The sequence below is a fragment of the Lithobates pipiens genome, unplaced genomic scaffold (genome assembly GCF_037356315.1).
Source record: "Lithobates pipiens isolate NorthernLeopardFrog02 unplaced genomic scaffold, aLitPip1_a1.2 Scaffold_25, whole genome shotgun sequence".
Classification (NCBI taxonomy): Eukaryota; Metazoa; Chordata; class Amphibia; order Anura; family Ranidae; genus Lithobates; species Lithobates pipiens.
The window spans coordinates 225,302,986-225,375,074 of NW_027507787.1; the positions used below are offsets into that span (position 1 = coordinate 225,302,986).

Below are 72,089 nucleotides of genomic sequence, written 5' to 3' on the forward strand. Positions count from 1 at the left end.
AAACACATATATTAATACATGTGGGTTCAGTGGAGTTACAGTTCAAACAAGTTATATAGGTTTTACTGAGCAAGGGAGGGGTACAGGGTTGGGAGCATTCATGAACTTCTAGTGAGAATCAAGACACTATTATCAGTTACTCTTGGGGATGGTTCGTGAACGTGCTAGTGGACTTAAGCCACCTGTCTCAGATTTTATTATACTTATCAGGGCAGCCTCTATTAATATATATAAATTTTTTGTAAGGTAGGGGGTTATTCACATCTGCTTTCCACTCAGTGAAGTTGGGTGGTGTAGGTCTCATTCAATGTCGGGCTATAATTTTCTTGGCTGAGAAGAGTGTCTCGTGGAGAAATGTTTTTGTAAATTTGTCCATGTCGGAGTTAGGAAAAATGTCTTATGGGCATTGTTTAGGGTCTAGGGGGAGCCCATATTGTCATGAAGGAAGTTTACAATCTGTTTCTAGAGACCCTGGAGCATTGGACATGCCCAGAGTAGATGGAAAAACGTACCCGTCCCTTGTGTACACATCGCACATGTTGCGGTGGATTCTGGCCTAAATTGGGCTATTCTGAGAGGGGTAAGATACGTACGATGCAAAATATACAGTTGGGATAACCTGTCAGAAAGCTTTGAGGAGACAACTTTGTAGGCATCCTGCGCCTCACTCCATTCTTCATCTTCCATCGGCCTTACCTCCCTTTCCCATCTTGGTTTGATGTTATATGCTATTATGGGAGCTGACAGAGTGAGGAGTATGCTGTAGAAATCCGAGATTAATCTGTGTGGGTCTGATCCCTTGATCACCGCCGCAAGGACATTTGGTGTAGATTGTGGGAGGGCTTGAGGAAACTGGGAGCGTGAGGTGTGGCATAGTTGAAGGTATCTGTAATACATGGTTCTAGGGAGCATATCTGTGTTTTTGAGTTCTTCAAAGGTTTTAAGGGCCTCATCAGACATTATGTGATGTAAATAGTACACCCCATTTATGAACCAGACCTCTGTGTCCAGGATCAAACGAAATTCAGGCAAAGACTTATTGTGCCAGAGAGGGGTATAGTCATTGAATGCAGGGATCTTAATTAACTCAATAGTGGTGTCCCACACGCGTCTATATTGATACAAGAGCGACTCCCAGTTGCCCTCAGATTCACTACCTCTCTGACCCACTACAATTGCTGTTAGGGGATCTGTGGTTTGCTGAGACCATTGCGGGCAGAGAAGTGTAGTAAACCGGAGCTTGTCAGTTTTGTCTATATGATAGAGTTGGGCCAATTGGGAAGCTAGGTAGTACAAATTAAAATCTGGAAGGGCTGTTCTACCCAAGTTGGTGAGGTTTTTGAGTACTTGCCAGTTTGTGTCTATTGTTGTCCCAGACTCATCCTGAACAGAGCGTCTATCAATTTAAAGTATTTCAAGGGTATGTATATAGGCATGTGCCAGAGCATGTACAATAGCTTGGGCAATAGAATCATTTCAATTATATTAATATGCACCCATACTCCCAATGATAGCGTGGCCCACATTTGGATTTTGGATTTGATTAGGGTAAAAAGGGGTTCTATGTTTAGGGGAATGTAATCAGCTAGCGATCTGGAAACGGATACCCCCAAATATTTGATAGTGCTTTCACGCTGCAGCGGTAATTTTTCCTGTAGTTTAGGGGAGGGGAAGCTATCTATGGGCAATATTTGGGGTTTGTTCCAATTGATTTTAACACTGGAAAAAGATCTGAAATATTCAATTGTTCATAACGCTGTTTGTAGGGAGGTGCCAGAATCGGCTAGGTAGAGTAATGTATCATCTGCATAAATACTAAATTTTTCTACAAGTGGTCCTAGACAAAGACCGTGAATCAAAAGGATCGTCCGTAATAGATATTGTTAGAGATTCGGCTGCTAGAGTGTATACACCTAATCATTTTTAGTGCTTTTTGCATTTTGCAGATTTGCACTACAGAACGTGCTCCATAGGAAACAATGTTAAATGGACTGTACTGCAAATCTTCAAAATGCATAGAACTAAAACAGCATAGGTGTGAATCCAGCCTAAATGGGGAGGGTGCAGCCCGGGAAAGAAGATGGCTGACAAGTTAGAGGTGCTTTTAAACTAGGCGATGGGGGTGAAGGTCCAGATATAGAGATAGCCAGCATGGAACAAATTTCAGTGGGTAGTATTGGGGGAAGAGGCGTAACTAGAATCTTCAGGGCCCAGGTGCAAGAAACCTTGAAGGGCCCCCACCAGGGGCATTGCTAGGTCTACAAAACATCTCAGGCTAGAGCCCATAGCAACAAAGTAAATAAAGTCATATGCTTGGGCAGGCATACACATGTATATAATATACATGTGTGTATATATATATATATATATATATATATATATATAAAATATTGTTACAGTGCGGATCTCCCTTACATCAGGGTCCCCAGAGAGCCTCCCTTAACATCAGGATTCTCGGAGAGCCTCTCTACTTACATTAGGATCCCCAGAGAGCCTTGTGTCACCTTGGACCCCCAACACCTCTCTGTACCCTCCTTCCCACACCTGGGGGGAAGTGGGAGGCAGCGATCAGCAGCGATCGGCAGCTCTATGGTGTCCATGGGCGGCAGGATCTCCCTGGGGCTTGTAGTTCTCTCTCCGACTGTATCCACTGGAGAGGGGAGGGGTCTCTGACCTCAGTATATATCAGCAAGAGTGTAGAAACAGACCAACTCACTCTGAAGAGTGAAGCCGATTCATGCCCGGGTCAGAGGCCTCTCCCCTCTCCACACATTCGGAGAGAGAACTACAAGCCCCAGGGAGATCCCGCCATAGAGCTGCCGATCACCATCTCCCACCTCCCCCTGCATGTTAAATGGACAGCCAGGGGTACAGAGGGATATGTGGGGTCTTGGGGCCTTAGTGGTATTAGTGGTAGGTTGACTAAAGCACCTAAACCCAAGGAAAGTATTGTAACAAATCCTATTTGCAATCTCAGAACACCCAAAAGGAAATAGTATGCGTCTGGACAAAACTATGTGCTTGTTCACTAATGCTAGGAGTCTGGAGGACAAGATGGGAAAACCAGAGCTGCTATTGTACGAGGAGGATTTAGATTTTGTGGGAATTCCAGAGACTTGGTTCAACAGCTCTCATGATTGGCTGGCAACCTTTCAAGGGTATTCCCTATATTGCAGAGTTAGGGAGAGTAGAAAAGGGTGAAAAAAATGACGTACAGGTGAATGTGAGGGATGACATCACTAATGGAGCAAGGGAAGAGGTAGAATCTTTATGGGTAGAGCTACAAAGGGAGGAAACCAAGGGAAAGTAATACTGGCAGTATGCTATAGGCCCCCTAACCAGAGGGAGGAGGGGGAGGCAGACATCCTGTCACAGTTTGGAATGACGGTAAGGATGGAAAGTGTCATAATAGGGGATTTTAATTATCCAGACATAGACTGGTCGGAAGGAACCGTGCATTTGTCTAAGGTTCGCCATTTCTAAATGTCTTCCAGGACAATATCATGGGTCAGATGGTAAATACACCAACAAGAAACAATGCGTTACTAGACCTACTGATTACTAACAATAGAGACCTGATCACAGATGTGGCAATACGGGGCAATTTAGGAAACAGCGATCACAGGTCAGTTAGTTTAGGTATAAATCACACAAATAGGAATCATAAGGGAAATACAAAGACACTGAATCTCAAAAGAGCCAACTTCCATAAACTACGCTCTTTGTTAGAAGATATAAAATCCTAGGAACAAAAAAACACAGAGGAAAAATGGGTGTGTTTTAGGAGCATATTAAATAAGGGTATCAACTAGTACATCCCAATGGGTAATACATTTAAAAGAGCTAATAAAAGCCCTAGGTGGCTTAACTCCAACGTAAAAATACATAATATGTATCCTCTGGGACTGTGACATCATAATGGGCGGGGACATCATCCAGTGATGTCCCTATATAAGTCGCCACACGCCACGTGTCCTGTCATTGTGACCGGAGACAGCGACAAGGCAACATCTCCAGAATTGAAGAACAGAAGACGATGGCAGCGGCGACAGAAGACCAGGCCACAGCTTGCAAAAGAGCAAGAAGAAGGCGCGGTGGCCCAGCAAGAAGAACCAAAGAGGGGGACAAGACCCCCAAAGTCGGAAGAAGAGGGCGGCGGCGAAGAAGAAAGCCGGGCTCCTCCGCTAGTGAAAGAGCTAGCAAAAGAGCAGAAGATAGCGGAGGAGTCCTGCGAGAAGACCCCCAAAGACGGCAGAAGACCCCCGGAGCTGTGCAATTTTTTACATTTGTTTCACAGGTGAATGGGTAGGGGTTGTCAGGAAGAGGCCCTTGTCCTCATCAACATGGGGACAAGGTGTGGGGATACACAGAGAGGATTTGGAGGTTTAGAACTACATCCGATTTATACAATTTTACCTGTGAGTATTGTGGTTTTTTTTTTTTTTCTTCTTTACGCTCTCATACATGTACAGATATATTTATGTTTACTATTATAGATTAAACTTCCGAATAAGAGCTGCAAAAATGATGGATCCCTGAAGAAGGAGAAAATCTCCGTAAGGCGTAGGATATATCATATGCAGAGTATTATTGTAATCAGATGTGCATAAATGATTTTGTGTCAATTGGGGCACATTTGCATATCAAAAGAATTTGTTTCTTTTTTATTTTTGGAACAATTTATATTTTTGTATATTCTTTCTTTTATTAATTATTGATTTTTCTATAATAAAGTGATTGTATAATTTTTAACAAGTGTGTTGTAAGTTTTTCAGTCTATGCCTAAAAAATCCTGCCATTGTGAGGGGTTTTCCTTTTCGGTAGATTTTCCATTAATACCAGTGAAGGATACCTCATCGGGTCACTCTTCAATAGCCCTGAGCTCCCAGAAACGAAACACTCAAATTCGACATAAAACGCAGTTGATTGACGTCTGGCGTCTTTTTCACCCTGCTGAAAGGAATTATACTTTTTATTCTCCACCACATAAACAATATTCTAGAATTGATTATTTTCTAATCCCTCACTCTCAACTGCAGGCGGTCCGAGAGGTTTCGATTGGCCACATTACATGGTCAGACCATGCGCTGGTCTTGCTATCTTATGCATTAACCGACTATCTTACCTCTAGAACAAGAATGTGGAGATTAAACGAAAGTTTATTACAGGATGAGGAAGTACTAAAAGATGTAACAAGAGAATTGGATATTTACTTTCAAATTAATAACACTCCTGATAGCCATATGGGCATGATTTGGGAAGCACATAAGGCAGTAATACGGGGGGTACTTATCAAACATGGGTCTCGTATTAAGAAACAGCGTTCTATTGAATTGACCTCTCTACTAAATGAATTAAATGTAGTTGAAGCACGATACAAACATGCCTAAACATCTTCTTTGGAGACTAAATTATTATTTTTATGTGAAAAAATTGCAGACTTGATGTTATTTAACCACTTGCTTACTGGGCACTTAAACCCCCCTCAGTCCCAGACCAATTTTCAGCTTTCAGCGCTGATGCACTTTGAATGACAATTGCGCGGGCATACAACACTGTACCCAAATTAAATTTTTATCATTTTTTTCCCACAAATAGAGCTTTCTTTTGGTGGTATTTAATTACAGCTGGGAGTTTTATTTTTTGCTAAACAAACAAAAAAAGATGCAAAAAATAAAAAATAAAATAAAATCATGTTTAATAGTTTGTTATAAAATTTTGCAAACAGGTCATTTTTCTCCTTCATTGAAGTGCGCTGATGAGGCGGCACTGATAGGCTGCACTGGTGGGCACTGATAGGCTGCACTGGTGGGCACTGATAGGCTGCATTGGTGGGCACTGATAGGCTGCACTGGTGGGCACTGATAGGCATAGTTAAGGCGGCACTATTAGGTACAGATAAGGTGGCATCGATAGGCACAGATAAGGCAGTACTGATGGGCACAGATAAGGTGGCACTGATGGGCAAAGATGAGCACGGATGGGTGGCACGGATGGGTGGCACGGATGGGTGGCACTAAGGGGCACTGATAGTTACCACTGATAGATGGGACTGATGGGCACTGATAGGTGGCACTGATAGGTGGCTCTGATAGGTGGCACTGCTGGGCACTGATGGGCGGCACTGCAGGGCACTGATGGGCACTGGTAGATGACACTGATGGGCACGGATATGTGACACTGGGGTGCAGCACCGTTGTTGAGGCAGATTGTGGGCACTGTGGGTGGCACTGCTGGGTGGCACTGTGGGCACTGCTGGGTGGCACTGTGGGCACTGCTGGGTGGCACTGACGGGGGCACTTATGTTTTATTAGGGTGGCACTGGCAGGGGGCAGGTGGGCACTGGCAGGGCTGGCCGTGATCGGGACTGATGTCCCGATCATGGCCGCCGGTGATCGGCTCTTTTTTTTTTCTGTCAGCGCGAGGAGGAATAATAGCCGATTACTGGCTCCGTTGCATCACATGATCAGCTGTCATTGGCTGACAGCTGATCACGTGATAAGGGGTCGAGATCGACCCCTTGCTCGGATCAGTGATCAGGCGAGTCTCATAGACTCGCCAATCACAGAGCACGCCGCGCGTGCCCCTCAGGGGGCGCGCAGGCCGCTCGTGCACGGGACGACGTCAATAGACGTCGTCCCGGCAAAGGAGGTCCGCGCTGTAGTCGTCATTCGGCTATAGCGCGGATCTCAAGTGGTTAAAGCAAAAGCACAAATACAGATTTGCCGGAGAATATCTTATGAGTCTGGCAATAAATGTGGTAAGGTTTTGGCTAAGACCTTGAGAGAGCAAGTTTTGGGGAATTATATATCACATATAATATCGCCAAATGGACAAAAATGCTCTCTCCCTAAGGATATCTTGAGGGAATTTCAAAAATATTACTCATCCTTATATAATCTCCAGAAAGATTCCCCTCCTTTAACTCAGACAGAAGAATACTTAGCTAACTCACAAATGCCTAAATTACCATCAGAGGTAAGTAAGCTATTAGATGAACCTTTCACATTGGAGGAGATTCAAAAGGCGATTGGACATATCAAAATAGGAAAAGCTCCAGGGCCAGATTGCTTCACTATCGCTTATTATAAGTCCCTATTAGCATCTCTTGGTAAATTTATCCAGAAGTCTTTAATGGTTTGGGACTTGACATTCCCTCACGATACACTTATGGCATATATAGCAGTGATACCTAAGGAGGGGAAGGACCCTACAGCATGTGGCAGTTATAGGCCGATCTCAAAATATTTACAAAAAATATAGCCACCAGAATTCAAGAGCACATTCTAACGATCCATTTGGATCAGGTTGGATTTGTGCCTACTTGAGAATCTAGAGATAATACAATTAAAGTGTTAAACCTTCTGCACGTGGTAAATAAGAACAGCACCACTTGTATATTTTTAGGAACTGATGCAGAGAAAGCTTTCGATAGGGTTGATTGGCAATTCATGACGGCGATTTTGAGATATGTGGGGATTGGGGATGCCATGATTGACCGCATATGCACATTGTACTCGGAACCCTCAGCTCGAGTTAGAGCTAATGGGGTGCTATCGGAGCCTTTCATTATTAAGAATGGAACGAGAAAAGGCTGTCCCCTTTCGCCACTTCTATTTGCTTTGTCATTAGAGCCTTTTCTTTGTACGGTCCGTTTAAATCCAGATATAGGTGGAGTGACAATGGGGAACACTCAACAGAAAGTATCTGCATATGCGGACGATATGATGTTCTCCCTTACAAATCCCAAAATGTCCCTACCGATGCTTCTACGTGAATTTGATAGATATTGTACTTTGTCTAACTTAAAGATTAATTTTAATAAATCTGAGGCAATGGGGGTGGGTATAAGACACTCTCAGCTTGTAAAACTTCAGAGTAGTTTTACATTTAAGTGGACAACAACAGTTTTGAGATATTTATGTACATACATCCCCCCTAATATATCTCAAATATTTGACCTCAATTTCTCACCTCTATTAAAAGACACAAGGGTGCTACTTAATAAATGGCATTCGGGACTACATTTGTGGTTTGGGAGGTGTAACATCCTTAAGATTTGCATTCTTCCCAAATTCTTGTACCTTCTTCAGGCACTACCGATCCATATTCCCACTAAATATTAAATATTATAAATAATCAGGTGGCAACAATGTTCTCTGATTTTATCTGGGCCCATAAACGACTGAGATTGAATAGGCAACAACTTTCACTTTCAAAAATTAACGGTGGCTTGGCGGTACCGGACACATGGAGATATCAACAGGCAGTACACCTAACTAGGCTTATTGATTGGAATCGGCATCAAATACCTAAATTATGGCCAAGACTGGAACAAGCTCAAAGTAACATCTTACTTACTAGAGTACCTTGGTGTTACTCAGCAAAGCCAAATGACATAAAAAAAATCATCCGTTGGTGGAGTTGACTGTGCGGATATGTGTGTCTCTTTTTACAAAATATTCTCTCACGTCAACTCATTCCCTAATGTATCCGATCCGGGGAACCCTACATTCCCTCCAGGAATTCAAGATTCAATTTTCTACTTACTAAGGCAAAATGGCCACTTTCAGGTATCTCCTTTCTTGATTGATAATAAGTGGCCGTCTGTATCAGAACTTGTGGATACAACGGGTCCCTATAGATTAGATCATTGGAGAGCTTTTCAATTGACTAATTTCTTATGATCTCTACCCTGTCCGGGTAGCTTTGGTCCAAACCTTACTAGGTATGAGACCTACTGCTCAGAAGAGGGGGTATTACCACATGATCTATCGGTGGTATATCAGTTATTGAATACACCATCTGAGGACAGATATTGGATATAAGTTTACAGCACGCCAACATCAAAACATTATTAGCCTTACACATGGGTCCTCTATAAGCACTAAGATACAGGAGACAAATTTTAAAGTTGTCACCAGATGGTACCAAACTCCCGTAAAATTGCAAAAGATTTACCCTTCCTTGCCAGATCAGTGTTGGAGATGCCAAGAAGATAGGGGAAAAATTCTCCATATCTTCTAGCTATGTCCAAAATTAGAAAAGTTTTGGAAAACGACCCAACAAGTAGCCCAAAACTTTACGGAAAGTTTAATTCCAAATGACCCGGCCCTTTTTTTGCTCCACGCAACTAATATTTCAAGTAAAGTATATAAAAAACAGTCCTTTGCCATCTTTTTAACGCTGCTAAGGCATGCATTCCTTAATGCTGGAAATCCATACAAGTACCATCTATAGGTACGTGGTTTAAAAAAGTAGAGGAAATAAAGAAAATGGAGTACCTAATTCTTACAAAACGCCATCAAAAGGAACAACACACTAAGACGTGGACACCCTGGAATATGTATATCTTCTCTAACGAAGGATGGACCCTGTTTGAGGGCAATATGGTAGACTAAATAAATGTAAACTGAGTAACATCTTGAGGGAAGCACACTCGCCACTTCCGTCTCCATAATATTGGAGGGGGAGGGTTGGTCTCCCTTCCTCCTCCTATCTCCCTCCCCTTTACTTTTCCTCCCCCTCCCCCTTTTTTTTTCTTTTGTTTTTATTAACATTGGGAAAATTTGAGGCAGGAAGTACAGGGACACATATGACAACAGGGTATAACTTGATGGAACAGATGTTTAGATATGGAGAAATAGTGTAAGCCCACGTACACACGGTCGGAGATTTTGCAAACCAAATCCGTCGGATTTTGCCCATCGGATTTAGTCCGACGGATTGTGTCCGAAACTGTTGCATACACACGGTCGGGCCAAGTTGGCGAAAAATCCGATCTTTCAGAACGTGATGACGTAATTTCGTTACGATGGGACTACATTCAGGCTAGTAGCCAATAGCTTTGATGTAGGAATTTGATCTGAGCATGCGTGGCACTTGGTCCGATGAAAATGCTCTACACATGATCGGATTAGGTCCATCCGGCCCAGTTGGTCAGGAAATGTTTCCAACATGTTGGAAAATTGGGTCGGACGGAGATTCGGACGGAATCAGTCCGATGCATACCACACACAGTCGGATTATCTGACGACACGGTCCGATAAGACTCATTCCGACAGATTCTCCGACCGTGTGTACAAGGGCTAAAAAGGTCAGGTGACCGTTGGTCAGGTTATATATATGTTTGAGATGAACGATATAATTTTGATTTATTTGAACTGTTGTCATTATTATTTTTTTCTTTTTATTTGTATGTATCTGAAGAAGATGTGCTCTGTGTTTTCTTGTCTTATGAAATAAATAAAAGTTTTATAAAAAAAGAAGCTTGGGACGGTTGGAGCATGGGTGCAACTCCATCTAGTATAAGTATAACGTGTCTTTTCAACACAGAGGTGCCTGCGAGGTGCCGTAGGTGTTACCAATTCGTATTCATATATTACCAAAAGGATTGTCCAGAAGTTCTAAACACGTGGGGTGTGGGTAGTTGGGGGGAGGCCCCTTCTTTCTCATGCAAGAAGGCACCGTAATGTGGTTCTTTGTTCGTGGAAGTGTCTGTACACAGGAACATAAATGTCCCATGTGCACCTCCTGAGGAGGTATATAATGACTGCTACATGGGGGAGAAACTAGCCCTATGGGTGGTAAATATAGCCCCCAGTCTTGTGGTGGGGACTGACTATATCAGTACGTCTCTTCCACCCTCCCCGCAGATGGCAGACAATAGAATGCAAAATTGTGGTGGGTGCTAAAGCCTAACTAACATTCCAGTAGAGGTTGAGATGAATGAATCACCCGCCTGTGGGCCTTAAAAGAGTGTTGGATCACCCTTATGCAAATACAGATAACAGTGCATGGTTTAGATCAATCCCCTTGGGATTGCACAAGGATGTATGCTGGAGCCTCTGTGGGATTGCACATTTAGCTGGAGGGGAGGGGGGGGGATTGACCATTTCTGTTTTCAGTAGGAATGAGGACATTTGAGCCCCAATGAGGGGAAAGGGGTACAAGGGTCTGTAGTAGTTTTGATTGTGAGAGGCCCGAGCATACATCACCTTAGAGCAACATATTTTACATTAATCTATACATACTGCAGGTTCTTCAACTGGCATTATCGTGAGGTAGTCAATATCAATGCCGAGAGCTAGATCGAGCCCCTGGTGAAAGCCCTTGTTTCAGTTGGGGAGTGAGCCCCTTGTATTTTCCAGTGTGTACCCAACATTGAGAGGGGGGCAGTAGGCAAATATGTGCAGATGTGCCATGCTATGTTTGGCATCAGTATTCTCATATATTCATAGTGGAGCCAGCTGGTGGGTGGTGGAGCTGGCTGGCTTGAGCCACGACTGTGAGTTCTTATCGAATACACCGTTTTTTTGGATGTCAGTTGCTTATCATCATATTAGAATAAAGAAACCTTGATTTTAGTTCTGCACCATGAAGTCTTCTTTCTACCTTTCATAATACGCTCCACGCGCGATCTTACCCTGACAAGGGTCCCACAAAGCATAGTGCAGCAGTTGGAGAGTTGCCTTTGGAGGTGAGGATCCAGATGTCGAATGAAAGTGTGAACACACCGTCCCTGGCTGATTGATCCCTCCCATGTATGCCTATATGATCTCTATAACCTGAGATCCAACAGATCTGGTAAGTGGCTCTTTTGGTCTTTAAAATCACTTTTTTGGCTGTTGTCTGGCTGACCTTTTTTCGGGGTGAATAGAGCAATTGTTACACCTTCTGAAGAGTCCAGTTTCATTGGATTTACACGGATTAATATCTGTTATGGACTATTAACTATATTGTGGCACTGTGCTTTTTTGTTCCTACACCTATGTGGTTTTTATACATTTATTTATATGATTTTGGTTGCGAATCTAAATGTGTTACACATGGCCCTATACATGTATAAAAGGAGGAGAGAGATCTCTATTCCTAATCACTAGGAACAGCAGATCATTGACAGATTCCCAATCTGGCTCTCTGTGGATCGATCGTGGGTGGCCGGCTGACATCGCGGCCACTATGCATCACCCCTGTTTTGAGGCTACAATACATCTCCTTTGAATCCTTGTGAAGTGTTCTCTTCCTGTGAGCCAACTCTTTTCCTATATTGGATAATTCTTCTTTAACTATGTGTTGAACAAGACTGACTCTCCTGCAAGATAGTGAGACCCGTTTTTCTTTTTCTTACAACCAGCGAATCCCGAATGTGTCCTGAGGAAGCTTAACAGCGAAACGCATTGACGCACTAGGGCTCACATCATAGTATATATTTCTATGTATATGATTTTTTAATACTCATTTTTAAGGTCTTTTTTCTACCATTTACTATGTATGTCTCTATTTTTTAATACATTTTATTTTTCTATGTCCCCATTGTTTACTGTGTTGTCAAAGTCCGATTTTGCATCACCTGTCGGGACCCTTTCTTTTTGTATTACATAGAGAGTTTTTTACTGTAAGAGCAGCAAGGATGTGGAATTCCTTTCCACAGTTGGTGGTCTCAGTGAGGGGGCATCGATAGTTTCAAGAAACTATTAGATAAACACCTGAATGACCATAACATACAGGGATATACAATGTAATACTGACATATAATCACGCACATAGGTATGAATTGATGGATTGTGTCTTTTCTTAACCTACTATGTAACTATGTAACTCATGTACCGCATGGCATCTTTTTGCCTGAGTGCTTGCGTAGCCCCTTGAACATTTACGGAGCACCACTGGTTCAGAGGAAAAATCTTCAGAAGAGGCCATAGAGGAAGAAGAAGAGGAGGGGTGGAGGAGAGAGCTATGGCAGAATCACCACTAGCATTTTGGAGGCATGGTTGTGGAACAAGCTCCAACAATACTGAACCCTGTCCTGCATCCTTCCCAGCTGCCAGCAGTGCAGTACCCAGTGCTCTGTGAAGGAAAGGTAACATCCCTGCCCATGCCTGCTAGACCACGAGTCAGCGGTAATATAAACCTTACTGCTGACTGCCCTGTCCGAGACAAAAACATTGCCTTCCACATGCCGGTAGAGAGCCGGAATGTCCTTCCATGAAAAGAAATGGCGTTTTGGAACCTGCAACTGAGGTACAGGGGGCAGAGTCTACCAGCTGAAAAGGCAGCAGTTGCAGTACTAGCAATTTGGCCAAGCTAACATTCAGACACTGAGCATTTGGATGGCTGGGACTGAATTTCTTTTTACAGTTTAGCAACTGGGGTAGGGAAATTTGCCTGCTAAAATCAGATGGTAGTGTACTGCTAACAGATTGGCTGCAAGTACTTGGGACACCTATTGCTATACCTTCATTCCGCTCAGTGCAGGTTTTTGAGAGAACTGGAGGTATAGTAGGGATGAGGAGCAAGGAGAAGTTTGCCTTTTGCTTTGATGTGGGTCTTTCAAGTGCTGTTGCCAATGGACTTGTTGCCTTATGAGTTTATGTGAAATCTCCATTAATAGCTGTAAAATATTGTAATTATGAATATATATTTCATTTAGCTTGTATCTATGTTTTTGGCGGAACATATTATCTTCACAGAAATCTCTGGTAGACTAGACAAGTCAGTGCCTAGGCCTGTGTATACAAACAATGGGATCCAAACCTCATTGTTTTACACATACTCACTTCAAAGAATCTCCTGCTCGGAATAGTCACAAGGATTTGCATTAAAGGGGGCTGACTTATGCAAAGTTTAGGGATTGGAGATGTAGCCATTCCTTAACCAGGAATAGGGAAGCTCACCAATCAGAGCCACGCTATGCCAACTAAAGAGCCATTAGTCTGTAATTATATACACAGACTAGATGTGAGGGAGACACACACTTTTATGGGAGAGCAGCCATCAGAATGGAACCTTGGTGCAAAGGGTAATTATGGGAAAGGTGTGCATTTTACTTGTAACTAAATATGTTTGTAAATTAATGTTTTAAGGAATATACTCTGTATTCCTTCATGTAATTCTCTTATTTTAACCTAATATTTTCAGCCTGGGTGTAGACTATAGATAGATGGTTGTGTATTAGACTTTTAACTACTCACAAATAAATGTTGTTATTGTGTTAAAGCTTTCACTCATGGTCAAGTAACTCTCATTTAACCCAAATCATATCTGAGAGATATTAAATCTCAAATATAGTATACAGGAAACAGACTGCATGGCAGGTCGTCATATGTCTGGTCAAGCATGTGGTGCCCAAGTGGCTGCTGTTCTGGCCACACTTGATCCGCTTCAGACATAGGTTGCAAACAGCAAGGGTGAGATCTGCTGCACACATGTCTAAAAAGGCACACACCAAGAAACTTTTGAAAATCAGCGGGCAGTCAGCAGCACCCTGCACCTGCGGAGCTCTGTGTTGTGATGCAGTAGGGTGGCTGCCCTTAAGCTGCCCCCTAGAGGACATCCTGCCTCTTTGGAATTATGCCTCCTCCTCTATTCTATCAGGTGCCCAAGTAGAGTCAGTGACCTGATCATCCCCTCCTTCCGCATCACTGGAGAAAACTTGGCATTATGCTGCAACTGGGGGAACATGACTGCTAGTTTCTTGCCCTTTTTGCTTTTTAGGCACCCCCTATCTCTAGACTCACGTTACTCCCTTCATCAACCTGGTAACCAACATTGGAGCCTTCAAATTGCTGCACATCTTCCAGCAGCATGTACCCGACACTGTGGTTGAATATTTTGGGGGTCTCCTCCATGTATGATGGTGGGGCTATGGAAGGAGTGACTGTGGACAAGGAACCAGTGGAATAAGCCGCTTTGGCAGCTGCATAGGAAGGCAAACTACTCTGAGGCTGGGTGACAGAGGATGAAGAGGATGACTAAGCATCTGTTGTGATGTGAAACGTGTTAGCTGTTCTCCACTGTCTTCTATGCATAAGATATGACCATTTTTGGAATTTAATCTTTCAATAAAGGTGCCTTCAGCGGTGTGGCCATCCAGGATTTTTCCTTCCTTAAAATCACTGCACCTGAAAAAACGGCTGTTTTTAAAACTTTCTTTTGCATTGATACATGTCCCCTGGGGCAGGACCTGGGTCCCAAACACTTTTTAGGGCAAGAACTTGCATAGAAGCCTTTTAAAGGTAGCACTTTTTTTTACATTTGTGTCCCATAGACTTTAATGGTGTTCGCATGTTCTGGCACGAACCGAAGGGGGGTGGGGGGTCGGCAGAGTGGCTCATCCCTAGCCTAGACCAAAGAGAGCTACCTGAGGTGTTAGTATATACAAGATACCAGTAATGTCATGTAGTAGGTTAGCAAAACTCTTCCAAAAGGAGGCTATGTGGGGGCATTCCCACCACAAGTGGAATATGTTGCCGTCAGCATCACAGTTCCTCCAACATTTCGGGGAGTGGAATGGAAATATTCGGGCTAATCTACTTAGTGTGTAGTACCATTGGTAATACATTTTCGTTACTGTCTTCCAGTGCGAGATATTCTTGGAGAAACGAGAGTTGAGTTGAGTTCAGGGGCTTTGGCAAAAAAAATGCCAAAAGCTCCTAAACGTGAGTTTAGAAGCAACAGTGTGTATGAGGCCTTATTAACAGCTAAAGGAAATGTCTGGTGGGGATTGTTCTATTCTAAGCTACTAAAACCTCACCTACTTGTAAGCAGCTGCTTCCAAGAGGGTTATAAAGTGTTTTCTTGCTCTGAGGTTAAAGAGCAACTGCAGTCTGCTCACATAATCTGTAATGAAAACATATTTGCCATTCTGAAGCTTCCCTCCAAACATATTGCATATTATTTTTATATACTGTGATTCTGTACGTGCCAAATATGCTGCAGAAATCTCCCTCCAGTGAGTCTGGCTGCAGCCATTTTAACTGTGGGCAGCTGAAGCTGCTGCCTGTTCACTTCCTGGATTTACACAGAGGCACACCTCCAGCTCTGCAGCCCTGTAGGTTTCATTGACCCTTCCTGGCAAACTCTCACAAGAGTGATAGAGAGAGCTGTGCATGATGTCATAAGCCTAGGCTAATGACCATTAAGGATGAGCCAAAGACCCCCCCCCCCCCGTTTTGGTTCGCAGAAGAACCTGCAAACAGACCTAAACTTCTGTGAACTTTAGAACCCTATTAAAGTCTATGGGACTTGAACGTTCAAAATCAAAAGTGCTAATTTTAAAGGCTAATATGCAAGTTATTGTCCTAAAAAGTGTTGGGGACCCGGGTCCTGCCCCAGGGGACATGTATCAATGAAAAAAAAAAGTTTTAAAAATGGCACTTTTTTCGGGAGCAGTGATTTTAATAATGCTTAAAGTGAAACAATAAAAGTGTAATATTCCTTTAAATTCCGTACCTGGGTGTGTCTATAGTATGCCTGTATCCCCTTAATATCCATACCAGACCTGAATGACCTGGTAATTGAATTTGGGGAAACCTCACGCTTTTTTTTTTTTTTTTATCAATGACTTTCAATGACTGTTCTCTGTATTACGGGGAGCTGACAATCCATTATAGCCGCGAGTGCTTTTAAATGACTTTTTTTTCCTGCAGAAATGACACTTTGTGCAGGGACAGTTCTAAGCACGGGAAACATGCGCCCCTTCACAGGCATACTATAGACACCCCCAGGTACAAGATTTAAAGGAATATTAGACTTTTATTATTTCACTTTAAGTATTATTAAAATCACTGCTCCCTAAAAAACAGCAGTTTTTAAAACTTTTTTTGCATTGATACATGTCCCCTGGGGCAGGACCCAGGTCCCCATACACTTTTTATGACAATAACTTGCATATAAGCCTTTAAAATTAGCACTTTAGATTTCTCCCATAGACTTGTACAGGGTGTTCCGTGGCTTTTCGAATTTTCAGTGAACACCCCAAATTGTTCGCTGTTTGGTGAACAGGTGAACAGGCAATGTTCGAGTCAAACATGATTTCGACTCGAACTCGAAGCTCATCCCTAATCACCAGACAAGAATCAGGAAGTGGGCTGTATAAGGTAATTACTGGCAGAAAAAAATGTTACACTATCCAAAATTAAAACAACAAGGGCAGAAGATTTAATAGATGAAAAGATTAAAAAATGACTGAAGGCCCACTTTAACTAGATCAACTATGTTGCAAATTGCTACAATGTAGTAATGTAGTTTTCCCTAGGTTGACCTGCTGAGCTTGTGGTTCCTGAGAAAAAAAGGGTCAATGCTGCTGTCCAGGCTTTTTTTTTTACCACTCTTTTCAGGAAGGTAACTGCCCCCTGCAGGTCATACCATATAAATAGGAGCTCATTAGTCCCCTGAGGGTCGGCCTGGGGAAATATTGGCAAAATATAGCTGTTATGCTGTCAGTCTGAGCCACCCCAGGGGGGGGGGGGGGTGCAGTTAGGGTTCCTAATAGGGTCTAGAGTCTGTGGCTCTTGATGGTAAATGTGCGCTGCTGAAAAATGTGTTCATTTTTGTTTCATTCGTTTTTGTTTTTTTTTGTTGGTTTTTTTCCGGGTCATTCATTATGATCGCAATTCGTAAACTCATAATTCTGTAAATTTGAGAAATTTGAAATTAAGAAGGAAAAATCTAAAAATTTGAAAGGATAACTAGCAATAACTAACTATTATTATAGTTAGTTTTCCTTTCAAATTTGGCTATTAGTGAATGTAACGAATACAAATTTATCCGAAGTAACTAATTATCCTAAGTAACTAATTATCCAAAATAACGAATGCTGCATCTAAATAAATGGAATGGAACTAATAAATAATAAAAATAATAATAATAAATAATAATAATAAAAACAAAATTATTATTATTATTATTATTAATTTGTTAAATTCAATTTGTTTAGATACGGCATTCATTATTTCGGATAATTTGTCATTTCGGATAAATTAGTATTAGTTACATTCAATAATTGCCAAATTTGAAAAGGGAATTCCAATACCTATAATGATAGTAATAGTTAAGTTATTATTAGTTAGTTTATACAGACTTGTGGCGCCTTCAGTTGGACCCAGTTATTGATCATTACTACCTATTGTGGATTTACTGCCTATTATGGACTATTGCCCCAAGAAGGACTCAGTATGGATTTAGCCACCTGTCTAAGGTATGACTGCCTCATGGGGCTCTACTTTGGGGCACTTAGGCCCCATTCATACTAGCGTTTTCAGGCAGAAACTCACGTGATTTTACCGTAATTTTTACCGCGTTTTGCCACGGTTTTCACATGTTTTTGCTGCGATTTTGCACAAGTCAAAAGGTCATCAATGTAAAAAGAAGAAAAAAACACCCAAATCTCCCTAAAAAACAAAGTTCCAGAACTTGTTTGAGCTTCAGACGTTTTGGAGCTTCTGGCTTCAGGCGTTTTGGAGTGGAGATGTGAACCATCTCCTTAGAGAATAATAGATTTTTTCCCCTCCAGCGTTTTGTAGCTTCAGGCTTCAAGCCACAAAACGCTCAGGTGTGAATGGGGACTTAGAGAGCTTTGTACAGGAAAGTGTGTGAAAAAAGTCTGAGAACTGTTTACTTGTTTCTTGCAACTACCTCAGTAAAGTGTCTTTATTGTTGATCTAAATTGTCTGGTCAGAAGTCTCGGAAAGGGGTGCGTGTAAGGCACATAAACAAAAACAGGGCTTACAACTGAGTTGGTGGAGACCTGTACATACTCTGCGGTGAGCATCCATTTCACGAGGGTGCGGTTAGGGTTGCTACCTCATCCCTTTAAATCCGAACACATATGAATTACACAGGTTCTGAGACTAATTTAGTGCAGATAAGGCACCAAGTGAGTTTAATTACCACCTTAATCAGCCACAAAACCTGTGTAATCAATATGTGTTTGGGTTTAAAGGGATGAGGTGGCAACTCTAGGTGCGGTAGATGATTCTGGAGCAATGTACTGGATCCCCTCTTCACTTTTCGTCACCACCAAATTTTTCTACACATCTTTGCACCAAACTATTGTGTTTTCACCAATAAGTTTATATTGCTGATCCTATCATGGGACTGTGCATTTAAATCTTTTTCACTAGGCTAATGACCAGACAAGGCTAATGACGAGACAAGGATAATGACGAGACAAGGATAATGACGAGACAAGGATAATGACAAGACAAGGATAATGACCAGACAAGGCTAAGGACCAGACAAGGCTAAGGACCAGACAAGGCTAATGACGAGACAAGGATAATGACGAGACAAGGATAATGACAAGACAAGGATAATGACAAGACAAGAAACAGGAAGTGGGCTATACAAAGGTATTTACTGTCAGAAAAAAATGTATGTTTTACTATCCAAAGGTAAAACAACAAGGGCCTAAGATTTAATAGATGGAAAGATGAAAAAATGACTGAAGGTCCACTTTAAGCTCATCAGAAGTGACCCTTTGGGTCATATACAAAGAGGAGTTGAGATGATAAAAAAAAAAAACATAGCTCCCAACTGTCCCTGATTTGGAGGGACTGCCCCTGATTTGGAGCAATGTCCCTCTGTCCCTCGCCCCCCCCCCCTCATTTGTCCCTCATTTTGGTCTGATCTATATAGTTGTATATAAAATGCACTATTTATCTATCAAAAAGTGTTTCCCAGCACTAAACCTTTCATCCAAATTCTAAATTGGTGCATTTTCAAATTTTAAAAGCCAATATAAAGGAATAGTAGTGGTAAAAAAATAAAAAAATAAAGCTCTTGTGGATTTGATTGACCTTTTGTTTTGGTTAATTTTGCCTTTAAGAGGGTGTGGACGGGGGAGCGTCCTATGCCTACATACGTTTGCTAGTAGGTGTCCCTCATTGCCACCTCTAAATGTTGGGAGGTCAGGTATAGCAGTATGAAAGTAGGAGTTCTCTCCAAAATGAGGCAAATGTCCTCTTGGACAGTTATCTTCAGAACAAATGTCAGCATTCAGTAGACATGTGCATTCGTTTTCGTCCGAATGCATTTTCGTCCGAATTTCAGCTATTTTCGTTTTCGTTTTGACAAACGATAACGAAAGCACAAAATCCGAAAAACGAAAGATCCGACATAAATAAATGCTTTATTTTCGTTTTCATTGTTACAACAGTTCGATATAGAATAGGAGATTCGACATGACTCTGGCAACAATCTGTGTCTATAGAACCTGTGGTCGAATGTGCCTAACCTTACCTCTATTAGTCCAAGATTATATAGAGAAAATATTCGACAGAGAAAAAAGATTTGACAGAGAGAAAAGATTCTGCAAGTTACTGTGCTAAAAAGTGTTTGGGGACCCGGGTCCTGCCCCAGGGGACATGTATCAATGCAAAAAAAAGTTTTAAAAACGGCCGTTTTTTCGGGAGCAGTGATTTTAATAATGATTAAAGTGAAACAATAAAAGTGTAATATTCCTTTAAATTTCGTAGGGGGGGGGGTTGTCTATAGTATGCCTGTGAAGGGGCGCATGTTTCCCGTGCTTAGAACAGTCCCTGCACAAGGTGTCATTTATGCAGGAAAAAAAGTCCTTTAAAATCACTCGCAGCTATAATGAATTGTCGGCTCCCGTAATACAGAGAACACTCATTAAAAGTCATTGATAAAAAAATAAATAAATAAATAAATAAAAAAGCGTGAGGGTCCCCCAAATTCAATTACCAGGCCCTTCAGGTCTGGTATGGATATTAAGGGGAACCCTGCCTCAAATTTAAGAAAAAATTTGACGTGGGGTTCCCCCTAAATATCCATAACCAGACCCTTCAGGTCTGGTATGGATATTAAGGGGAACCCCGCGTCAAATTTAAAAAAAAATTGACGTGGGGTTCCCCCTAAAAATCCATACCAGACCCTTTATCCGAGCACGCAACCTGGCAGGCCGCAGGAAAAGAGGGGGGGACGAGAGAGCGGCCCCCCCTCCCTCCTGAACCGTACCAGGCTACATGCCGTCAACATTGGGAGGATGCTTTGGGGGTCTGTGACCCCTCAAAGCACCTTGTCCCCATGTTGATGAGGACAAGGGCCTCATCTCCACAACCCTGGCCGGTGGTTGTGGAGGTCTGCAGGCCTGTGACATATGGGTGACCCCGCCCCCCTCTGATGTAACGGAAACCTGTCTGTGTTACATCAGAGGGGGGCGGGGTCACCCATACGTCACGGGGAACCCCGGGTTTCCCCTTGCGTCAGAGGGGGGCGGGGTCAGGTGACGGGTGGCCCCGCCCACCGTATATAAGAAACGTCAAGCCGCCGGAATGTCTGTAGTGTCTCCTCCACGGAGACAGAAGAAGGACGGAGGATTCGCTGCGCTGGATGACATGAGACATCGCTGGAGAGATGACCGTCCGTCGCTGGATAGCAAGAGTGGATTACCGCCGCTGGAATCTTTTTTTTATTTTTTTATTTTTAATAAAGGAATTTTTCAAAAGTGTGTTTGTTTTATTTAACCATTTTTTACACTTTCTTTGTGAAATGGTAGGGGTACTTTTGTACCCCCTTACCATTTCAAACAGGGGGGGGCGGGATCTGGGGGTCCCCTTGTTAAAGGGGGCTTCCAGATTCTGATAAGCCCCCCGCCCGCAGACCTCCACAACCACCGGCCAGGGTTGTGGAGATGAGGCCCTTGTCCTCATCAACATGGGGACAAGGTGCTTTGAGGGGTCACAGACCCCCAAAGCATCCTCCCAATGTTGAGGGCATGTGGCCTGGTACGGTTCAGGAGGGAGGGGGGGGCCGCTCTTTCGTCCCCCCCTCTTTTCCTGCGGCCTGCCAGGTTGCGTGCTTGGATAAAGGGTCTGGTATGGATTTTTAGGGGGAACCCCACGTCAATTTTTTTTTAAATTTGACGCGGGGTTCCCCTTAATATCCATACCAGACCTGAAGGGTCTGGTTATGGATATTTAGGGGGAACCCCACGTCAAATTTTTTCTTAAATTTGAGGCAGGGTTCCCCTTAATATCCATACCAGACCTGAAGGGCCTGGTAATTGAATTTGGGGGACCCCCACGCTTTTTTTTTATTTATTTATTTATTTTTTTATCAATGACTTTCAATGAGTGTTCTCTGTATTACGGGAGCCGACAATTCATAATAGCTGCGAGTGATTTTAAAGGACTTTTTTTCCTGCATAAATGACACTTTTTGCAGGGACTGTTCTAAGCACGGGAAACATGCGCCCCTTCACAGGCATACTATAGACAACCCCCCCCCTACGAAATTTAAAGGAATATTACACTTTTATTGTTTCACTTTAATCATTATTAAAATCACTGCTCCCGAAAAAACGGACGTTTTTAAAACTTTTTTTTGCATTGATACATGTCCCCTGGGGCAGGACCCGGGTCCCCAAACACTTTTTAGGACAGTAACTTGCAAATTAGCCTTTAAAATGAGCACTTTAGATTTTGAACGTTGGAGTCCCATAGACTTTAATAGGGTTCTAAAGTATGCTATATATACTAGCTCCGTCGAATCTTCTTTATACATTCGACAGACACTATAAACCTTCAAAGACAGATTCGACCGTAATTCATGTGGATTTTCGGACGAATTTCCATATTTTGAACGAAAAACGAAATAAATAAAAACGAATTTCGGGAGTAACTAAATAAATTAAGTTTTCGGACGAAAACGAAATTCCGAAACGAAATATTTTACTCTGCACATGTCTAGCATTCAGTTATCAATCTTTAGTGGATTTACTCTTTAACAGAATGACTAAATATAAAGTGTCTAAGTCATGAAAAGGCACACACAGTGTACATATTTTTATTTCACATATCCTTATAGTAGAGAACACAGAAAGATGACCATGGAGAATGACTATTTACTGGTATGTAAAAGAAGTTGGTCTGATGAAGGATACGATAGTGAAAATCTTATCGTCTGCAGATTAAGTGACACAGTTGAGATATTTGTTCCCGTGAATGCCGAAATGCAGGTACTGCTCCCGGCAAAGTTCAGAGTCTTCATTCCCCTATCTTGAATTGCCAATGTTTTTACCTTCAATCAAAGTCAGAATGAGAAAATTACTAGTGATGGAAAAGAATGTTTGACATCATGTATTTAGCTGGTTTAGTTACTGCTACATAAGTGTTCCTGTGCTTTAGACAGAACCAGGTCACGTGATCTGTAGATGTTGTGGTGTGTTCCTGAATACATTTTAAATTTGCAATTTCTTCCACATTTCTTCTGTTCTGTGTAAACTTTCAGTTATGACATTTAAATTATCTTTTTATTATCTAAATTGATATCATATCATTAATAGTACTGACTTAGCAATAATAGCTGGACATGTGGGTGACTAGGCATGTGCAATTCGCTTTGATCCAAATTCGTTTAACAAATTTTGTCAAATTTGTAAATTTGAATATTTGAAAATCTGTGAATTTGAATATTAAAAAAATCATAACTTTGTGAATTTGTAAATTTGATTATTTGGAAATTTGAAAATCCAAAAATCTAAATTTCGGAAAGTAGGAACCTCAAAAATGTGAAAATAAGAACAAAAATTCAAAAGAATGAAAATAAGATTGAAAATTTGAGTATCTGAAATACTAGCTGCTGACTTTTAATAAGGACACTTACCTGTCCAGCGAGCACGCGATGATGGCCGCCCCGAGGCTGATCCGTCCATCAGATCGTCTGCCGGCGCCGCCAAACTAAGGGAAACAGGCAGTGGAGCCTTGCAGCTACACTGCCCGTTTCCTCCTGCACATGCCCCATTGTTTCCTGGGACACACACATGTCCCAGAAGACAACGGGGTTGCTCGCTGAGGAGGAATTGAAGAAACAGCGCCGCGGAATAGGAAGAAGCAGATTAGAAACACTGCCTAGCAACAGGGGTTTCTGGTGAGTTAAAAAAAAATAATTCAATTTTCTTTAAAATATTTTTTAAGAATGTTAATATACTTTTTTTTTAGGGTGGCCCTCCACTTTAGCTATTACTATAAACTAACTATTACTAACTATTAAATTATAGGTATTGGAATTTCCTTTAAATTTGGCTATTAGTCAACATAACGAATTGCAAATTATTCTAAATAACGAATGCTGTATCTAAACGAATGGAATGCAACAAATTAATAATAATAAATAACAATCATAAAAATGTATTATTATTATTATTATTAATAATAATAATAATAATAATAATAATAATTCATTATGTTTCATTTGTTTAGATGCGGCATTCGTTATTTCGGATAATTCACAACTTTAGATAAATTCGTATTTGTTATGTTGACTAACAAATTTTTAAAGGAAATTCCAATACCTATAATTTAATAGTTAGTTATTATTAGTTAGTTATTTAGTTAGTTTTAGATTCCAGAAAACATCTTACCAGTACTACAAGGATGATTATAGTCTGCAGCCGCGCGATCATCTGCAAGATAAGACAGTATTTTACATTTCATGTTTTATTTTTTGGCTACAAATCAGTAACTTAATATACATTACCACAACAGTTGTGTTTGGACTTTTCCAAAGGACAGAAATTAAAGTGGTTGCAAACCCACAAAAAAAATAATAATAAAAGAAAAGCTGCAAGTCAAAGTCATAAAGAGCTAATATGCATAGCATACTTTACTACAGTAGGTGCCGCCGATATTGTGTTTCCAGCGCAACAGTATCGCACTGGTTCCCGGCGACATGCTCCTCTAACCAGCGCAATACCGTTGTGCTGGCTGCAATAGGAAAATGTCATTTTCCTATAGCAGCAAGAGCGAGGCGATAATGTCGCCTCACTCATGAAGTCTGCATGCCTTCTCGGGGGCATACCAGGCCCTTAGGTCTGGTAGGGATTTTAAGGGGAATCCCCTTCGGCGAAAAAAACGGCATGGGGTCCCCCCCAAAATCCATACCAGACCCCTATCCGAGCACCCAGCCCGGCCGGCCAGGAAAGGGGGTGGGGACGAACGAGCGCCCCCCCTCCTGAACCGTACCAGGCCGCGTGCCCTCAACATGGGGGGTGCCTTGGGGAAGGGGGCCGTGCAGCCCCCCACCCCAAAGCACCTTGTCCCCATGTTGATGAGGACAAGGGCCTCTTCCCGACAACCCTGGCCGTTGGTTGTTGGGGTCTGCGGGCGGGGGGCTTATCGGAATTCGGGAGCCCCCTTTAATAAGGGGGCCCCCAGATCCCGGCCCCCCACCCTATGTGAATGAGTATGGGGTACAGTGTACCCCTACCCATTCACCTGTGAACAAAAGTAAAAAAAAACAACACACAAGGGTTAAAATAGTTTGTTGCACAGCTCCGGGGGTCTTTCGTCTTCGGGGGTCTTCTTGCCGGACTCCTCCACTATCTACTGCTAGCTCTTTTACTAGCGGAGGAGCCCGGCATTCTTCTTCGCCGCCGCCGCCCTCTTCTTCCAACTTCGGGGGTCTTGCCCCCTCTTCGGTTCTTCTTGCCGGGCCACCGCTTCTTCTTCCAGCTCTTTTACTAGCGGTGGCCCGGTCTTCTGTCGCCGCCAACGCTTGTTGGGAAGAGGCCCTTGTCCTCATCAACATGGGGACAAGGTGCTTTGGGGTGGGGGGGCCTGGTACGGTTCAGGAGGGGGGCGCTCGCTCGTCCCCACCCCCTTTCCTGGTCAGGCTGCGTGCTCGGATAGGGGTCTGGTATGGATTTTGTGGGGGGGGGCCACGCCGTTTCTTTCGGCAAAGGGGATTCCCCTCAAAATCCCTACCAGACCCAAGGGCCTGGTATTCCCCCCGAGAAGGCATGCAGGCTTCATGAGTGAGGCGACATTATCGCCTCGCTCTTGCTGCTATAGGAAAATTACATTTTCCTATTGCAGCCAGCGCAACGGTATTACGCTGGTTAGAGGAGCCTGTCGCCGGGAACCAGCGCGGCACCTACTGTATATTGCTCTTCTGTAATTGAGCTATCAGCCATCTGCAGGAGTTTCTGGGTGGTGTCTGTGTGCCCTGAGTGCAGTATACACCTGTATCTACCTATATAGCTATATTGTTCTTCTGTAATTGAGCTATTAGCCATCTGCAGGAGTTTGTGGGTGTTGTCTGTGTGCCCTGAGTGCAGTATACACCTGTATCTACCTATATTGCTCTTCTCTAATTGAGCCATCTGCAGGAGTTAGTTGTGTGTTGTGTGCCTCCAGCACAGCACAGTATACACCGGTATCTACCCTTTAATTCCTGTTGTTCTATGATAAAGGCATCTGCAGGAGTTAGTGGGTGTTGTGTGCCTCCAGCACAGCACAATATACACCTGTATCTGCCCTTTATTGCTGGTGTTCTATAATAAAGGCATCTGCAGGAGTTAGTGGGTGTTGTGTGCCTCCAGCAGAGCACAGTATACATTGGTATCTACCCTTTAATTCCTGTTGTTCTATAATAAACGCATCTGCAGGAGTTAGTGGGTGTTGTGTACCTCCAGCACAGCACAGTATACACCGGTATTTACCCTTTAATTTCTGTTGTTCTATAATAAAGGCATCTGCAGGAGTTAGTGGGTGTTGTGTGCCTCCAGCACAGCACAATATACACCTGTATCTACCCTTTATTGCTGATGTTCTATAATAAAGGCATCTTCAGGAGTTAGTGGGTGTTGTGTGCCTCCAGCACAATATACCGTATATACTCGAGTATAAGCCGAGATTTTCAGCCTCTTTTTTGAGGCTGAAAGTGCCCCCCTCGGCTTATACTCGAGTCATCGCTGTCTGCCCGCTCGATCAGCGTGTCGAGCAGACAGACAGCGGCCATTCTATAATTCAAAAGCCGCGCCTCCGGCTCCGCCTTCGCCTGTGATAGGCGGAACACTGAATTTCCCAGCAGCCTGTGTTCCGCCTATCACGGACATCGTATCATCCTCGTACTACGGACGAGGATGATACGATGTCCGTGATAGGCGGAACACAGGCTGCTGGGAAATTCAGTGTTCCGCCTATCACAGGCGAAGGCGGCGGCGCAGCTTTTGAATTTTACAATGGCCGCCGAGGCGCCGACGAAGAGGGCACGGGACGGAGGCAAGGCAAGGCACGGCACGGGACGGGACGGGACGGGACGGAGGCAAGGCACGGCGGCAAGGCACGGCACGGGACGGAGGCAAGGAGGCAAGGCACGGGACGGAGGCTCGGGACAAAGGCTCGGGACACAGGTAGGCTGGACACACACACACACACACACACACACACACACACACACACACACACACACACACACACACACACACACACGGATGGATGGAGACACACACACACACAGGGATGGATGGATACACACACACACAGGGATGGATGGATGGATGGAGACACACACACACAGGGATGGATGGATGGAGACACACACACACAGGGATGGATGGATGGATGGATGGAGACACACACACACAGGGATGGATGGATGGATGGACACACACACACACAGGGATGGATGGACGGACACACAGGGATGGACGGACACACAGGGATGGACGGACACACAGGGATGGACGGACACACACACAGGGATGGACAGGCATGTCTCACCCTCGGCTTATACACGAGTCAATAAGTTTGCCAGTTTTTTTGGGGGTAAATTGGGGGCCTCGGCTTATATTCGGGTCGGCCTATACTCGAGTATATACGGTACACTACCCAATTGCTGGTTTTCCCATCTCCCTTCAGGCCATTACCATGTCTGGAAGGCCAACAAGGAGAGGCAGACAGGCACGAGCCGATAAAAGAGGGCAAGCAGGCTCTGTGTCTAGAGACAACAGTGCTGGTCGTGGACACGGTGCATCGTCATCAGCACGTGGCCATGGGACACGCTTGTCCTTATTTTCGGCAGCTGGACGTGTTGAGCTGCATCATGCCGAAGACTTGGTAGAGTGGATGACCAAGCCCTCTTCATTCTCCTCATCCTCTCTCACCCAGGCTCAGGGTACTAACAGAGCAGCTGCCAACGCATCGTCTTCCCTCATCTCAATGTCACCATCAGTGACTCCTTCCCTATACCCACCACGTCCTCCTGAGGAGCCCCCTGAACTCTTTGAGCACAGTGTTGGGTACATGCTCCTGGAGGATGCCCAGTGTTTTGTAGGCTCTGATGATGATACTCAGCTAGAGGAAGGCAGTAGCGTGAGCGCAGAGAGAGGGGTGCTCAAGAAGGACAGCAATCTAGCAGTCATGTTCCACAAGCTGCAGCATACTGCCAGGTTTGCTCCAGCGATGAAGAGGTAGGGGATGATGAGGGCACTGACTCCACGTGGGTGCCTGGTAGGAGAGAGGAGGAGGAGGAGGCACATCTCCAATGAGGCAGGATGCCCTCCGGGGGCCAGCTTAGGGGCAGCATACTGACTGAATCACACCGCAGAGCTCCGCCTGTGCAGGGCGCTGCCTCTGCACGTTATTCTGAAAGTTCTTTGGTGTGGGCCTTCTTTGAGACGAGTGCATCAGATCGCACCGCTGCTATTTGCAACATATGTCTCAAGCGTATCTTGCGTGGCCAAAACATCAGCCCCTTGGGCATCACATGCTTGACTAGACATATGTTGACCTGCCATGCAGCTCGTTGGCAAGCTTACCTCAAAGACCCACACCAAAGAACAAAGCGGACCTCTCCTTGCTCCTCATTAGCTGGGATCTCCAACCCCACTAGACATTCAGTCCTCTCTGAAACCTGTGCTGAGAGGAATGAAGATGTAGAATTAGGTGTGTCACAGCCAAGTGCTTGCGGGAACTCTGCTAGCAGTACACCCACGTCCGATTGTAGCAGGCAAATTTCCCTGCCCCAGCTGCTGGACCGTAGAAAGAAGTTCACTCCCAGCCATCCACATGCCCAGTGGTTGAATGCTAGCTTGGCTAAATTGCTAGCACTTCAACTGCTGCCTTTTCAGTTGGTAGACTCAGCCCCCTTCCGTGAGTTTGTGCCATGTGCGGTTCCTCAGTGGCAGGTCCCCAAACGCAACTTTTTCTCACGGAAGGCGATTCCGGCTCTCTACCGGCATGGGGAAGGCAATATCCTTGCCTCGCTGAACAGGGCGGTCAGGGTTAAGGTGCATATTACCACTGATTCATGGTCCAGCAGGCATGGACAGGGACGTTACCTGTCTTTCACTGCCCATTGGGTCACTCTTCTGGCAGCTGGGAAGGATGCAGGACAAGGTGCAGTAGTGTTGGAGGTTGTTCTGCCACCACGCCTCCAAAATGCTATTACTGGTTGTGACACACCGCTCTCCTCCACCCCCTCCTTTTCTTATTCCTCCGTGGCCTCTTCCAGTGCTCTGTCTTTGTTTGGGAGAAAGAAGACACACTGGGGCAGATATTTTGTTAGCTCTGCAGGGACAGGCCGAGAGGTGGTTGACACCACGCCAGCTTAAGCCAGGATTGGTGGTTTGCGACAATGGCACCAACCTTCTCTCTGCCCTCCGACAGGGACAACTGACCCATGTGCCCTGTGCAGCTCATGCCCTTAACTTGGTGGTGCAGCAGTTCTTGGGCAGGTACCCGGGCTTACAGGATGTCCTGAAGCAGGCCAGGAAAGTCTGTGTGCATTTCCGCCGATCATTTAATGCCTGTGCTCAGCTGGCTGAGCTCCAAAAAGAGTTGAACCTGCCCAAGTACCGCCTTATATGTGACATGCCCACCAGATGGAACTCAATGTTGGCCATGCTGCAGCGGCTGCACATGCCATCAATGAGTACCTGTGCGACTACGGCACCAGGACAGGGGCAGGGGAACTTGTTTTTTTCTCACCACGCCAGGGGGGCATGATCAGGGATGCATGCACTGTCCTGTCACCTTTTGAGGATGCCACAAGGATGGTGAGCAGTGACAGTGCATGCATCAGTGACATGCATCAGTGACACTGTACCTCTTGTCCAACTCTTGGAGCATACACTGCGTGGAATAATGGACAGGGCATTTGAGGCAGAACAGAGGCAGGAAGAGAAGGACTTCCTTGCCTCTCAAGACCCCCTTTATCCAAACAGTTTTCCTGCCGTCCCACCATCACACAGGAAAAGGACGAGGAGGAGGAGGATGATTGTGTCAGCATGGAAGTGGAGCCTTGCACTCAGCATCAGCAACAGCAGTCTTGTAGGGATGATTTACAGTCCCAAGAAACCCGTGGACTTGTACGTGGCTTGGAGGAGGTAGCTGTGGATCATGTTTTCCTTAGTGACCCAGAGGACTCCGGACCGAATGCCTCAGCCAACATACGCTGCATGGCCTCCCTGATCCTGCAAATCCTGCGGAAGGATCCTCGTAATCTTCGGATCAAGGAGAGGGACCATTACTGGCTGGCCACTCTTCTTGATCCACAGTACAAGGGTAAGGTTGCAGACCTTATCTTGCCATCGCAGAGGGAGCAGAGGATGAGACATCTCTGGGAGGCCTTGCAGAAAGGTCTGTGCAACGTGTTCTCAGAGACTGGAAGGTTACAAACTTCTGGTCCTGGACAACATGTTGCTGAGGCTTCAGTCAGAAGGAGCGGTGGAGAAGGGGGCCGTCTGACCGATGCGTTCAGACAATGTTTTAGTCCGCAGCCCCAAAGTATGATCAGTTCCAGCAACCATCACCAGCGTCTGATTTACATGGTGCAGGAATACCTAGGGGCAAGGTCAGACTTGGACACTTTTCCCACCAAAAATCTTCTGGCTTACTGGGTCTTGAGGATGGATCACTGGCCAGAGCTTGCACAGTATGCAATTGAGCTACTGGCCTGTCCTGCATTCAGCATTCTTTCGGAATGCACCTTCAGTGCTGCTGGGGGCTTTGTTACCGATCACAGGGTGCACCTGTCCACCGACACGGTTGATTGACTGACCTTCATAAAGATGAATCAGTCTTGGATCACTCACAGCTACCAAGTACCTGAAGCTGATGTAACCAAATAATTTTTTTTTAAATATCACATCCCTTCAAGACTATGCTGATGCTAACTGTCCTGTTATGTTGACTGTCTATCCTCTTCCTCCTCCGCTGATATCTTGGAAGAAAATTTTTGGTTCTGGGTGATGCCACCAGCCCAATTTTTCAGCCCCTGTTTAACAGGGGCATGTAATTAAATTTTTTGATGCAATGCTTTGCAGCAGGGCTCATTCCTGCACTACAACTAGAGTATATGGGAGAGGTTGCAGTGACGTGGCACCAGCACCAGTGCCTAAGGCCCAATTTTTCAGCCCCTGTTTAACAGGGGCATGTAATTACAATTTTTGATGCAATGCTTTGCAGCAGGGCTCATTCCTGCACTACAACTAGAGTATATGGGAGAAGTTGCAGTGTCGTGGCACCAACACCAGTGCCTAAGGCCACATTTTTCAGCCCCTGTTTAACAGGGGCGTGTAATTAAATTTTTTGATGCAATGCTTTGCAGCAGGGCTCATTCCTGCACTACAACTAGAGTATCTGGGACAGGCTGCAGTGTCGTAGCACCAGCAAGCAGTGCCTAAGGCCCAATTTTTCAGCCCCTGTTTAACAGGGGAATGTAATTACATTTCTTGATATAATATTTCACAGCAGGGCCCGTTCCTGTGCCCACTGAGAGCAACTGTGAGGACTTATAGTGTTGTGGTACCAGCACCATAACCACCAAAGGCCCAATTTTTCTACCACTGTTCAACAATGGCATGTAATTACAATTCTTGATATAATCGTTCACAGCAGGGTGCTCCAGCACCCACCAAGAGTCACTTTAAGGGCTTACAATGTTGTGGCAACACCAACACCTTGTTCTGCCATTTCTACAGAGCATATAGGGCAGGCCCCTACTTTCAAACATCCAACTTACAAACGTCTCCTACTTGAAAACGGAAGGAGACAACAAGAAGTGAAATGAAAAAAGACATACGGGAAAAAAAATTATACAGGGGTGATAACCCCTCACTATGTTTTCCAAAATGCTTAAAAATAGATTTTTTGACTGGAGCTACACTTTAAACATGTACCAGTTCAAAATTACAAACAGATTCTACTTAACACAACAAACCTACAGAGTCCCTGTCTTGTTTGCACCGCCTGTATACTGCTGTTCTGAGTATATAGGGCCTGGGGGCCACACGTCTTTCCTTTTTTTAATATGGGTACGGGGTTCCCCTTAATATTAGTACAAGACCCAAAGGGGCTGGTAATGGGCAGGGGGGGCTACCCATGCCATTTTTCTCAATGATTTTCATACATATTGCCGGAACCAGATATTACATTAAAACCGCAAGCAGTTTTAAATGACTTTTTTTCCATTAAATGTAATTTTGTGCAGGGACTGTTCTAAACACAGTAAACATGTGCCACTTCACAGGCATACTATAGACACTTTTTTTTTCACTTTAATCGTCATTAAAATCAGTGCGCCCGAAAAAACTGCAGTTTTTAAAAACATTTTAGGCATAGACCCATATCCCCTGTGGCAGGAGCCAGGTCCCCAAACCCTTTTTAGGACAATATCTTGCATATTAGCCATTAAAAATAGCACTTTTTATTTCGAACGTTCGAGTCCCATAGACTTCAATGGGGTTCTAAAGTTTGCACGAATTTTCGGTCCGTTCGAAAGTTCTTGTACGAACCGAACTGGGGGGTGTTCAGCTCATCCCTAGTCGTATATGAACTACACCTTACAAAAATGGGGCTTTGGTCCTAACTACATAAATTGGATAATGGCATTATATAACAAACCACAAGCTTACGTAAAATATGAGGGTTGCAAGTCTGAACTGTTTAACATTGAAAGAGGTACAAGACAGGGATGTCCACTTTCCCCTTTATTGTTTGCGCTTTTAATTGAGCCACTTGCTCAGTGAATAAATCAAATCATACTATAATAGGCATTGAACTGGGTGGTTACCAACACAAAATCTGTCTTTTTGCAGATGATATATTACTATTTCTTTATCTCCACAGGTCTCAGGGCCAAATCTTATTCAAATTCTTAATGAATTTGCTGCTTTTTCTGGCCTATCAATCAACCCCAACAAATGCTTCGCTTTGAACATATCCCTTTCAGAGTTGAAACGAAACTCTTTGAAACAGGGACTCCCATTTAATTGGAATGAAAAATCAATCCCATATTTAGTGATAAATCTTGCTGTGTCATTGTCAGATCTTTTTCCATTAAATTATCCTCCAACCCTGAAATCTATATCAAACCTAATGAAATCCTGGCCTCACATCCCACTATCATGGTTTGGAAGAATAAATGCAATTAAAATGACAATACTTCCCAAAATACTATACTTATTCAGAGTGTTACCAATTACGGTGCCTGCCTATTTTCTGAGAATTCTACAGAATAGAACATTGACATATATATGGGGTTCCTCTAAACCGCGAATACAAAAATACACGTTATTTCTCCCTAAATTAAACAGGGGTTTGGGATGTCCTAACTTTGCGCAATACTATTTGGCTAGTCTCATCAAATATCAAGCAAATTACGAGATTCCTCTATGGGTACACATTGAAGCTGCAGGATGTGACCCATTGACGATTTTCAACCTACTTTGGATTTCCCAGAAAGACCGCAAAGAATTGCGCAATCCATTACTAAGCATTTTCTTTCTCTATGGGATAAAACTAAAATTGGGAGCCGTTTACAATCAATGCAAAATCCTCTCCTCTCATTCTACAAAAATCCAGCTTTCTATCCTACATGGGTTTCTCCCAAATCATTTAGAGAATGGGTATCCCTTAACCTCTTGACGATGTATAAATTTGTAAAACTCCTCATCCTTTATCCCTTTTCCATCTCTATGTGAATCTTATGGTTTACCCCAATCTGAATTATTTTGATACCTCCAAATTAAAAATTTCTTCACACCCTACCTAAACTCTGATACTCAACTTGATCAACTCACTCGTTTTGAAAATATTTGTAAGAATGGTCCTCATACTAGGGGTATAATAGCACTATTATACTCCCAGATTTTAACACATCCTAAATTGGGAAAACCTTCCTATGTACAAAAATGGGAGTTGGATCTGGAACGAACATTAGAAAATGCGGAATGGAACCGAATTTGGTCAGTAACAAAAGCAATCTCCCCCAATGTATTGGCAGTTGAGGCAAACTACAAAGTAATAACCAGATGGTACCTTGTACCAGTTAGAACTGCTAAATATGCACAGAATTTCTCAGCACAATGTTTCCGTGGTTGTTCGGATTTGGGCACATATTTCCACACCTGGTGGGTATGCCCTAAAGCACAAACTTTTTGGACAGCAATATTCAATATGGTTCCTAAATTGTTTAACACATTTGAGGGAGTTCCTCTCCCTTCCTGTTATGGAACAGGAAGTGAATGGAAATCTCCCCAACGGACACAGACGGCAAAAAAAACTAACAGGGGTTATAACCCTCCCTTACTCTATGTAAATATTTAAAAAGTTGAACTTTAAGATCTACTTTAAAAGTAAACTGTGATTTGTCATACCACTTGCATGAATTGGAGGACATATCAGGGCAGTTCACAAGTAATAGAAGACTTACGCAACACCTATTCCAATTTCAAAAGTCCTCACTGGTTCCCCGTCACATTCCATTTTTGAACTCGTCTCCACAGTAAGTCAAAATACAGATTCTGCTTTTGGTGGAGGGACATTGTCTCTTGAAACAGCCTGTAAAGCAAACAAAGAACCTTTTAATAGTCATAAAAAATGAAAGTAGCCTTCATAAAATATTTGAGAGAATATCAAAGGCAGTTTTTATTCTGTACATAACAAATACATCATTAAATTTGTTTATTACCCTTAGATATGTGCATGACAAAAAAATGTGTTTTGTTTTTCGATTCGATTCATCTAGTTATTTAGTATCATTAAATTCGGTTGATTCGTTCAATTTGTATTCGGGATTCGTATTTGGAATTTTTACCAGGTTTTTTTTTTCGATTCAAAAAGTTTAAATCTATATATTTCGAATCGGTCGAATCGAAAACTGTTTTTTTTTTTCGATTCCAATGTGGCAAAGTGAACAAACAAAATAAAAATCTTCATCAATGATTACAATGACTCTATAAATCACCTTTGGCTTAACAAAAACATTATTATTTCAAAATGGTACTCTAATAACACACACAGTCTTTAATTTCAGCATTATGTGTACAGTTAGAATTCGACTGAAGTTCAATGTAAAATTCGATTCAAATTTCAGTCCAAATTTCCAAAATTCAGATGAATTTCATTTTGTTATTTGGAGCATTCGGTAAAATTAGTTTATACTGTAATTCCGATATAAAATAACCAATCAGTCCCTAACCTGTCCACCTTTAGGAGATCCCTGAAAACTCGTGTATTCAGGGAAGCCTATCCCACACCCACCTAACAACCCCATCAAATCATTCCCTGCATCTATTTTTTTTCACAATCAAAGGTTTTATTGAGAATATAGTCAGGTTTACAATTAACATAAGATTATAAATGTCGTCAACAGTGGTATGTATACATACATTGATACAGATAGATAGCATTTGTGTTGTAACCAAGTATCTCAATTAGAACAAAAGATAAAGTATGATCCAATAGCTAAAGTGAAAACTAGAGATACCACTGGATAGATCATGTATTAGAAGGAGGGTGAAAGAGGGTACAAGGTAAAGGGGGATGGAAGTCGAGGTGGGGGAGGGGAGGGGTACCATCGCACTGGGATTCGATTCCTTAAGTTAAGTGTATATCTAATAGAGGCATGTATAGCTCAATCATTCTGTTTCTCCTTTCTATTTCCTTTTCTTCTGAGAATAATGGGGAAGGGAAGTTCAGCCCATAAGTGATTGGTAATCTGAAGAGAGGGAAAAAGCCAGCCAAGGTTGCCAAGTTTTGTTAAAGGAAGTGCTATTCTCTTTTTTCATTGCCACTATTTCCTCCATTTTATAAATATATTGCACTCTGTTTAACCAGTCCCTAACTCCTGGGACTCTGGTGGTTTTCCAATAGATGGGTATGAGTGTTTTAGCAGCCACGAGTAAATGTCGAGAGAGTGATTTTTTGTAGCGACTTAAGGTAATTGGGACAAGATTAATCAGGCACGCTGCTGCGTCTAGCTCGAGATTAGTTTCTGTTATATGTTTTATCCAGGTCCTAATTTCGTCCCAATAGGTGCGGATGAGAGGGCATTCCCACCAGATATGTATAAAGGAGCCTACACAAGTTTTACATCTCCAGCAATCATCCGAGGTGGGATGAGACCATCTCCCGGTCTTTTGCGGTGTCAGATACCACTGGGTGAGGACCTTATAGGAAATCTCTTGGTATTTGGAGCTTAATGAGCATTTGTGTGTCAGAATACACACCTTTTCCCATTGCTTTTCAGAAATTTTCAGTTTAAGGTCAAGTTCCCACTTCTTCTTGTGTTTATTATTATCCACGTGTGGCGTACGCATTAGCCATGAGTATGCAAGGGACGTGGTGTGCGCTACCGGTGATCTTTTTAAGCATATAGATTCCAGCTGCGTCAACGGGAGGCTAAATTTAGATTTATGTTTACTGTTCACCACAAAGTCCCGTAATTGCATGTAAAACCACAGGCCAGGAAATGCCTCACCCACCTCGGAGCTAAGTGCGTCAAATGTTTTGATTTTCGAGTTTGCTATACAGTGGTGAATGAGGAGGTCATGTGGTAGTTTATGGTGCATACCTGGTGGGAAAGCAGGATTATTGGTGAGCGGTGTCAGCGGGCCCGGGACGGATGCGATCTTGTAAAGACTCGCTATTTTGTGCCAGATATTGATTGTGTTTTCAATCAGTGGGTGTCCTATCTGTTTGTCTTTCTTGGAGTGTATAGACCATGGATAGTAAAGTGTTTTATGTAGGGTTAGATTGCTTTCTAATTGGACCCAGTCTTTGTTTGGGCCATGGCAGTGCCAGTCTATGAGTCTGGTGATGTGTGCAGCCTGAAAATATTTTTTGAAGTCAGGAAGACCCATGCCTCCTTCACTTTTGGGAAGCGTTAGTAGAGTGAAACTGATTCTGGGTTTTCTATCTGCCCAAAGGAAGTCTCTCTGTGCTTTAAGGAGAGTGCTAAAAAAGGTTTCCGGAATTTTTATGGGTAGAGCATTAAATAGGTACAATAGTCTAGGCAGTATCGTCATCTTCAAGATGGACGCTCTGCCAAACCATGAGAATTTCTTTGGTTTCCATCTCAGCAGGTCTTTAGTTATTGTGGATAATAAAGGTTTAAAGTTGTAGTGGTATAGAGTGTCAAGGCTGTTAGTTAAGTTTATTCCCAGGTATTTGAGTGTGGTCTGTTCCCATTTATAAGGGTAGTTGTCTTTCAGCCTCTTCAATTGATCAGGTGATAATGTAAGGTTGAGTGCTTCAGATTTCGACTGATTCACTTTAAAATTGGAAATGAACCCAAAGGTTTGGAACACTTTTTGAAGATTTGGTAAAGATATATGTGGGTTGGTGATGAAGAGTAAAAGGTCATCCGCATATGCGGCTATTTTGTATTCTCTATGGTTTACTACGAAGCCCTGGATATCTCTGTGTAGGTTGATTGTTCTTATTAGGGGTTCTAAAGTGATAATAAAGAGAAGTGGTGATAGAGGGCATCCTTGGCGTGTTCCATTGTGGATCGAGATGGGGTCTGAGAGTATGTTATTTACTTTAATTTGGGCCTGGGGATTTCGATAGAGGGCTGAGATCCACGATAGCATGTTCTCTTTTAATCCAATATGGGCACAGGTGTCCATCATGTAGTCCCAGGAGACCCTATCGAAAGCCTTCTCTGCGTCAGTGGAGAGCAGGATGCCGGCTGTTTTGGAGGTTTGAGCAAAGTGGATAAGATTCAGTGCCTTAGTGGTATTGTCACGGGCTTCCCTACTTGGCATGAATCCCACCTGCTCAGGGCCTACGATCTTTGCCAAAAGGGGTTTCAATCTATTGGCAAGTATTTTGGCCAGGATCTTGAGATCAACATTTAGGAGTGATATGGGCCTAAAATTTGCGCAGTCGGAGTGGTCCTTGTTAAGTTTCGGGATAACAGCTATGTGTGCCATTAAAAATGAGTTGGAGTTGTTTCTGTGTTTTGCTAGGAAGTTAAAGGCCGCCTGGAGAGGTTTTAGGAGAGAAATTGTGTAAGTCTTATAATATTGTGACGTGAAGCCATCAGGTCCAGGGCTTTTACCTGTTTTTAAATCAAATATTGCGTCTGAGATCTCTGATATAGCTATAGGGTCATCCAATTTGTTTGCCTCGCCACTTGCCAGAGAAGGCAAGTTACTGTTTTCCAGGAAGTCTTTAATTGCTTCTTGTTTTGTCTGAGTTATGTGGGACGGTTTGTGTTGGGCCGGCAGGTTGTATAATTTGGCATAGTAGTCGTGGAACAGGTCTGCCATTTCTTTAGATTTGTATTGCAGTGTCCCCTTTTTGTCCTTTATGGCATGGATATGACTAGATAATGTTGCTTCCTTCAGGGCCTTAGCTAGTTGTTTCCCACTTTTGTCCCCTTGTTCATAAAAAATATTTTTCCTGAAAAAGAGTGATCTTTTGATTTTGAGATCCAGCAGGAGGCGTAGTGCCTTTCTGCGTTCAGTCAGTTGCTCTTCTACCCGGCGAGATTGGGATTGTTTATGTTGTAGTTCCAAGTTAGAAATTTGTTGGGATAGTTTTGTAATTTCACCCTCTCTCTCCCTTTTCTTCCTGGCGCCCCATTTTATCAGTTCACCCCTCACCACTGACTTGTGGGCTTCCCAATTGTTTAGTGGGTTTGTATCAGCGTCAATGTTATTGCGAAAGTATGTATTAATTGTGTTTTGAATGTCATCTCTCACTATTTGGTCAGTAAGGAGTGTAGGGTTAAGTCTCCAATTAAATGCGGGTTTGCGGTGTGCACCCAGTTCAACTGAGATAGCCGTGGGTGCGTGGTCAGAAAGGGCAATAATGCCAATCTCAGCTGCAAGTAAGTTACCCAAGTCTCTTTGTGAGACAAAGATCATGTCAATTCTTGAGTATCGTTTGTGAGGTGCGGAGTAAAAGGTGAAGTCCTTCTCCGATGGGTGCATGGATCTCCACGCATCCACCAGAGTCAATGACTGCAGTAGTGTTTTCATTCGTTTAAGAAGCCTGTAACTGACATGGGTGTGTCCAGAAGAGGTGTCCTTCAGGGGTGAAAGAGGTATGTTGAAATCCCCGCCCAGGAGAACACATCCCTCCGCAAACCATTTAAGTTCTTCGATTATTTTGCCACAGAATGGCACATGGGAGGTGTTCGGGAAGTACACATTAGCAAGTGTTATAGGGGATCCCTCCCAGGTGCCCTTCAGGAACAAATATCGTCCCTCAGGGTCAATAAGTTGGTGCTTTAGTTCAAAGGGTGCGTCTTTGTTCAGTAGGATGGACACTCCTTTCGTTTTGGCAAGGGGATTAGTAGAGTGATAAGCTTTGGTGTATATATTGTCAGTGAGTTTAGGAATATTTTTGTCCTTGAAGTGGGTTTCTTGTAGAAATACCACGGAGGGACGCACTTTTTTAAGTTCTCTTAACAATCTAGACCGTTTTTCAGGAATATTCAGGCCATTTACATTATGTGAGACAAGGGTTGGCTTTTTCCCTAGGAAAGCATATGCCATCTTGACCTTTGATCTAGGATGGATGGGTTCTGAAAAAGCTACGTCCGTGAATGATTTTCACAGGAGTTGTAGGTGGTACAGCGTGGTAGGGTAGGGTGCTGTGGGTTAGAAGAGGAGAATGCGTATGTGCGTGGGGTACGGAGGGGGAATGGGAGTAGGGGGTGGGGGGGGGGTTAAGGTAAGAGGAGAAAAGGGGATGAAAGACTTAAGAATGTAAGGTATAAGAAGAAAAGTACCCACCAGCCACTAGTCGATGGTGGGTCTGTTTGGGATTCAACCAATATGCGTATGCGTTGGTATTTTCCCTTCGGGGGATAGTGGGAGGTGACCAACAAGCAGTCAAACGGTGACTGTTTCTTTGGACTGCTCTGTGGCAGCAATGTAGGTGACCAGAGGTAGGGCCTGGCTCAGTGCATTGTGTCTAATCCCCATCAAGGGGATATCTGTAAGTAAGGTATCTGAGACCAGTCAGTAGCATCTATTGTAGGCTATAGTGGATTTGAGTAATGGGGGGGGAGGGAGATGTACAAGTTACCATTAACCGGTTTGCAAGAGAAGTTAACAATATAAACACTTTATAAACCATTCAAAAGAAACTAAGGCCTAGGCACCAAGCTGTAGAACGAGTACTTGCAAAGAAAAAGAAAACCCACCACACAAAAAAAATAAAAATAAAAAATCAAAGCAAAAACAAGACCCTGTCAAATTTTAACCCAAAGCCTAAGTGAGAAAGTGCTTAACTTTCAACTCTTCCGAATTGCCTTACTAGGTCCAGGCATCTCCATGTATTCTAGGGGTAGCCTAGTCCCTGTGCAAGAACGATAAGTTTCCCACATCAAGCAAGAGAGGAACAAGGTTTCTGTGTCATATGGATCCAGCCCTCCCTTATAATCCCCGAGCATGATATGACATAGCGAGTGAAGTAGGGGGATCTTCGCGGCTGTTTGCCCCGACTATGCGGGAGGAGGCCTAGTCCAGATGGATTAAATAGTGTCCTCAGGGTTAACCTGTTATTGCTTTCTGCTACTAGTTGCAAGGGTATACTTTCCCCCATGTTATGTTGGGGGGGGAATATACAGCGATGGCTCATGCAATGTAACTCACTGTTCTGCAGTCATGAAAGATACACCATCTCTGGAGATGTAGGGGAGCATCTCAGGCACCAATAGCGATATTTAGGCGCTTAACACTTTGCCATTCTCAGAGCCTAGATAAAAGACAAAAGTTAAAGCATAACAGAATAAAAGTCAATGTTGTTGCTGCAGATTGTTATAGTCTCTCCGCAGAGAACTGAAGTCTAACCATGTTAGGGGAGGGGGAGGTGAAAGGGGGAACCTGCAGCTTTTAGAGTTGTGTGCCCCCCTATTGCAACAGGATAGTGACAGCCGAATAGTGGGTGAGTTTTTCATAAACAAAACAAAACAAGGTGGGTTGTTCCATTTCATGGTGCCGTACTAGAGAGCTGGGAGAAACTTGCATCAGGACAGGATTTATGTTGTAGAAGGTTTGGTCATTTCAGTAGCCTCTTGATTCTCTCCCTCTCGGGCTCCTAGCGCATTTGGAGGAGGCTGGGGACTCTAAATTGTGTCTGTCAGCGCTTCTGCGGTGCTTGCCTAGCTGATAAGGCGATTGTGCCTGGGGGGGACCTGCTGAGAATTGTGGGTTGTTGATCGCCGGAGGTGTGAGGAATTCTGCATACCATTCCGGGAGTTCCACCGGTGTAATTTGTAGTTCCTCACAGAATTTTTGAAGGTCTTCAGGAACTTTTAGCATATGCTGTTTCCCCAGGAAGTTTGCTTGTAGTGCGAACGGGAACTTCCATCTGTAGTTGATTCCTTTTTGCTTCAGTACTTCTAGAAGCGGACGTAACGCTCTTCTATTTTTAAGTGTAATGGGCGACAGGTCTTGAAAAAGTTGGATCTCAGCTTCTTTGTGCACTATCCTTTCCTTCATCCGTGCTTTGTGGAGGATGTCTTCCTTCAGGCTGAAGTTCGATAGGCAACAGATGATGTCCCTTGGGGGTATTCCATCCTGCGCTCTGGGTCTGAGAGCCCTATGCGCCCTGTCAAATTCAATGGGCGATTGCTCCGGCCGTTCGATGAGAGTGTTAAAGATGGCAGTTAGGGCTGGTCTGATCTGATCTGGGGGTACCGCTTCGGGCACTCCTCTGACTCTGATATTGTTTCGCCTGCCTCGATTGTCCAGGTCTTCAATCTGCCTGTTCATAGCGATCAAATGTTGGGAATGCGAGTTAGTGATGTCGTCCAGCCTGATCAGTGCCCTGTCCCTCCTTTTCCCAGCTCTGTCCGTGATTGCCATTTGCTCAGATAGTCTCATTAGCTCGGTTTTAATATCTGTGATTGCTGCAGCAAAGGAGCTTTTGATATCAGCGGCGATGTCTGTCATAGCTGCGTAGGTAAGGAGCTGGTCGGTTTTGCCATGGCCTGCGGTTGAGTCTTCAGATGCCGATAGGGAGACTTCATCATCTTCCATATCTTCCACAATACTGTTTCTTCGTGACATTGCCATTTTAGAGCTTTTGTTCTCTCCACAGTATTTAAATTTGCTAAGGTTTGCTGGCGAATTCTTTTTCTTCTTCTGGGGTGTCCCCACAGAGCGGAGAATATGGCTGTGTGTGCTTCTCTTTGATTGTGTGGACATATTCGTGTCAGGTCCGTTTTCAGTGCACAGGCCCTTCTGGTCACCATGGTTTCTCTACATTACAGTCATGTGTGTTGTTCACCAGGCCACCGCCCCTGTGGTAGAGTTTGGCAGTTCTTGGGTAGGAGAACTGTATTGTTAGTGGGGTGTGCACCTGTGCTGGGGTTATGCTGGGGCAGGGTTAGGTGATTTCAGTCCAAGCTGAGCTAGTTAGTTAGGGAGATACAGGGTGTACTTGGAGTAGCAAGATGGCCGCCGTCTGCAGTAAATAGGCCTGAACCTCAGGTTTTCCCTGCTCTGATGGACTTAGCTTCCTGTGCCCCCAAGGTCTGCCCCCCAGATCTGTTTGTGGTACAGGTTCCCACTAAGAATGGTGGAATTAGTCCGCTGTGGAGGGGGGGGGATGCTGTTCTGGTACTCACTGCGGCCTGGTGGAGGTAGAGGCCGGATCCAGGGCCTGGATGGTCGCTCCGGGAGACTGCTGGGCACTGTACTCTGTTGGTCAGGCCGTGCTGTGTCCGGTTGAGCAGCGATGTGTGTCCGCTGGGCAGGCTCCTCACTCCGGCGGTGTGATGGCAAAGGCTGGCGTGGTCCTGCGTTCTTGTAGGCCGCAATATGGCGCCCGGAGCTCTGCGATGCGGCCGGGTGTAAGTACACCGCTTAGGGTGGTTATTTTTTCGCCGGCAGCCTCCGGGAGACAGCCCTGCAGACCCCAGACACTTTGTGAGTGGTTTCCAGGGGTGGATAGCGGTGGATGGCTGGCGTTCGTCGTCCGGACTTCGTAGGCCCCAAGATGGCGGCGCCGCGTCCTCGGGTGGCGGCCTGCCACGGCCCGGAGGACGGCGTTTGCGGTGGCTTCAGAGGACAATACTGGTATCGGAATGTGTCCCGCACCAGCGGCAACCCCGATGGACGGTGGGGAACCGCGGAGAAGCTCGTCGGGCTCGGATGGCCAACGATTAACAGGAGGCCTCGGCGGAGCTCCTCGGATACGCGTCCGCTCACTTCCGCTTCCGGTCACGCCCCCTGCATCTATTACCTTTTATACCACCATCCCCTCCCTTTAGAATGTAAGCTCTACAAGGAGGGTCCTCTTGTCCCTTCTGTATTGTACTGAAATTGTAAAGCACTGCGTAAACTGTTGGCGCTATATAAATCGTTGATGATGATGATAATTCGGGTATATGGATATATCCGAATCTCTGAATAACGAAAATTAGTCAGAATATTAATTCTCGGGAACAAAACAAACCACACATTTCTAATTACCCTTTTACTGATGAATGGCATATGTTGGTGGCAGCTGGTGGTTTTACATACACTCCCAGCTGCTACAGTAGTCGGGTCCATCTCACAAGTCAACTTGATTTTCAGATGAAAGCAACTAGGTGGCTCTACAGCAACCTGATCACTTTCACATGCAACCCCCATATGCTAGGCATTCCAGGCTCTGGCGCTGTCCTATCTGCATGCCTGGGACCTCCGTGGCAGGTGTCCTGGGTAGAAGAGAGGAAGATTAGCAAACTGATCTATTCTACTTATCTGCTTTCAAAAGCTAATGGGGCTTAAAAATAATAAATAAAACCCAGAATTTTTTTTTGAGCCTGCCATGCCCCATGCAGATGCCAGCGGTGCCTAACACGGAAACGTTACTTGTGTTACACATTTTGCTGCACACATCAGAGTAGAAGCAAAAATTCCAGGCCCATTATTCACAATTAACTCTAAACTGATGACCTTTAGGGACTTTTTAAAATTTTGCCTTTGGAAGATTTAGGATACCAAAAGCTGTTGTCATTTTATGGGTACATGCAATTTTAAGGGTTTACAGGTTGGACAGTGCCAGGGCAAGGTCATCTGGTGCCCAGGGAAAAGATGACAAATTGTGCCCCCCCTCCAAACCCCCGGGTGTAAAGAGAGAAACTTGTACAGTAGTGGGACTATGGTAGTGTGGCGGGAAATCTGGCGCTAACTGACATTTTGTGGGAACTGACTAACTGCCACTGACATGACAAGTGACACTAATACAGTAATCAGTGATAATACCATACACTGTTACTGTACTAATGACACTCACTGGGAAGAGGTTAACATCTAGGGGGCGGAGCAAAACAAGTGTACTGTGTGCTGTTTTTTTTTTAACCATAGATTGATTTGTTTATTTTCTGTACAAAGGGATTGTTCCCTTTGTATAGAGTCCTGTATTGATTGTCAACACAGGGCTCTGGGCTGTGATTGGACAGAGCTGAGCAACAGGTCATCATCCATGAATCATTGGCTGGGATCTGTTGATAGACTCCATCACGGGGGGGAATGGGGATGTGCCCGAAACCCTGAAATAGGCCTTGACATATGTGTACGTCGCAGTGCCTGTAGCTGACACCCGTCACAGTATATGTACTGCGGTGGGTTGGTGGCAAGTGGTTGATTACCGATGGTATTTGTAGTATGCAGCATGAAGTCACTGATGCATTAGTAACAAGTGGCAGTTAAAGCAGAGCTCCACCCAAAAGGGGAAGCTCCATTTATTTTCGTCTCCCCTCTCCGCTGCCACATTTGGCACCTTTGGGGGGGAGAGGGGGTACATTTTTGACAGGTACCTGCTCCTATCTCTTGGTGACTTTTCTGCAGCAAAGTCACCCGGAAAAGTTTGCCCCCCCTCCTCCTTCTGCCACCGCTGGACCATTCACAAAGTGCAGTGCGCTTCGCGCATGCTCAGTAGGGGACTGGCTGTGAGGCCATAAGGCTTTGCTGCATGCTTCCCTTACAAGGAATGGCAGCAGCATCACCCGAGAGCCGATTGAAAAATCAGCTGGGGTGCTGACATAGCTGGCTCTTTGGACAGGTAAGTGTCCTATTATTGAAAGTCAGCAGCTACAGTATTTGTAGCTGCCAACTTAAAATTTTTGGTGGGTAAACTGAAGCTCCTCCTTAATTAACCCCTTTGTGCTGCATTAGTGGCATCAGTGTCAGTGTTAATTAACACTGACACTGGTGCCAGTGGTGCCAGTGTTGCTGCAGCATGAAGGGGTTAATTAATACTGACACTAGTGCCACTAATGCAGCACAAAGGGGTAAATTAATTGCCACTGGTCACTAATGCATCAGTGGCCAGTGGCAATACATGAAACCCCTCATGCTGCATATTACAGAAATACCATTGGTAATTAATTAACCAACCCTCAGTCGCCAATCTAAAGAGTTAAAAGAGTTAACTAACTAATCTGCTCTGCATAGGCCTTACTTGAGAGATCCACTGCTTGGTTCTTCCTCCTCTCACTCGCAGCTCCGTCAGCATTCTATGTTTCTCTCTGCTCCCGCCTCCCGGCCGGCCTCTCAGTGACGTCACACTGAAATTAGGAAGCTCCTGCTGGGTGGAGATTAGTTACTCCACCTGATAGGGAAGTGAAAAGCTGGTCCTAGGCTTGTGCCGGATGCAGGAGCGCACTCGGCACATTCTTGCAGCTCTGACTGGCTCTGCATTATTGTAGCGTGGTCATTGTGTACAGTCACAGTGTAGGTATCCAGCCAGGTCTCAGCAGTGCACTGGGTATCCATCCCTTACGCCCCCCCCCCCCCCCCCCCCCGTACCGGCCCTAATGTTGGGTATCTATTTACTTAGCACAACCTCATCTTATATTTTGCAAAATAATGTGTAATATATTGAGCTTGTTGCCTAAAATTAAGTATAGTGTGGTTTTTACTGAAAATGTGCACTTGATAAACCTTTGCGCTATTATATAGTGACATAAAAAAAATTAAAACTACCACCATTTTATTTTCCAGGGCTTTTAGTTTAAAAATATATAGAATCTTTTGGGGGTTTTAACTACTCTTCAGGCGTAAAATTATTTTCTAATCATGTAAGCAAAAAAAATGTGCTGCAGTGCAAAGACTTGTGATAGGAGAAGCAGAGAGACAGAGAGATTAACTTATGGGTTTGCTGCTTCTCCTTTTATTGCCCAGTCACAGGATAGGGGAGGAACAAAACCTGGGTAACAGCAGCATAGAAGAATCAGGTCCCCTGCCCTGTCAGCCACGGTTAGCTTTACTGATGAGATGACCTGGTTCTTTTGCAGTGCCTGCAGCTTCCTGACACATTTTTCTGCCCTATGTAAAAAGTGCTCCTAGAAGACATGATTGCTGATTCTTCATCCATCTCTGAAGAGCAGCCTCTAGGGAAAGCCAAGAACAGAGTCTTTTTTAGTAACAATACATTGCAAGGATTTCTCTTTTAGTTCTGGTTCACACTTGTGCGAGTTGATAACGGATTTGATGCGTTAAACAAAAACTAGATTCATATGTCATCCAAAAATGAATTGTTTTCAATGACGGTCGTTCACATATATGCGTTGCGATTCCTCTCCAAATGCGATGCGTTAAAAAAAAGGGTCTTGTGCGAGTTTACAGCGTTGCGTTGCGAATTTAGCTTCCATAGACATCAATGTAAATCGTTCTGGAATCGCATTGTTGGTTCAGATATATGCAAATTCTTCACCTCCACCTCCTCCTTCCAATTCTGCCCCCTCACTTCCTGTTTCCTGTCTCATGTCCATCTGTAATCAATCAAGATGGTCCCCAAGCGTCGAAACAGTATAGACAATGAGGACCTCATCAGACTTGTCCGTGACAGGCCATATATATGGGACAGCCGGATAGAAGAATATAAAAATAATGCCAGGAAGAGCAGAGGCTGGGATGAGATTTGTAAAAGTCTGTATGCAGACTGGGATGACTTCACACCTCAGGTTCGCAAACATAAACGTAAGTATATTTCCATTTACTCCCACTGACCACCAATCCCACTGACCAGCAATGTAAGGACATGCATCCCACTAACCACCAATTCTACTTACCACCAATGTAAGGGCATGCATCCCACTGACCACCAATCCCACTGACCAGCAATGTAAGGGCATGCATCCCACTGACCACCAATCCCACTGACCACCAATGTAAGGGCATGCATCCCACTGACCACCAATCCCACTGACCAGCAATGTAAGGGCATGTATCCCACTGACCACCAATCCCACTGACCACCAATGTAAGGGCATGCATCCTACTGACCACCAATCCCACTGACCACCAATCCCACTGACCACCAATGTAAGGGCATGCATCCCACTGACCACCAATCCCACTGACCACCAATGTAAGGTCATGCATCCCACTAACCACCAATCCCACTGACCACCAATGTAAGGGCATGCATCCCACTAACCACCAATCCCACTGACCACCAATGTAATGTTGTGGAATGATATTGCAAGCTCAGTATGTTGACACAGTAAGTGCAAAGAATAGATGGACGCACTGTTGAACAAAAAGACGTTATCACATTTATTGAAAAAAGTACAGATAGTAGACGATGCAGCAAAAACGTTTTGGTGTTTATTGAATTGCTTCAAGCTGCCATGATACCTGACCCGCAGGACTCATAAAGAAGTAAATTTCTCACGGGTGCTGGCCCCTCTGTAATTGCCCCTTGTATGTGTCCAATCTGCGCCTTCCATCTCATCCATTAAAGAGTCCTCGAAAAGGTATCCATCTTTTTCACGAACAAAATTGTGGAGTGCACAGGCAGCTGTTACGGCAATTATGGCGTTTTCCATGCTTAGAGTTATTGGGGTGTGAAGAAAACGCTATTTGTTTGTCAGGATTCCGAAAGTACACTCCACAACTCTTCATGCCCTTGTTAGCCGATAATTAAATACCCTTTTCTCCACAGAGAGTGACCGGTTAGCATATGGCCTGAGCATTTTTTTCTGAAAGAGCGAAAGCCTCATCACTGACAAATATTAAAGGGAGAGAGGGTTCAGATGTTCCAGGGAGTGGTCGTTCATTTGGTAGGTCAAGTGTGTTCTCCCGAATCATTCTTCCAAAACTTGAGTGGGAAAAAATGCTGGAGTCAGAACTGCTCCCATCAGAACCAATGTCTATGTAGGTGAACGAGTAGTTTGCATCAGTCACTGCCAGAATAACAAATGAAAAATATTTTTTATAATTAAAAAATGTTGTCCCACTACCGACTGGCCTGACAATTCTGATGTGCTTGCCGTCTATGGCACCAACACAGTTAGGGAAGTTGCAGCACTCCCAAAACAACTCAGCTTTGGTGTTCTATTCCTCTTTGATTGGTTTTCTCATGACCACATCTCTTAGGACCTCCCAGATGGTGATACAGGTGTCCCGCACAATTGTGCTCACCGTAGATTTTCCCAATTTGAACTCGTAGTGTAAGCTCGTAAATTAATTTCCAGTTGCTAGGTACCTGAAAAATAATATGAAATTACTTGGTTATTTTTTTTATTACAGAAGGTCTCATACGCACTAGGTGGCGGAGCCTCAAGGACACACTTCAGAGACACCAGAGACTGCAGCGTGAAGCAAGGAGTGGGTCTTTTTAATTCATAACACAGATCCAATTAAAATTTTTTGTATTGCAGCACGGAAGCAAATTGGGAGGAGGAGGAGGAGCATGCTCCTAGTGTTGACAATGATGAAGGAGTATCATTTGCTTGCACATATCAGGAGGAGTCATCTATGGAGCTCCAGGGTGAGCAGATCGAGGTACCTGAGTCCTCTGCTCATGAGCCGGAAAATGAGGATACCGACGTTTCTACACCTTCCATCAGAAGGCCAAGGCAAACATCTACTTCCCGCAGGAAGAAAAGCAGCAGGGCAGTAGAACAGGTTGAAGACCAAGACCAGACCAATAAATTACTACACATAGTGTCAGGGATCACTGAACAAATCGATTGCCCAGCGATGCCCTCACACTATGTTTGCCATTAGTTTGGTGCCTCTTCTCAAAGAGGTCTTGCCAGACCAGTACTTTAATATGAGGACTGCAGTGGAACATTGCATCCATTCATTCACTGTGCCACACCATGTTTCTGTGCCAACACACGACTGTCCTAGTACCCAAATAATTACTCACATTTCTTCTGCCTCAGACACTGTGCCAAACCCTTATCCCTCTAGTTTTGCCGAACCCTCTAGCATGTATGAGACCCTCAGATCACAAATACCATATCCCATTCCTTCACCAGTTGCCTCTGTAATTTCACCCCAAGTAGAACCACGGATATTAGCAGACAAATGGATATGAGACCACTTGACTCAACATCTTACCATGTCCTGACACAAAACAGACTACCACAGCTATACGTGCAAATAACGTCCCTGCCAAAACAATTCCCACCTGTAGCAAGACCAATGGAACAGCACAAACCGATAATTCCAAATCATTATCCATATCACAATTGATCTCTTGAAGTTCCCTCAAACATGCCTACATGCTATTGACACTATGGACCCCCAAGTGTACCACGGGATACCGAGATATCACCACCTGAGCCATGCAGGAAATATCCCTCAACACACAAGGTGAAGCCTTGCAGCGAACACCAACGAGCTCTTCAACAGCAACACTACAACGGCATGATGTAACCAAGCGTGATGAACATAGTTCACCAAGTTTTTGAAATTTGTAGATGACTATCTACTAATTCCGCTACCAACTTCATGTTGAAAATACATACTTTCTTTGTTAGAGTTATGTTTTTGTTAAATTTTTTTTTTGTAATTTTGATAGTTTATTCAAAAATGCTATCATATTTTTAATGTTTCAGGGAAATAGAGATGGAGAGGAAAAAAAGATTAGGGGGAAAGTGGAGATGAAGATGCGAGGGAGGGAGGATGAGAGAGTGGGAGATGACAGCGAGGGTGAGGTGGAGAGGTAGAGTTTCAGTTACTAAAATTTGAAAGTTAGAATTAAAGTTCAGTGCAGTTAAAGACAGACAGTCAGAAGGAGTTAGAGAGTCAGAGGGAGTTAGAAGAGTTAGATTGTTTCCACAATATTTTGTGCAAAATATGTAATTGCAAAATAATTACAAGTTTTTCTAAAAAAATAAATAAATACTTTTTTGGAAGACAATTTTGTTGTGATATCTGTCTGCATTCTTTACATTCCTTACTAGAGCTTACTATGGTGCATAGCATACATTTTCACAAAGTATATCTATGAAATTTACCTTAATGTAACAAGCAACCTTTCCGCTGGCTCCACACTATTCCGAAAGGTGGTGTTCTGATACTCCAAAAGTGTACCAAGCAGCCGAAGTAATTCATCGAAACTAAGAATAAAACCACAATACCAATGTAAGTGACAGGATAAAGCACATACACACAATCAAATTGAATGGTAAGAGGCAAGAGTTCTAGTAAAAGGAGAAAAGAGATAGAAAGTGGGATTGGTGCTCAGTGGGATTGGTGGTCAGTGGGATGCATGCCGTTTCATTGGTGGTCAGTGGGATTGGTGGTCAGTGGGATGCATGCCCTTTCATTGGTGATCAGTGGGATTGGTGGTCAGTGGGATGCATGCCCTTACATTGGTGGTCAATGGGATTGGTGACCAGTGGGATGCATGTCAGTGATAGAAAGAAGGAGGGAGAAGGAGAAGGAAGAGAGGTACAATTACTAACCTATTTACTGACATCCGGGAATAGTTGAAGAACTTCTCCTGATGCTGCCTGAGATCATTGTAGAGGATCCTGAACTGGCCTCTCTCTTCCCTATTTTGTATAATTGGATGGACCCAATATCTTCTTGTACTCATCAGTCTCTTCCTCCTGCTCCTTTTCCTCCTGGCTTTGTCCATCAGCACTGCAGCAGTAGCAGTAACAACTGCTGCCATGATTAACGGCATATGATGAAACATGATGGCCAAAAATCAAAATCCTCACTTACTACACACAAACAAACCACACTCCTCAATGACAATACTCTCCCCACAAAAGAAAACCGGGAGGAGCACAGGAAATTAACACCCATTTTTTTCTTGCCTTTACGATTGGCCTGAGCACAAAACACACCTGTACCTCATTTACATTCTAAGCGCATTGAATTCGCATTAAATTCGCAATACAATCGCGCTGGTAATAACCAAACACGCAATGAAAAAATTTGCATCACAATCGCATCGCACAAGTGTGAACCGACACTTACACTTTTTATAATTGTAGCACCTTTTATTGCGTGCTAGATGTTAGTGTAGGTTTGTTAGTGGAGGTACATTTATTTTAGCTCATAGCTAAAGCCTGAGCTGTGAATCTGGGTCAGGGTTCAGCGAGTTAGGCTGGATGGCTCATCCTGACAGCTCTTCTGGTGCCTCCCCATGTTTTCTGGGACATTGGAGAATGTTCTAGACATAGTGGGTGGATGTTAGGCGGGGCTGTTTGGAATATTTATGCGGACCTCAGCCAATCCCCAGTAAAGGGCTGTCAGGGGGCAGGCCGCCTCATTAATAGGCATGGGTCATGCCAGCAGGGAAGTCGGGTGGAAGCTGGAGATGTATTGTGGTGGAGACTGTCGGTGACCCTTAATCTGGGAGGGGTGACCTTTGGCTGGGGCTCTGGTGCTGGAAGCATCCTGCCATAACACACAGAGAAACCCTTTCCTGGAGGCATAGGAGCAAGGAGATAGGTCAGAAGGAGCAGGTCAGCGCTACTGGGAGATCTCTTGGGAGCTGGATGGGCTGGTGAGTGTCAATCCGGAAGACTGTTGTGGGCGAAGTTAGCCTGGGTGGCCAGTGAAAGGGGCAGCTGCAGCTAAGTGGCAGTGCCTGAAGAGGTGGTGTGGGGATTAGTAGCCACAGGGACAGTAATGCAAGCTGGACACTAATTTTTCCTGCTACACAACCAAGGGACCTCTGGCTCCTGCCTGTAATGGGCCATTGCCTTCAATCTGACTGAGTGACTGTCAGATCTTCACGGTGAGTGCTGGAGGAAGAAGAGGAGCTGTATATAGAGACTGTACATAGGAAGAGTTGTCCCTGAAGCTTTTTGTTGAAGTGAAGTAGGCATCCCATAATCTCTCATTCCTATCCAAGTTATCAACCCTCAAAAAAAAAAAAAGCCATGGATTGTTCTCTGACTCAGGAGTGCCTGTGGAAATTCAGTGTGCCTAGCTGTGCAGGGTGAGGGAGCCTTTAAGTGGGTACTCTACGTAATTCCTACTACATTTTTATGTGAAAGTGCAGTTAAAAAAAAAACTCTACCATAAATGCTAACCTGTACAAAGTCCCGACCACTCCCTGTAGCCTTCCCTGGGGATTCAGCAACAACCCGTCCATCCGGGACTCGTGGACCACAATGATGTCAGCATGTCTCTCCGTCCTACGCCTTTCGTCATACAATGACGTCGCCGCAGACGATGAGTTGTTGCTGAATTGCCGGCCAGCCAATTAAAGGGCAAGTTTTGATTTTACCAATGTAAGTGCAATCTGTAAGCTTTGGAAATAAAGGTTTTAAGGATTTTACACTATTTGGAGTCTTCTGTATTTTGGGTTCATGGTATCACTTTTTGGATGCCCGGTCGGATCTTACTAGGGATCCCTCTGATGATATCAAATGCCCAAGCTAGGTATATAGCCACAAGTGTCACTGACCTTCCATAATAGGAGGTCTGTGTAAGCTAGATAAGCAATTTGTTCTGTTTCTGAATTCGTTTTTCGTCAAAATTCGGCATATTCATTCATTCGGAAACATCTGAATGAACGGATAAAACCATTTAACAAATTTTTGGAGGAAGGAATTGAGCCCGTGACGTCACGCAGCCACCACGAGTGGATGGAAGTGGTGAGCGAGCGGACGTAGAGATTTTATGTATGTGCAAATTTTAAGAATTACTCTTGTAAGTGTTCCTTTACTGGGGCTACTTTAATACATATGTATACAGAGAGCACTATGTAGTCTGTATTTGTGATTAAATGTGACAACGGAGTTGAAAGATGTGTAGCTGAGCGAAATCCTGGGAGTGGAAGAAGGAGATTGTTGCAGGGTTTTACAGAGGAGAGATCATTATCTATATCCATTGGAGTCATCCTTGAGGTTGCAGAGTTGAGAGAGCTGATGCTGAGCAGTTGTACGGGCGTGAAGGAGAGAGATCATTGCAGAACGAAAGAGAGATCATTATCTGAGTTCATTGAACTCATCTTTGAGGTGAAGGCATTACAACTGGTGAAGGTGTGCACAATTTTCCATTGGAGGACGGAGGAACAGAATGGTGAATTTGGAAATACAAGAGAACAAAAAACATTTGGATAATTTCTATTAAATTTAAATTGTTATGTTTATTAACCATTATTATTTATTAACCATTTATTATTATTATTATTATTTATAATAAATAATAATAATAATAATAATAATAATAATAATAATAATAATAACTATAATAATAGTTATAAACTAATAAATTATAGGTTTTGAAATTTTCTTTCAAATTTGTCTGCCTGTTAGTGAACGTAACAAATACAAATTAATCCAAATTCGCAAATTTTCTAAATATCTATACGAATGTATTCAATTTTTTTTTCACATTTTTCTGAAATTCCGAAATAATGAATACTGCATTTATACGAATGGAACGTACCGAAATGAAATTTTTCAGAATTTACAAATTTATTTGAAATAACAAATTTGAATCATAACTAATGATCTGGAAAAAAAGAGAAAAAAAAAAAAAAAAATCAGCTGTGCACATGTCTAGTGTGAGCTGGTAAGCGAGAAAGAAATATTCATCAAGAGTTCTGACCTTCCTCCACTCAGCTACCATTTTTTTTCCTCTGTTTCAGTCTCAGGGTTCCCCTCACTTCATGTCCGGTTGTTGGAGGTTGTCAGGATAGGAAGCATTGATAAATCTCCCTGACAGAGTTCTGGATAGCAGTAAAAACCCTAACATGGGTTTTAAGCCTTCCCAACTGTATTAAAAAAGAAAAACTTTTGATATACACATTAAGTAGATGTATGAAAGCAAGTAAAAGACGTCATATTCCATCAATGAAGCTTCTCTGCAATTAGCAGATATGGAAGACAACAAGAGCTGGGGTTTTTGCCCGATTAAATATTTGGCATATGGCTATAGCAGAATATTAACCACTTGGGATCCGCGCTATTGCAAAATGACGGCAATAGCGCGGACCCACATTTTCGGGACTACGTCTATTGACGTAGTCCCGGTTACGAGCGGCCTGCGCGCCCCCTGAGGGGCGCGCGCGGCGCGCTCTGTGATCGGCGAGTCCGTGAGACTCGCCTGATCACCGATCCGTGTAAGGGGTCGATCCCGACCCCTTATCACGTGATCAGCTGTCAGCCAATGACAGCTGATCATGTGATAAAACGGAGCCGGTAATCGGCTAGTATTCCTCCTCGCGCTGACAGCGCGAGGAGAAAAAAAAAAGCCGATCGCCGGCGGCCGTGTTCGGGACATCAGTCCCGATCACGGCCAGCAATTTAAAAGGACACCTGCCCCCTGCCAGTGCCCACCTGCCACCCGCAGTGCCATCCTGAAATAAAGTAAGTGCCCCCCTGTCAGTGCCACCCAGCAGTGCCCATAGTGCCCACAGTGCCACCCAGCAGTGCCCACAGTGCCACCCAGCAGTGCCCACAGTGCCACCCACAGTGCCACCCACAGTGCCACCCAAAATCTGCCTCAGGTGCTGCACCCCAGTGCCGCCCATCAGTGCCCAGCAGTGCCGCCCATCAGTGCCCAGCAGTGCCGCCCATCAGTGCCCAGCAGTGCCACCTATCAGAGCCACCTATCAGTGCCACCTATCAGTGCCCATCAGTCCCATCTATCTGTGGTACCTATCAGTGCCCATCCGTGCCACCCATCCGTGCCACTTATCCGTGCCACCCATCCGTGCCATCTTATCTGTGCCCATCTTTGCCCATCAGTGCCGCCTTATCTGTGCCCATCGGTGCCGCCTTATCTGTGCCTATTAGTGCCGCCTTAACTATGCCTATCAGTGCCCACCAGTGCAGCCTATCAGTGCCCACCAATGCAGCCCATCAGTGCCCACCAATGCAGCCCATCAGTGCCCACCAATGCAGCCTATCAGTGCCGCCTAATCAGCGCACTTCAATGAAGGAGAAAAATGACCCGTTTGCAAAATTTTATAACAAACTATTAAAACATGATTTTTTTTTTTTTTTTTTTGCATCTTTTTTTGTTTGTTTAGCAAAAAATAAAACTCCGAGCTGTAACTAAATACCACCAAAAGAAAGCTCTATTTGTGGGAAAAAAATGATAAAAATTTCATTTGGGTACAGTGTTTTATGACCGCGCAATTGTCATTCAAAGTGCATCAGCGCTGAAAGCTGAAAATTGGTCTGGGACTGAGGGGGGTTTAAGTGCCCAGTAAGCAAGTGGTTAAAAAGAGCTGCTGCAGGTATTGGCAATTTATATCTTGTTAGGGGCTCATTTTCATTAAGTCACTTTAACTCATTTTGAAATGATGCTTTTGTAAGTTGAATTTTCTTAGGCACCTGCAAACTTGAAATTGTAGGTGTATCCAGAGGCAGACAATAGATTTTATCCACTTATGGACTAGGTAAAGCTAAAAAAAATTGAAATCTGGTGCATCAAAAAGCCAACACAGGTGATTAGGGCATAAAATGAGGGTGCTGCCCAAAGCAGGTAACTGGGTTTTGGCTTTTAAAATGAAATAAGGAATCTTATTACCACGGGCAGCATCTCCAGATTTGCTTTTACCAATGTGTGCCTTATTATTTATTTTAGTTCCAACAGCTCAATAAAGACAAAAGTTCACTTCATTCCCTTTTTAGATCACCTGTGTAGGTGAGAAGCCTCGATGGGGGTTCTGCTGTTTGCTTATCCAGTTGACAATCTTGGCAGCTTTCCCCATGTCCGGGTCACGCCCAGAAAGTAAAGCCAGGAGCACATAGGAAGTCATCTCCACTGAAGCAGGCGGAGCTCGGTACCAGTATGAATCTTGCTTGGGAGGAGTAGTATCACGCTTCCAACGAATCTGTCCATCTGTAGATGAAATCAAGTAGAATAAGAGTACCTAAGTTACAAAACTCACTGGAAAGTAACCATTGCTGGGAAAACAACATCTACTACCCATAGACGTGAGTTGACAAATTTCCAATTTCTTTGGGCTGGATCAGATATTGATCTCACAGCTGTAAAGTACCCCCAGGTTGAGACTTCTCGCAAGGAAGGTTATACAATGTGTTCAGTTATTATTGTTTTCCTCTGATTAGCCAATGCTGGGAGGTGTCTGCATTTTTATCATGAATGTTCGATTGAGGCAGACATTCCTATTCATAGTGTTGCCACCTGTCTGGGTTTCACCCGGACAGTTTGGATTTTGCATCATGTGTCCAGGTTTCAGTCCGCCTGAAACCCGGACACAATATTCTGACAGCAATATGGCTCAGAACAGGGCCTGATAGGAGGGTGAGGGGGCACTATTCACGCCACATTACCATTATCTTTGGAGCGCCAAAATGTGTCCCAGGTCTGCTACAATCCTATAGTGTATACAAAAAAAAATTATTTGCTGTGCGTCGCTTAAGTGTTCGGGTTTGGCTTGAAGAAAAAGTGGCAACCCTAATAGGGTTTCCACCTGTCTAGGATTCACCCGGACAGTGTCCCACATTGTGTCCAGTTACTGTGTCCAGGTTTCAGTCCACCTGAAACCCAAACACATCAGTGGCAGCCCTTCAGCCCCAGTCCTCCTATTTCTCTCCCCCTTTAATTGGCATCCAGTGCTTTTAATTATATTGGTGGGTGGGGCACGCTTTAACTGGGGTACATACTGGCCTGGGGGGATTATACTGGGGACAGACAGACCTGGGGGGATTATACTGGGGGACAGACTGACCTGGGGGGGGGGGCTGTGCTGGGAAACAGACTGATCTTGTTTGATTTGACTACACACCTTAAAAGGGGTTGTAAAGGTTTGTGTTTTTTCACCTTAATGCATCCTATGCATTAAAGCGGAGTTCTACTTAAAAAAAAAAAAATTCAAAGTCAGCAGCTACAAATACTGCAGTTGCTGACTTTTAATAATCGGACACTTAGCTGTCCCAGGGTCCAGCGATGTGGGGGAACGAAGCCCCACTTGTCTCTTCCTCTTCTCTGCGGCTCCAGCATTGTCACTGTGGGCGCCCGGCTGTGACTCCACAACCGGGTATGCACTGCGCATGCACTGGCCGGAAAATCATCTGGGACCTGTGCCGTGTCCCAGATGATTGCCAAGAGGGAGGGGGAGAGGTTAACTTGCTTCTAACACCACAGTGCGCCGGAAGAAAGTGGGAGATGGAACCCTCTAAAAAGAGGGTTCCCCCCCAAAAAAAATGACATGACAAATTTGGTATGTCAGGTGGTCACCTTCCCATAAAGCGGAAGTTCCAAGTTATACATTTGGCTTCTATGGACCCCTAATCAATGACTCGGGAGAGCGCTTCTCCTAGGGGGTTATCTAATGTGGGGAGGAGCCACGAGAGCCACCGAGGGACCCCAGAAGAGGATGTTCGGGGCCACTCTGTGCAAAACAAGCTGCACAGTGGAGGTAAGTATGACATATTTGCTATTTAAAAAAAACAAAAAACAAAGCTTTAGTATCACTTTAAGCTTCTCCCATTATTAACACAATTTGGTCACACTCACTATTCATCACAGGACGCTACATGAGCTGCAACACTGCTCTTCTTGGGGAACCCAAAAGTATCCTAGGTCTTTTACAATCCTATTGTCTAAACTGCAAAAAAAAAATGCACTTTTGTGTTTACACGTGTTTCAATGCATGACAGCATTTTGCTAAATGTATTAGTTGCAGCCCGACATTGTATGCTATTATTTAGTCCGATCTACAAGCACGCCCAGATCCTTTTCCAAAAGGGATTCTCCCAGGGGAGCCCCTTCTAATGTGTATTTTTGGTACCCGAGATAATTCTTTACATTTCTCAGTATTGAACCCCATCTGTCATGTAGGTGCCCAACCCCCCTATTTTATTAAGGTTTTTCTGTAATGATGCTACATACTTTGACAAATGTATTTTCCTGCATAATTTGGTATTATCAGCAAACACTGAAACTGAGTTCTTGATTCCAATCTATATCTTATTAATAAACAAATTGAACAGCATTGGTCCCAAGACAGAACCATGGGGCACACAGTCACTTTACCATTCAGAGTCATTGATCACTACTCTCTGTTCCCATGCATGTAACCAGTTTCCTATCCATGTATATATAATTTCATCAACTCCAACAGACCTTGTTTTTTCAGATTAAATGTTTTGTGAGTTACAGTATCAAATGCCTTAGCAAAATCTAAAAAACTCCTTCCACTGGACTCCCACCATACAATTTTTTACTTCCTTCCTCACAGAATGATAACAGATTGGTCTGGCAAGAACAGTCTTTCATAAACCCATGCTGGTTTTACCTTTATCACAGACAAATTTCTGTATAAAGTAGGATAGCTCTGGGCACATAGGTTTATTTTACTAGTATGGTTATCTTAAGGTATTAATGCCAAACAAGCTGCTGAATAGTCCTGTGCTTTGAATTCACACTGGAAAAAAATACCATTGTAGGTCCTGGTCACTTCTGATTTGTTCACTTTGTTGCCAGTCAAGCCCTGGTTAAAGAGGAGGTCCAGCCTGGGTGAAAAAAAAATGAAGTCAGCAGCTACAAATACTGTAGCTGCTGACTTTTAATATTAGGACACTTACCTGCCCCAGGGTGCCCGTGATGTCGGCACCCCAGCTGATCTTCGGATTGACTCCAGGGTGCTGTCACCACTATTCCTGATAAGGGGACCCAGTCACAGTTGGTTCCCTACTGTGCATGTACGAAGCATGTGGTGCTTTCTAACTGGCCCGGCAGTGGAGGAAGGAGGGGGGAGGGCTGAACTTCCGGGCCGCAGCCCCGTCTCCGGAAGTAGCGAAGGGGACCTGTCAAAAACAGGCCCCCATTCCCCCCTCCCCCTTAAATGATGTCGCCAAGTCTCACTCTGATCACGTGCCCCGGGGGCGTTCAGAGCGGCGATCATGGGCCCGCTGTGTCCCTGGGACACAGCATGACCCCAATTTCGGTAAAGAGTCGATAACGACATGGCTCTTTACCCACATGATCGGCTGTGTCCAATCAGAGCCAGTCACATGTAAACATAGAAGTGCCAGTAATCATTCCTCCTCACCTCATACTGACAGAACGTTGGATGACTGCACAATTTTCATTCAATGCGTGACAGCACTGAAAGCTGAAAATTTACATGGGCAGGAAGTAGATGAAAGTGCCCCGTAGGCAAGTGGTTAATGGGATAAAGTTGTATCTTGACCGATTAGCAGTGGTGTGGTGCTTCCATTACAACTCTTTTTTAAATTTCTGTATAGATACCATTTCCTCTACTGTTGTCTTAATTGTGATGGTTGTTTGAAACATGTTGGCCTTCACAATCCAACACTTGAGAAAAACTGTCTCAGGTTACTATAAGCAGCAAACATATCATAAGAATTTAGAGACTAACCAGACCAATACATATGAGTATTTCCAGGATGAAAAAGACGTTGGACGTGTTTAAATGTTATTTTTAAATGTCTGAAGTGTACCCTTAAAGGGATGAGCTTTATCCAGGTTAGCATGAGGCTGGATGACCTGGCTGAATGTGTGAAAAGACACAGGGCAGCCATGTTGTTCAGAATTCATAAGTCAACCATCAACCAGATTTTGCTCAATAGCAGAAGTGATCCAATTTCCATAATCCAAGGAGTGCATTTCCAACAATTAAAATTTTTAGCTGCATTCCAAAATATTCCTATTGGTACAAAGGTAGGAAGCTTGTAATCAAATTAACCAACATCGAAACAAAGCATGAAAAAACAGATAACCTTTTGATTTAACACCCATCGTAAACCATATTAACAGGACAATAGACATGCCACTCTGGCTCCTGTAGCCATCATAAAACCTTTAAGTTTTAAGTAATTAAAACATTATACAGATATCTATCCCAGTGTAGCCAAGGGTTCACTAATATAAGGCATTACAGTTGTTATGGTTGCAAATGAGTTTTACTCCATCTAGTGTCCTTTTAATGCTGTTAGAACTTTCTTTTAATTTCTGAGAAGCAGCGCTGAAAAGCATTGTGGGAGATATAGTATGGAGGAGGAAGTGACTCTGTTAGCTGGATCAGCCCTGAACTAAAATACAGACAATGCAAAGTGTGCAGCACTGCATGCTGGGAGCAGTAATAAGAGGAACAGCCACCTTTCGGCCTCTCTCGACACCATTCAATACCTGCCAGCAGGGGGTATATATGTGTGACCAGGAGACGGAGGCCTATACAGCATGGATCCAGCCTCTGAGGTGCTTCAGAGTACAGCCCGGCCAGCCTAGCAAGCGGATTGGTTTGCAGAACCAGGGTAACTGTAGGTTTCCTGCATTTCAGCCATCCAAAGGAGTGGTACAGCATGGCAGTGCCATATTTTTTATCAGACTGAGACATCAGGAGGGGAGTCCAGACAGATCCTCACACCCTCTGAGTCTATTGTGGTGAGAGGGCACTTGCCCATTTTAGTAAAGTGCACTGTTTGCTGAGCGAGTTATTTACAGACTGCTGGTGAAACTTGTAGTTCCACAGAAGTGATTCTATTTATTCACAGGCCACACACAGCTGAACTCTGGGGTTTGTTATTCCCTGTGCTGTAAAGTCAGTACTCTATTACACTCACACATAAGCAGGAAGTGTTACAAGTGCTCTATTTCTTCAGTTAAACAGTTATCAACCATTTATTCTAAAGTTTGCTTTCTCTCTGTTTCCCTGTTGGATTACAAATACGGCCATTTAAACTACAGGCTAGCTGAAGATATCTTTTGCAAACCATCATGGTTCTACTTTGTAGTTTGAACATTGAATTAAAACCTAGGGGGAGCCCTTGAGTACAGATTATTGAGTACAGGTATTACTGAATGTGAGAAACATTATATTGCAATTTGGTGGGTGTATTGAGACTTCAGTGGGAAGGTGTTTAATATACAGTGGTGTGAAAAAGTGTTTGCCCCCTTCCTCATTTCCTGTTCCTTTGCATGTTTGTCACACTTAAGTGTTTCGGAACATCAAACCAATTTAAACAATAGTCAAGGACAACACAAGTAAACACAAAATGCAATTTGTAAATGAAGGTGTTTATTATTAAAGGTGAAAAAAAATCCAAACCATCATGGCCCTGTGTGAAAACATACTATAACTGTGGTTGTCCACACCTGAGTTCAATTTCTCTAGCCACACCCAGGCCTGATTATTGCCACACCTGTTCACAATCAAGGCATCACTTAAATAGGAGCTGCTTGACACAGTAAGGTCCACCAGAAGATCCTTAAAAGCTACACATCATGCCGAGACCCAAAGAAATTCAGGAACAATTGAGAAAGAAAGTAATTGAGATCTATCAGTCTGGAAAGGGTTATAAAGCCATTTCCAAAGCTTTGGGAATCCAGCGAACCACAGTGAGAGCCATTATCCACAAATGGCGAAGACATGGAACAGTGGTGAACCTTCCCAGGAGTGGCCAGCCGCCCAAAATTACCCCAAGAGCGCAGCGACGACTCATCCAAGAGGTCACAAAAGACCCCACAACAACGTCCAAGGAACTGCAGGCCTCACTTGCCTCAGTTAAGGTCAGCGTTCATGCCTCCACCATCAGGAAAAGACTGGGCAAAAATGGCCTGCATGGCAGAGTTCCAAGGAGAAAACCACTGCTGAGCAAAAAGAACATCAAAGCTCGTCTCAATTTCTCCACAACACATCTTGATGATCCCCAAGACTTTTGGGACAACATTCTGTGGACCGATGAGACAAAAGTGGTACTCTTTGGAAGGTGTGTGTCCAAGTATATCTGGCGTAGAAGGAACACTGCATTTCATAAAAAGAACATTATACCAACAGTAAAATATGGTGGTGGTAGTGTGATGGTCTGGGGCTGTTTTGCTGCTTCAGGACCTGGAAGACTTGCCGTGATAAAAGGAACTATGAATTCTGCTGTCTACCAAGAGATCCTGAAGGAGAATGTCCGACCATCTGTTCGTGTACTCAAGCTGAAACGAACTTGGGTTCTGCAGCAGGACAATGATCCTAAACACACCAGCAAGTCCACCACCGAATGGCTGAAGAAAAACAAAATGAAGACTTTGGAGTGGCCTAGCCAAAGTCGACAAACATGCAAAGGAACAGGAAATGAGGAAGGGGGCAAACACTTTTTCACACCACTGTAGGTCTTGGAGAATAATGAACATTTGTCCCACTGTACACCTATCTATGTATACTCCCTACGGTGATTATTGAATCCACAGTTTCATATTTATACTGATTGTTATCAACTGTCATTTGATGTTTGTGTTTAATCACATTGTTCTTTGTGTTTAACATTCATTCTAGTAAACTTTCTGAGTGGTTCAGTGACATTGTGTGAGTTTCTCATTGATAACATTCCATTACAGAATGGAACCCAAGGTGTCAGAGGTAAGAGGGGATTTTCAGAGTCGGGATAGCCAGTGGGATATAGAGTCAATCAGCAGCCCTCACGGGGGTACTGCTGCATTTGGAGGCCCCATCAAGATATCCCATTTGGGGTGCCCAAGCAGATCAGTTGATGAGTCCAGAGTAGAAGAGGTCATGGACTCAGCTACTGCCACCGAATGGAGCCAGGAGTATGGGAGCCGATTGGAGAAAACCACAGTTCTGAGGCTAAAAGGAGACCAGAGGTTTGATAAAGGGGTACGGCTGTTGATGGGGAAGGGTGTCCCAGAACAGGGGTCCTAACTTTGGACTTGAAACATGATTTGGAGGAAGATTTCCCCTATGCCCTTCTAGAATGGAAAGAGGACATTCCGGCAGAGCTCAAAAAGGGAGTGGTGAGTCTAGCAGAAGGTCTAGATAAATGGCCATGTGATCCTAGTACAGTTGTCAGCGGAGGCGGGAGAGAAATCACCTGGGTCACCACCAGAGAGCTCTGTTGCGGGTAGTCTAACTGTCGGTAATCCAAATAACACCAGCATAACAGTGAAAAACCCAGGAATCGGGATGCCTCCTGCGTCATTCTATCTGGACATGAGTCCCCTAATAGACTGAGTCACAAGACATCCACCAATGAAGGATATCGGAAGCTACCGGCATTCTCAGGTCATGTCCCTAGACCTGATGGGGAAGAAGAATTTCATAGTTGGATGGATCAGGCTATGCAAGCCATAGAAAACTGGAATGTGTCAAGACCAGTGGAAAGACGGCAAATTAGCGAGAGCCTGTTGAGCCAAGCAGCGGATGTCATCAGGAGCTTAAAGAGGGGAAAGCTGGATTGTGAAGCCAGAGACTATATCTACTCATGTTAACGAACAAGTAGAGAAGCTATCTGATCTGATGTACAAGTTTGAGCATACCCACCAGATGACAGGAGAGAAGTTGTCAGAATATATTGTCCGCATAGACCAAATTCTGCACCAGATCATCCTAAAAAAAGGTGTTGACCCTAAAGAGGCAGACAATGTCCGGTTGGACCAGACCCCTCAAGGAGCTAGGCCAAACCATCCCATCTTGCTTTGATTTGCTTTTGAAAGGCACCAAAGAGGCTCCTTCTTACCCAGAGTTGATGGGGTTGGTGAGAGAAGAGGAGGCTATTTTGGATGAGAAGAATCAGGAGGCTTGACTCGCAGCAAGGACCTTTCAAAAGAATGAGAAGCTCACTGCACAATCAGTTCAGGTGGATGGCAGCGTGGAAGAGAGCGCCGAGGAATCTGAGTGGGGGGAGCACACTTAAATTTCTATAGTGCAATCCAGCCCAAAGGTCCTTCTTGTCAAGTCACCAGAAAATGGAACTCAAGTCCAAGAACAGACACGGCAAGCTTTGTTAAAAGTGATGTAAGCACAGGCCAAATACCAGGCTGAATGGACGGGTATTTGGAAGTGTTATATGTGCAGTGATCCAGGACACTGGAGGAGTTAGTGAAGATGTTAAAGACATTATTGAAAGATCAATCGGTGGAAAACTCCAGGGGGTCTCAGTGAGGAAGCCAACTGAGAACCCCAATGAGAAACAGAGCTCCAGGAAGCAAAGGAAGAGGGGGCCAGAAGGAGGCCACAGAAAGGAAGAGTGGTTCAATCACCTGAGCCATACCGGAGACCAAGTAACCTGGCACTAGGGTCTGAGGGTTAATGCTTTACCATCCCCTAGGACCGCAGTTAGGTACTATGAGAACACTTCTAAGAAAGTTTGGCAGACTGGCCCAATTCAAAGAGGTCTGGCGACACCATTCGGGGCCCCAGTCAGGTCCTACCAGAACACCCCCATGAGGGATTACCGGCCTGGTCCCATTGAACGTGATCTGGCAACACCATCTAGGGTCCCTGTTAGGTCTTCACAGAACCTCAAGAAGAAGGAGAATTGTAACCCTAACCGAACTCGAAGCACCTCTGCCAATTTCTCGGAAAAGATGGTGGGGCCATTCCTGATTGTACCGGTACAAATTGAGGGAGTTTATACCAAAGCTCTACTATACACAGGGGCACAGGTCACACTATTATATCAGGACTTCTATGACAAACACCTGAGTCACATCCCCCTCCACAAGCTGGAAGAGCTTGAGATCTGGAGAATTGGAACCACCAGATGCTCATATGATGGCTACATCCCTATTACTATTATTATTATTATTATTATAATACGTGATTTATATAGCGCCAACAGTTTACGCAGTGCTTTACAATGTATAGGGTGGACAACACAACTACAGTACAGTTCAATACAAAAGGTACAGGAGGACCCTGCTCGTAGAGCTTACATTCTAGGGGAGGGGGTGGTGGTACAAAAGGTAATAGCTGTAGAGAATGATTTGATGGGGGTGGCTCGGGGACAGTTGTTAGGTGGGTGTGGGATAGGCTTCCCTGAATAAATGAGTTTTTAGGGATCTCCTAAAGGTGGACAGGGTAGGGGCTGATCGGACAGACTGGGGCAGGGAGTTCCAGAGGATGGGAGAGGCTCTGGAGAAGTCTTGAAGGCGAGCATGGGAGGAGGCAATAAGGGAGATAGAAAGCAGGAGGCCCTGGGAGGAACGGAGGGGACGATTTGGGTGATATCTGCAGATGAGGTTGGTGATGGAGATGGGGGCGATGTTGTGTATGGCTTTGTATGTTATAGTTAGCATTTTGAATTTTACACGTGGGGAGGGGAAGCCAGTGAAGGGATTGGCAGAGAGGGGCGGCAGTCACGGATCGATTCGTGAGGTGTATTAGTCTAGCAGCAGCATTCATAATAGACTGAAGGGGGATAACCTGATTAAGGGTAGGCCATTAAGGAGAGAGTTGCAGTAGTCAAGGCGGGCAATAATCAAGGTGAACAAGTTGCTTTGTGGTGTCATTAGTCAGGAAGGGTCAAATTCTGGAGATATTGCGGAGGTGAAGATGGCAGGATTTAGCCAGTGATTGGATATGGGGGCTGAAGGAGAGGTGCCAGAGGAAAGAGAAAGGTGAAGATGTGGGTTAGGGAGTTGAGGAAAGAGTGGAAAGGTGGTAGTAGTAATTGTGAGGGGACAGGGTCCAGGGAATAGGTAGTGAGGTGGACCATGGAGAGGAGTTTATTAACTCCATCTTTGGTAACTGGGCAAAAAAATCCCTATCCAGATATCCTTTGGGTCAGCAGCTGTCGGATAAGAAGAAGCTTTTGACACTTTGGCTGTCGTGTGCCCCAGACCACCCGGGGATGGGCGAAATTACATAATGGTGGAGACTAACACAGACCTAGTGAGAAGACTGCTGTCCTTAGGACTGAACAAAAATGGGTCCACCAACAATAAGATTCAGTTACTGAAAGCTTGTCGGCGAGTGGCAAGAATGAAGAAGGCCCTGAAAGGAGGAATTGGATGGCTGTGGAAGTTGTAGACTAAAGAGAGGGTACTACACCTGGTGGAAGTTGCTCATGTGAAAGCCACCATCAATCAACCATGGATCAACCAGGCCCATTTGTAGTGTTGAACATGGATGAGCAGGCTAGAGCAGATGGATTGGAAATTGTTTCTGAGCTGGTTCCTACCCGAGATTTGCACAGAACAGGAAGTAAAGTACCCATCCAGTTGAAGATTGTGACTGATCAGCCCATTAAGTTTGGAGCCCGTATGTTGGTTGGGTAGGTCAGCGCTGCCACCCCTGTAGTCCCTGAAGAAGTTAAGGACTTGAAGAATGGCTGACAGTTACAGGTGGAGTTCCAGCGATGTGCAGAGGTCCAGTCTACTGCTTGGCAGAACAGGGTGAAGACCCAGCTGATGAGATGGGAGAAGCTGTTTTCCAAAGATAATTTCGATGTAGGATGTGCAAAAAGTGCTAAACACAGAATTCATCTTCAGGAAGACAAACCTTTCCAAGAATGGGCTAAGAGAATACCTCTCTGTAACCTGGAAGAGAACAGCTTGCCGAGTTGAAAAGGTCAGGAGTCATTCAAGAATCTCTGAGTCCTTATGCATCTCCCATCATGGTCATAAGGAAAAAGAGTGGGTCATTAAGTATGTGTCTCGACTATCAGACCCTGAATCCAAGCACCATCCCAGACCAGTACACCACACCCAGCATTGAAGATGCCCTGCAGTGCCTTACTGGAGCTAAGTGGTTTAGCATGCTTGATTTGAAGAGTGGGTACTACCAGATTCCCATGCACCCAGAAGACCAGGAGAAGATGGCATTTATATGCCCATTGAGATTCTACAAGTTCAGTGTGATGCCTCAGGGCCTGTTGGGGGCTCCTGCTACTTTCCAACAATTGATGGAAGGAACAGTGGGAGACATGAATCTTGTAGAAGTTCTGGTGCACTTGGATGACATCATTGTATTCGGGAAAACCCTAGAAGAGCATGAGGCCCAATTGGAAAAGGTATTCTCTCGTCTTCATGAGGAAGGCCTGAAGCTGTCACTAGAGATTTACAGAACTTCTGTTACCTACTTGGGTCATGTGATTTCTGCAGGAGTCACCACAGATCCTCAGAAGTTGGAGGCTGTCACTACATGGCCTAGACCAATAACTGTAACCGAGTTGAGATCTTTCCTAAGTTTATGCTCCTACTACTGAAGATTTGTGGCCAACTTCAAGCTAAGATTTCCAGCTCTCTTAAAGTGGTTGTAAACCCTTACAGACCACTTTGACTTACAGTTAAGCCTAGTTTAAGGCTTACCTGTAGGTCCAAGAAATATCTCCTAAACCTACTCAGTTTAGGAGATATTTGCAAAAAGACAGGCACTGCTGTCTATGGTGGACTCAGGTGGTTAGCAGCTTTGGCAGGATTTCTGTTCAGCCTGAAGTACCGGCCTGGAGTTGCGAACCGGGATGTGGATGCTTTATCTCACAGGTCTCACAGAGAAGAAGAGGAATCAGAGGAATGGGCTTATGTTACAGAAAAAGGAATACGGGCCTTGTGTCTGGGACTAGACCAGAAGATGAAAAGAGGAGTGGCTGCCGAATATACCTAGGAGTCCACCCATCTGGCATACCAAGGCGTTACTGTGGATTGACACAAGTAAGAGGAGAAGGTCTGCCTCAACTGTCCAAGAGAGATTTGAAAAGGGACCAAGAGCAGAACCCATTGGGTCAGTTGGTGTTACAGGCCTTGAACAAGTAGGATCCTGAACGGTTGATGAAGAGTCACATAAAAGGAGCAAAGATCATGCAACAAGAATGGGATCGGTTGCAAATCAGAGATGGAGCGCTGTACATGGGTTGCCCAGCTAGAGACAAGGAAGTTAGGTGGCAGCTATTTCTCCCGGAAAAACATTGTTCTACTGTTCTAGTGTCATTACACGATGGACATGGTCACCTGGGAACCGACAGAACTTTTTTAATTGATTAGACATCCCCAATGGGCCACTTGCAAAGTCAGGAGCCTTTAGACTTGGTTTGCATTGACTTTCTGTGCCTGGAACCCGATACAGGTGGAAGAAACAGTATCTTGGTCGTGACTGGTAACTTCACTCACTATGCACAGGCTTACCCTACTAAGGATCAGAAGGCTAGCACCATAGCCAAGGTGCTTGTGGAAAAGTATTTCATGCACTATGGACTACCTGTGCAAATTCATTCAGGCCAAGGGAGAGACTTTGAGAGTCGTCTAGTCCAACAGTTGTGTGCTTTACTGGGTATCAAGAAGTCTCGTACTATGCCATATCACCCTCAAGGTGACCCTCAGCCTGAACGATTCAATCGGACTCTATTAAACATGTTGGGAACTTTGAACCCAGACAAGAAACAGCATTGGGGGAACCACATAGCAGCACTAGTGCATGCTTACAATTGCACAGAGAGTGATGCCACTGGTTACTCTCCTTACCATCTAATGTTTGGGAGAGAAGTCATGCTGACCTGGCTTTTGGCACCTCCCTTGATGATACTCCATTAACATCACAGAAGGGATACGTGAATAGACTGCTGAGGAACCTGCAACAAGCCTACAAGAAAGCCATGGAACATGCTGCTACTAGGGATGAACTTTATGCTTGGGTCAAACATGAGTTCGACTCGAACATTGGCTGTGCGCCATTTCGCCGAACAGCGAACAATTTTCACACCCTTTAAAAGTCTATGGGAGAAATCAAAAGTGCTAATTTTAAAGGCTTATATGCATGGTATTGTCATAAAAAGTGTTTGGGGGCCTGGGTCCTGCCCCAGGGGACATGTATCAATGCAAGAAAAAGTTTTAAAAACTGATGTTTTTTCGGGAGCAGTGATTTTAATAATGCTTAAAGTGAAACAATAAAAGTGTAATATTCCTTTAAATTTCGTATGGGGGGGGGGAGTGTCTATAATATGCCTGCAAATGGGCGCATGTTTTCCGCGTTTAGAACAGTCTGACAGCAAAATGACATTTCTAAAGAAAAAAAGTCATTTAAAACTACTCACGCTTATATTGAATTGTCGGTCCGACAATACACATAAAAGTTCATTGATAAAAACAGCATGGAATTTCCCCACAGGGGAACCCCGAACCAAATTTTTTTTTAAAAATGCGTAGGGGCCCCCAAATTCCATACCAGGCCCTTCAGGTTTGGTATGGATTTTAAGGGGAACTCCATGCCAAAATTGAAAAAAATGGCGTGGGGTCCCCCCAAAAATCCTTTCTAGACCCTTATCTAAGCATGCAACCTGGCAGGCTGCAGGAAAAGAGGTGAGACGAGAGAGCGCCCCCTCCTGAACCATACCAGGCCACATGCCCTCAACATTGGGGGGGTGCTTTGGGGTTGCCCCAAAGCACCTTGTCCCCATGTTGATGGGGAGAAGGGCCTCATCCCCACAACCCTTGCCCGGTGGTTGTGGGTGTCTGTGGGTGGGGGGCTTATTGGAATCTGGAAGCCCCCTTTAACAAGGGGACCCCCAGATCACGGCCCCCTGTGTGAATTGGTAATGGGGTACAAAAAAGTGTCAAAAAGGTTAAAAAAACACAAGAGACATTTTTTGACAAGTCCTTTATTCATTTCTTCTTCTTTCTGCTCATTCTTCTATCCTCTTTTGGTCTTCCTTCGGTGTTCTTCTTCCTCCATCTTCTTCTTCTCCATCTTCTTCTTCATCCACTCTTCTCGTCCCACATCTTCCTCCGGCTTCTTCTCCGCTCCGTCCACACCATCTGCCTCAGTGGGAGACTTCTGCCTCGTGACGCTTTGGTTCTTCTGACACTTCTTATATAATGGAGGGGGCCACCCAGTGACCCCCGTCCCCCTCTGACGCACAGCAGACTTCCTTATGGCTCTCTGACATCACGGGGAAAGCCATAGGGAAGTCACCGTGTATCAAAGGGGGCGGGGTCACTGGGTGGCCCTGCCCTCCATTATATAAGAAGTGTAAGAAGAACTGAAGCAACACATGGTGGAAAACTTCCACTGAGGCTAATCGTGCGGAGGATGGAGCGGAGAAGAAGCCAGAGGAAGATGCGGGACGAGAAGAGCGGAGGAAGAAGAAAATAGAGAAGAAGATGGAGAAGAGGAAGATGAAGAAGAGGAAGATGGAGAAGAGGAAGAAGAACACCGAAGGAAGACCAGAAGAAAGAAGATGGAAGAAGAAGCGGAAAGAAGAAGAAATTGATAAAGGACTTGTCAAAAACCGTCTCTTGTGTTTTTTGACCTTTTTGACACTTTTTTTGTGAAATGGTAGGGGTACATTTGTACCTCATTACCAATTCACAGGGGGGCGGGATCTGGGGGTCATCTTGTTAAAGCACCCTCCCAATGTTGACATGTGGCCTGGTACCAATCAGGAGGGGGGGTGCTCTCTCACCCCCCTCATTTACTGCGGCTTGCCAGGTTGCGTGCTCAGATAAGGGTCTGGTATGGATTTTTGGGGGACCCCACGCCATTTTTTTAAAAAAATTTGGCACGGCAGGCTTCCCCTTAATATCCATGCCAGACCTGAAGGGCTTGGTATGGAATTTAGGGGGACCCCCACTCTTTTTTTTTATTTTGGTTCGGGGTTCCCCGTGGGGAAATTCCATGCCATTTTTGTCAATGAACTTGAATTGAGGTGAATGAAGTTTTAAATTACTTTTTTTCCTTTAGAAATTTATTTTTGCTGTCAGACTGTTCTAAACACGGGAAACATCCGCCCCTTTACAGGCATACTATAGACACCCCCCAGGTACGAATTTTAAAGCAATATTATAATTTTATTGTTTCACATTAAGTATTATTAAAATCACTGCTCCCGAAAAAATGGCCGTTTTTAAAACTTTTTTTGCATTGATACATGTCTCCTGGGGCAGGACCCAGGTCCCCAAATACTTTTTTATGACAATAACTTGCATATAAGCCTTTAAAACTAGCACTTTTGATTATTCATGTTCGTGTCCCATAGACTTTAAAAGTGTTCACGTTTTCGAACAAATCTTTTGCTTGTTTGCACGTTCTGGATGCGAACTGAACCGGAGGGTGTTCAACTCATCCCTAGCTGCTACTAGAGAGTCTTGAAATAAGCAGAACTTTGATTTAAGAGTAAAGATTCAGGACTTACAACCAGGTGATCGAATGCTACTGGAGGCCACAGCCTTATATTGTGTGTAAACAACTTCCTGGTTTATTGGTGTATCAGATCAGACCTCAAGTGGCACAGGAATCACTTGCTACCACTATCAGACACAGTGAGGGTGCCTCAAGCACCTCTATTACCTCCTCCAAAGCCAATTCCACCTCGCTCACAGAAGGAAATGCCAACTGTAGCTGATGAAAAGGAAGAAGAAGATGAGGAATTTGCAGAAGATTATGTGTATTCCGAACCTCTAGTTGAGTGTCCTCATCAGAGGAAAAAGAGGGTGATGAAAAAGATGAGGAGTTTGGGGAAGAATATGTGTATTCTTGATTTCATGGTCTGGTGTCTTCATCCTCATCAAGAAGAAGGAGTGAGAAGGATGATATGGGTTTTGGCCTGTGGGAGAAAGTTCAATAGCCGGTCCTTTGAAGAGAATACGAGAGAGGATCAAAGAGATGGAAACTATTAGAGGATTACCACCACAGTCAATTTCTACTTGTTTTTTTCAAAAAAGAGTTTTTGTTTTAATTATTGTTTTGGTGTAAACAGGCATATATCTAACTGTAAAATACAGAACACAGGAACATACAAAGTTCCACTTTGAAAAGTGAAGACAATATCAGACATGAGTATGTACAAACTGGCCTGATCTTGCCTTCATCACATGGGGGTCACCCCTGAAAAATCAAAATTTGGAAGATGCACACAGTGTGTCAACATGTGCTAGCTCCCATCATGGGGATCAATGTAAATGCTTTGGGGCTGCAACCCCTTCATCTCAGACACTAAACACAAAACACATACATTGATTCCCCATGATGGGAGATAATGCATGTTTCCACACTCTGTGCATCTTCCAAATGTCGAATTTGGAGAACTACAACATTTTGGTCTTAAAATTCCAAAAAAGACCCTATCTAGTTTGGGGTGTTTCACACTCTCCCCAAAACATCAATGATGTTTTTCCAATTTAAATTAACATCATTGATGTTTTGCAGGATATGTTCCCAATACCCATTGCACCCCATTATCTCCCTGATCTGGGCACTTTCACTGGTAAAACGGAAATCGTCTTCCACATCACCTATAAAACAAAAGAAAAAAACATGTAATTTAAATATGGTGACATACATTGATGAGCTTACCGGAAGCTGTGTTCTCCGACACTCACCTGTTGTGGTGACAATTTGCACATCCTGCACCATCTCTCCTTCCTCCTCCTCCTGCTCCTCTGTTTGTTCTTTTGG

The 72,089-nt window shown here is 44.1% G+C and overlaps 1 long non-coding RNA gene across 1 annotated transcript; it reads right to left on the reverse strand.

Annotated features, from left to right (window-relative positions):
• Nucleotides 1-22,576: 22,576 nt before the first annotated feature.
• On the reverse strand, nt 22,577-34,366 carry LOC143930925 (uncharacterized). Its single transcript, XR_013262850.1, has 3 exons — nt 34,243-34,366; nt 24,167-24,208; nt 22,577-22,824 (listed from the first exon to the last, which is right to left on the reverse strand). It is a non-coding gene; the product is annotated as an uncharacterized LOC143930925 (long non-coding RNA).
• Between the last annotated feature and the right edge of the window lie 37,723 nt (nt 34,367-72,089).